At 34.1% G+C, this 62,307-nt stretch overlaps 2 protein-coding genes and 1 long non-coding RNA gene across 3 annotated transcripts; all 3 read right to left on the bottom strand.

The window, feature by feature from the left end:
• Positions 1-13,389: 13,389 nt before the first annotated feature.
• On the bottom strand, positions 13,390-37,143 carry LOC132728037 (translation initiation factor eIF-2B subunit epsilon-like). Its single transcript, XM_060713647.1, has 16 exons — positions 36,985-37,143; positions 34,731-34,855; positions 32,980-33,165; positions 32,387-32,567; positions 31,639-31,794; positions 31,047-31,132; positions 30,365-30,487; positions 29,646-29,746; positions 28,726-28,871; positions 26,623-26,722; positions 24,624-24,818; positions 22,110-22,206; positions 19,928-20,048; positions 17,480-17,560; positions 16,521-16,715; positions 13,390-14,394 (listed from the first exon to the last, which is right to left on the bottom strand). The coding sequence occupies exons 1-16, from the start codon at positions 37,108-37,110 to the stop codon at positions 14,329-14,331; spliced, it is 2,085 nt and encodes a 694-aa protein (XP_060569630.1). The 5' UTR covers positions 37,111-37,143; the 3' UTR covers positions 13,390-14,328.
• LOC132728039 (uncharacterized) lies at positions 14,932-16,040 on the bottom strand. The gene is made up of 3 exons (XR_009625426.1): positions 15,911-16,040; positions 15,473-15,756; positions 14,932-15,322 (listed from the first exon to the last, which is right to left on the bottom strand). It is a non-coding gene; the product is annotated as an uncharacterized LOC132728039 (long non-coding RNA).
• Positions 37,144-42,945: 5,802 nt separating the features above from the next.
• On the bottom strand, positions 42,946-56,800 carry LOC132728038 (mucin-5AC-like). The gene is made up of 3 exons (XM_060713648.1): positions 56,672-56,800; positions 47,166-47,940; positions 42,946-44,239 (listed from the first exon to the last, which is right to left on the bottom strand). Coding segments are annotated over exons 1-3 (1,710 nt in total). The 5' UTR covers positions 56,674-56,800; the 3' UTR covers positions 42,946-43,306.
• Between the last annotated feature and the right edge of the window lie 5,507 nt (positions 56,801-62,307).

Consider the following 62,307-nt stretch of genomic DNA (forward strand, 5'->3'; position numbering starts at 1 on the left):
TGGGATGAATGGGTTGGGTCGAAATAAAGATATTTTTCCCCGAAAATTTATACAATTTTTATGGCCCGAAAGAGAAAAACGGCCCGGGAAAAAACCCAGCCTGCGGAAAACTCTGGACTGGGTTTTTTGGTTAAGCCTTAAGCCTTTTTTTGTGCAAAAAGACCACCCCAAAATTTACAAAAACAAAATTTTCAACGAATTGAAACAAAAATTTTTTGAATGGTGGGGTTTATGAAATGATTTTTCCCCCGAAAATTTAAAATAAAAAAGAAAAAAGCCATGCCGGAAAAATCCCGGACATGTTTCCTTGGGTTAGGGCCCTTAAAACCTTTTTAGTGCAAAGAAAACCCTCTCAAGTTTTTTTTTTTTTTTTTCCCAAAAACAAATTTGGGGAAGGGAAATTAAACAAATTTGGGTTTTTGGGAAAGGGGGTCGTGAAAATGTTTTTTTTCCCCCAAAATTTTCATAGAGAAAAAACAAAAAACCGGTGCAAAAAATGAAAAAACCCTGCGGAAAAACTCCTTGGAAATTGTTCCTTGGGGTTTGGGATTTAAGCCTTTTTTGTGCAAGAAACCCCAAATTAAAATTGTAAAAAAATCAAATTTTTCAACGGAATTGACAAATGGTTTTTGAATGGGGAGGCTTTAAAGAACATGATTTTTTCCCCCCAATTTAAAATTTAAAAAAAACAAAGCCATGGGGGAAAAAACCCCGGGCATGGTTTTCCCTTCCCGGGAAGGGCCTTTTAAACCTTTTTATGTGCAAAAAAGCCCTCTCCCAAATTGTACAAAATTTAATTTGCCGGAAAATAAAGGTTTTTTTAATGGAGGCTCGTGTATGGTGTTTTTTTTTTTTAATTTCATTGGGCAAAGAAGTCCCTCGGGCGGTGCAAAAAAGAAAACCCAAGGCCCCGGGAAATTTTCCTTTGGGCAAAATTTCTTGGATTAGGGTTTAGGGCCCTTTTTCATGTGCAAAGAAAAAACCCCCAAGTTGGGAAAAATTTAGTTTTATTGGGAATTGATCAAATTTGGGGTTTTTTTAACGGAGGCTCGTTTAATTTGGAAAAGTTTTTTCCGAAATTTTTCATAGAGAAAAAAACAAAATTTCCGGTGGGGAAAAATGACAAACAGGGGGAAATCTCCTTTCACATTTTACTTGGGTAAATTTTTAGGGTTTTTAATGTGTGAAAGGGCCCCCTTTAGGTTTTTAAATCGAAATTTCATTTTAATTTTATCAAAAGGGCTTTTTTAAAATTAGGCTCGTTAAAAAAATTTATGTTTTTTTTCCAAATTTATTGAGAAAAAAAAAATTGCCCTCCCAAAAAAGCAAAACCAAACCACGCGGGAAAAACTCCTGGAATTTACTTTTGGGGTTGGGGTTTTAGGCCTTTTATTTTTTCAAAAGACCTCCAAAGTTTTTACAAAAAACGAATTTGCAACGATATTTGGGGAAAGGGGTTTTTTAAACCCGTTTTTTTATGAAAAAAATCTGCGTTTTTTTAAAAAAGAAAATTTTTTAAAATTTTTTTTAAAAAAAGAAAGAATAAACGACTTTTAAAGTAAAAAGGTTTTTCCTTTTAATTTTCCCTTAAAAGTAAATCAATTTTTGCCCCTTTTTTTTTAAAATAGCAGTGCAGAAAAAAATCCCCTAAAAATAAAAAATTTTCTAGGTTTTTTTTTTTTTTAAAGTTTGCGTTCATTTTATAATGGCTACCCGTTAAAAGAAATAAAAAATCAAGATCAATCTCCCAAGGCTTTGGGGGGGTTCCCCCAAAACTGCAATTTATTTCATCCCTTTTGAAGTCAGGAAGAACCACTGTATGAATGATTGGCTCGAAATAATGATATTTTTCTCGAAAATTTATACACTTTATATGCAGAAAGAGCAAATCGCCGGAAAATGACCTAGCCATGCGGAAATCTCCTGGACATGTTCCTTTGGTTAGAGCCTTAAGCCTCTTCATGTGCAAAGAAGACCACCTCAAGATGTACAAAATCAAATTTGCAACAGAATTGATCAAATGTTTTTTGAATGGTGGGCTCATGAACATGATTTTTCCCCCGAAATTTACATAAAAATGACAAAGCCATGCGGAAATATCCTGGACTTGTTCCTTGGGTTAGGGATTTAAGCCTTTTTATGTGCAAAGAAGCCAATCTCAAGTTGTACAAAATCAAATTTGCAACGGAATTGATCAAATGGTTTTTGAATGGTAGGCTCATGAACATGATTTTTTCCCCGAAATTTACATAAAAATGACAAAGCCATGCGGAAATATCCTGGACATGTTCCTTCGGTAAGGGCCTTAAGCCTTTTCATGTGCAAAGAAGACCCTCTCAGGTTGTACAAAATCAAATTTGCAACGGCATAAATCAAATGGTTTTTGAATGGTAGACTCGTGAATATGATGGGGTTTTTTTCCGAAATTTACATAGACAAAGAAGTTATAGTATAACTTGACAGGTGCGGAACTTAATTTCCCGTAAGGTCATTTAGTTCACTGATGAAGCGTAAAAAAATAGATGTCTATTTCGTCATTAGAATATTTGACAAGGGTGATTAACCAATCAGGGCAACATTGTGCATGATCAAAAGGTCTGTCGGCACAGAGGCATACAAGGAGCAATAAAAATCGTTAAGTACAGCAGTGTGACGGGAACATTTGGGTACAAATTTAGGAACAATTAAAATGGAATAATGCACAGTATTAGACATAAGTGAAAGAACCAGCAATTGTGTGAATAAATTATGCAAAATGAGATTTTTGAGCAGCCAATTAAAATGTTTTGCTGCAGTTAATATATAAGGCTACGATTACGAATGTAAGTAAATATAATATATATGTTTCCCACACCTTTTAAATTTGTAAAGTCAGAATCAAACTGCAAAAATTTAATTACATGTACTATTAAGAACATGTTTTAGTAGGATTTTTATAATAATGATAATTATCGCCGTTCATTAATTAAACAGCCAATTTTTCGTTGGTGCGTTTGTTTATTTAATTGCATTATTTGATTGTGAAACTTTGTTTAAATGATAACATGTGTATTTATTAACTCTGTGAAAAATTGTTTAATTACATTAAGATGAGACTTTAATGAACATAGCATTTGTTTGGAGTAACGGGCAATCACTGGCCTGAAGTGGTGCGACGATACGACGTTGATTTTTTTATTTGTTTTTTTTTTTTTTTTTTTTTTTTTTTTTTGGGATATTGTTTACGTATTTTGAACCATAAAAAATCTCCTCTTCACCTCCTGTGAAAATTAAAATTGTCTGGTCAATACTTTATTATATAATATTTCGCTACGATTCAACTAGATTTATCATAAATCTAAAGATGTGGGAAAATGACATCACGGCGGGGGACCTGTTTTTATAAACGGCCAATACACAAACATGGCCGCGCCTACTGATTTGTAGAAATCGGTGATTCAGCGATTTAAATTTCGTTATCATTCGTTTAATATTATTATTTGGCTGCAGAAAATTTGCAGATTTATTATTTATAGTATTCTTTTTCTGATATCAAGTTTTTATTCTAACCTTGTCTTTCCCTTTAAGTCACAGAAAAAGAAATTATTTGTTTCATTCATTGATTTTTCTTCTGCATTCGATAAAGTTTGGCGGGCGGGATTATGGTGTAAATTACGAAATATAGGAGTACAGGGAAAATTATACGCAGATTATATTTTTAACATGTACCAGAACATAAAATCCTGTGTTTCAAAGGATGACCTAGTTTCAATGTTTTCGACAGCACGTGCGGGGCGTAAGGCAAGGCGAAAAATCTTTCCCCCCGATTCTCTTCTCTTTATTTACTTAAACGATCTGGAACAATCTCTCTCAAGGAATAATGATGGTATTGTCTTAGAAATTAAATGATAATGAAATTCAGTTTTTATTAAATTATTTGTACTGCTGTACGCGGACGGACACCGCTGTAATGGAGCGATGATGAGGCTAAATTTTAAAACCTTATTAAACGATTTTTATGAATATTGCAATAATTGAAATTAAACAATAAATATGAACAGACTAAAATTATAATATTTTGGAACTAAATAAACCAGATAGATAAAGTTTTTTTTTTTCAAAGATGAACCTGTAGAAATAGTAAGAAATATAAATACCTAGGAATTTTGTTCTTTTCGTCTGGGAAGTTTTCTTTTTTGCGCTCGAAAAATTTATAGCTAGCCAGGCTAAGGAAGGGCTATGCATCTTCCTATACACTAAGAATATTTAACCCTTGACCTACCAATTGATCTGCAGATTAAAATTATTTGACCAGACAAATAGTGCCCATTCTTAATATAATTGTGAAGGTGTGGGGAATAGAAAACCTTGATCTTTATAGAAAGGGTTCATACAGATTTTGATAGAAAAAAACAAAAAAGTAAAAACGAAGCACCCCGCTTTCCTTCCTATATGGGGACTTGGGGAGAGTTCCACTAGAAATTGTAATCAAGTCACGAATTATTCAAATTTTGGTGAAAAACTCTTAGCAGGGAAAAAACAGAAAAAGATCGCGAGAAAATGCTATGAATATAATATGCTCCACTCAAATTCAAGTTTTAAGTGGATCGATACTGTTAATCAATATTAGATTCCACGGATATACATATATTTGGCTTAACCCAAAAGACTGTAAACTTAAAAATATACATCATTTAGTTAAACATACACTGACAGACCAGTTTATCCAGAAATGGCAACGGTCCAATGCTACAATCAGCTAAATGTTCAAATTATAAGTTGTTAAAAAAGAGAATTAAAACTTTGAAAACTACTTTCAAAATCTTACCCAAAATCTTCGTTTAATGTATTCCATTTAGATCAGGAAATAACAGACTCCCTATTGAAACTGGGTCATGCGGCCAATCCAAAAAAATTCCGTACGATCAAAGGAAATGTCCTTTTTTTTACACAGTGCGATATTGGTGATTTTTTTTTCACTATATCCTCCGCTGTCGACTTTTTTGATAGTGAAGAAAGCGATTTATTAAGCCATACTTCTATAGGCATCCAAACGTGATTTAAGTTCGCTGAGTTATTTTCTCAGATTCAGAAACAATCTTGACACCATTAGCCATAATGGCCGGAAAAGTCATGAAATACTTTAATCTTATTCGATAGTCAAACCTTACTAGCGCCTTTTCAAAAAGTAAAGAGATACTGGTGCCACAGCTTTTTGAAACTTAATTTCAAAATAAAAAAAAGGGAAAGAAAAAATTCCGTCTCGCCTTATTTACAACGTTTACAATTAAAATTACTCAATCGAAAGATTCCGATTCCGCGTTATTTAATATAGATCATTTTAGCCGTGTCGCGACTGGGCCAACGTGGTGGGTTTGCGGCCGACATGGATCCGGACCGGCCTGCGCGTCCGCGCGGTCTGTTCGGGATACATGCTGTTCGCTTACATACCCTATTACAAGTAGAGAAACTGTTTTAGCGAGCAGTGTGGATCCTGATCGGACTGCGCGGGTGCGGGGGCTGGTCTGGGTCCATGCTGGTCGCGGGCCCATTGTGTTGGTTTTTGTCGGTGACGCGGCTCATTTGTTTTTTCAGACTGGGTATGTCACGCGGATATAGGTCACAGACTACACGCGCATTAGTCTGTAAATATAAAAAATAGGAGCGTTGACCTTTACGTAACGCTTCATCGACATAACAAGACAAATTGAGATAATAATAAAAAATCGTTCAATGTACATTAATTTTCGTTTCAATCAACTTTTCTCCGCCTATAAGTTTTTTTTTATTTTATCATTTTTTGGATCAATTTTGTTATATTTTGAATATAATAATTTTCTCACACTTTCTCGTAGCCTGAAGTTATATTACAAAAGAAGAAACTTTAAATCAACTTTTCCTTTTCTTTATGAAAGGATCCTCACTTTTCTAAAATGCGATCTTTGCTAGCCTACTTTGTCCTATTTTTTACCCGAATTCAATTGTTTCATAATTTTTGAAATGTATCATGTTGTCATGCACTTTTTGTGAACTGATGAAAATTAAAGATATTTTGACTTTGACTTTGACTTTGACTTTTATTTATTTATTTATTTATTTATTTTATTTCATTTAATTTTGGATTTTACTGTTATCTTGAATTGCATGCAAACACACAAAGCGCAACAAAGAAGACTTAACATATTTTAGCTAAAAAGAGGGACTAATATAGATAAAAAAACGGAGGGAAATCCATGAAACATACGTTTTTTAACTATTTTAAAACAGAGAAACCTAAACTGAAAAATAATTTTCAATTATATCAGGCATTATTTATATTAATGTCTGTATCGAAAGTTTGCACGCTGATATTTAGGAAAGAACGTTTTCTGTCTTTAGTTTACACTTTAAGATACCCCTATGCGGTGGAAAATCATAGCTTTTTAATAAAATTTACACCATTAGACGCGGAAATCATTTAGGAAAAAAATTATACATAATTCAAGAATATTAAGTGTAAAAATAATATCGTCCGTGTGATTATCACGGCACTACCCCAAACCGTGTGATAATTACGACCCTGCGTAATAATCACACGCGTGGTAATATTACCACGCGTGTGATAATTACGCGACACCGGCCCTACTCTGGCGTGTATTAATCTCTTATTATTTGCCTTGAGTCAAATCTCTGTGCCTTTAAGTCTTATATAGCAGTGAAGAAGATCCTTTTAACTAATACAATCTACTATATTTTTATTTTTTTTATTTTTCAATTACGTAGCTTTCATTTTGTAATGGCTAACTGTACATGAGATCAATTCCTGCAAGATCGAGCTCTCTCAAGCGCATTTTTGTCACACACACCAGAACTGATTTACATTTATATGAAGTTGGAAGACCACTGTATGAACGGTTGGCTCTAAATAATGATTTTTTTTCTCGAAAATTTATACACTTTATATACAGAAAGAGCAAATCGCCGGAAAATGACCTAGCCATGCGGAAATCTCCTGGACATGTTCCTTGGGTTAGGGCTTTAAAACTTAAAACATGTAAAGTAGACCCTCCATAGTTGTACAAAATCAAATTTGCAACGGAATTGATCAAATGGTTTTTGAACGGTAGGCTCGTGAAAATGATGTTTTTTTCCGAAATTTACATAGAGAAAAAACAAATCGCCGGTGCAAAAAATGACCAAGCCATGCGGAAATCTCCTGGACATGTTCTTTGGGTTAGGGCTTTAAAACTTTAAATATGTAAGGAAGACCCTCCATAGTTGTACAAAATCAAATTCGAAACGGAATGGGTCGAATGATTTTTGAACGGTAGGCTCGTGAAAATGAGGTTTTCTTTACGAAATTTATATAGAGAAAAACCAAATCGCGGTGCAAAAAAAATGACCAAGCCACGCGAAATCTCTTGGACATATTACTTGTGTAAGGGGTTTAGGCCTGTTTTTGTACAAAGAAAACCCTCGAAAGTTGTACAAAATCGAATTTTCATTTGAATTGGTCAAATGGTTTTTGAACGGTAGGCTCGTGAAAATGATGATTTTTCCGAAATTTATATAGAGAAAGAACAAATCGCGGTGCAAAAAAATGACCAAGCCACGCGGAAATCTCCTGGACATATTACTTGTGTTAGAGATTTAGGCTTTTTTATGTACAAATAAAACCCTCGATAGACCCTCAATTTTTTTAGGAACCATCTAAATGACCTATCACGTGGGTTGTGTGTGTTTTAATGCATTGCCTTAGTCTATCACCATGGGTCTGAAACTTGAAATATAGCAATTTCAAATATTAAGAAACTCAAATATCTACTTCAATTTAAAAATTTCTCTCTTATCTGTAAATTTGAGCCTGGCCAATTCGAAACTAATTACTGCCTTGTTCATGATGTAATCTTTTTCAGCGAAAATATCATTCCTGATTTCGAAATTCCTTTTTATTTTGTATGTCATGCCAATTTCCCCCTTTTAACAACATTCGAAAATAAATTATTAACATTTTCATCAGCATAAATGTTCAGATCTATTATAGGAATAAAAGATATAATTATTGTTGAAGTGATATTTATCTTCATAAATCTTTGCATTTAAACAGAATAAATTATCACACCATATTCCTACGCTTCAGTAGGAGCAGCAAGTATGTTCTAACTATATAGTGACTGGTGGCTGTATGTTCTAACACTGGTACACTTTGCACGTTGCGTTGTCGATAGCGACAACCCAACCTATATAGATATCGCCTTTTCGTCTTGTCGCTAGTGAAACGCATCAAATGGCGCGTTGTGGCACTGTCGTCCTGTCGCTAGCGAAGCACGCCAAACGGCGCGTTGTCATGCAGCTCGTTGTCGCCCTGTCACTTGGCTTATATATACATATATATATATATATATATATATATATATATATATATATATATATATATATATATATATATATATATATATATATATATACAGTAAAAAACTCTGAAAACCGGACCCTGTCCGGACTTGACCAAAAGTCCGGTTTTCAGAGGATTCCGGTTTTCAGAGGTTTTATACATTTATTGATAATTATGATGTGTTTTAACAATGACTTTGTTTAATCATTTTGTATTTACTTTTCAACCCTTTTATCTAAGTCATATTTTAATTTCTTTTTGCAATAAATGTCTTAAGTAATTTTATTATGCAAATCCATGAATCCAATTCAGAAAATCAGAAATTAAAACAAAACATTGTCTGAAATATATCATAATATCTTTTTCATTAGCTTTGAAATATGTAATTAATGGAATTTAGTATTACTATTTTTGCAAAACAAAGATAACTTCAAGATCAAAATTTAAAGCAAAACTGGAATCATTTAAAAAAAGTTTTCAAACTCTTTTAGACATTTTATATTTTATATTAAAAAAAACATAACACATTAAAAAAAATTTGAAAAATCATATCTATAGGAGGAAAGACACAAGTATGATGAAAGAGCTTAAATTTAATTTACAATAAGAAATTAACATACACTGACAAGTGTTTTCACACCTGCATAGCTAAAAGGAGATGTGACCATTACCTGGTAATTGAACATGTCACCTGTTGAGATAATGTTTAGATCTACATTGAAGTACACAGACAGTTGACACTTTAAATTGCTGTCCGGTTTTCAGAGGATTTTTTATGCATGTTTACCATTAGAAATCATAGAAAATCGTCCGGTTTTCGGAATTCAGAGGTTCCGGTATTCAGAGGATTTTTTTGCAATAAACATATAGGGAGAAAATACGGGACTTTTAAAATGGTCCGGTTTTCAGATGATTCCGGTTTTCAGAGGGTCCGGTTTTCAGAGTTTTTACTGTATATATATATACAAATAGCCAATGCTTCCATTTGAACCGAGCGACAATCTGAGATCGCGACAAAACGCCGCACGACAACGCGCCGTTTGGTGTGCTTCGTTAGCGACATGACGACAAGACAACAGTGCGACAACGCGACGCACGAAAGTGTTCCAAATCAGCAACCATATCTAAATGAGACTTTTAATACAAATTTTAATATAGCTCTGTAGTTCCAATCAGCATACGCTACTCATTTACAAAACGGCATGTGAACTAAAATGATCAAATATGTATAGCGCGTAGCAAGGTCAGGAAATAATGCCCCAACCCCAGACCTCTTAGTCTACAACCCCAAAAAAAGTATTTACATAAATAAACAAGAGCTGTTGGAAGGACAGCACGCTCGACTATTCTAAGTGCTTGATAGTAAAAGAGCCTTGATAATGTTAAATTTTTTAAGATCACAAAAGGGCTAATTTTTTTTTATAAATTCATGTTATAGGCCTTAGAGAAAGTCTAATTATACAGTATTGGCTTGACTATTCAGAAGGTAATGTCACAAGGGTGTTTTATTGAGTATAATAATACTAATTACCTATGAATACATAAATTTGACAGAAAAGGTACAAAGGCTTCTAATTAAGATGTTTTATCAAGTAAATCACTGCTTTATTATTAAGAATGCATAAAATTGTCCCAAAAAAGGCACAAACCCTTCAGTAGTAATTGAGATAACAGCTTACAAGCAAAACTTTACCATGAATTTCTAAGTTGAAAAAGGGGAGAAAAATCAGCCTAAATGCAAGATAGAATTTTGGATCTTTGTCAGTGACCTACAATTATTACCCTAAATGCATATGTGAAGTTTTAAATAAATATCTTTAATAGTTATTGAGATATGTAAAACTTGCATGTAAACATTAACCAAGAGACTAAGTAGAAAAGGGGATATGAATCAGCCTCATGCAAAATAGAGTTATGGAACTTGGTCAGTGACATACAATTATGACCCTCCAATTATGACCCCTAAGTGCATGTGTAAAGTTTCAAGTAAATATCTTTGAAGACCTTTAACCTTTAACCAAAATTTCTAAGTTTCAAAGGGGGCAAATAATTCTGCAAATATTGCAGGCAGAGTTATGCAATTTTGCAACTGATGTACATTGTTACTATAAAAAAGTATTTTAAATTTCAATTGAATATCTCAAGCAATAATTGAGATATTTGACTTTACAAAAAAACTTTAACCAAAATTTTTAAGTTCCAAAGGGGCATAATTCTGTCAATATTGTAGGCAGAGTTATCTAACTTGTCAATCTGATGTACCTTGTTACTATAAATAAGTATTGTAAGTTTCAATTGAATATCTAAAGCAATAATTGAGATATTTGACTTTACAAAAAACTTTAACCAAAATTTCTAAGTTAAAAAGGGGCATAATTCTGTCAATATTGTAAGCAGAGTTATCCAACTTGTCAATCTGATGTACCTTGTTACTATAAATAAGTATTGTAAGTTTCAATTGAATATCTCAAGCAATAATTGAGATATTAGACTTTACAAAAAACTTTAACCAAAATTTCTAAGTTAAAAAGGGGCATAATTCTGTCAATATTGTAAGCAGAGTTATCCAACTTGTCAATCTGATGTACCTTGTTACTATAAATAAGTATTGTAAGTTTCAATTGAATATCTCAAGTAATGATTGAGATATTTGACTTTACAAAAAACTTTAACCAACGCAGACGCCGACGCGGACGCTGACGCCGACGCCGGGGCGACTACAATAGCTCTCATATTCTTCGAATAGTCGAGCTAAAAATTAAAATTATTTTAAACATAACAATAATCATTTACAGATCAATAAAAAAGTCCAGCTTACTGCCTGGCCATCTATAATAAGTTTCAATCATACACATATATATCAAAATATTTTGAGGTCCGGTCTATGAGTGTTTTCTGAGAGAGAACGTTTTGGTGCGCAAATAGTGTTGATCGTAAATAAATGTGCAAACGTGAATTATTTGTCTAGAAGTTATTGGAGCAAATGACTAATAACTAATACATAATCAGTTGACAGATATCAGCATTACATTGATACATAGATAATTTTATCTATAGGCCTTTTTATCTGTTGCTATGAAAAATCAACAAGAAGTAGTAATTTATCACGCATGCGCAATCTAAGTAGGCGCCCAACAGAAATACAGTAGTTCATAAACAATTTTGAGTTAATTTAAGGTAAATAGTAGAAAATTATATGAAATAGCTTTTAACAAAAACATAAGACGCCTTTATAGCCATAAAAAGGCATGGAAAAGATGTTTGTTTCAGAATTCGTTCTTACGATTACAGACCTAGCTCACATTGACATGGTTGTAAAAAAAGTGGAAATATATCTAAAAGCAAATAAAGAGGTCAACTTACATGTTGTTGAAATAGTTCATATAAAACTAAAGAAATTTTAATATATGACATTGAGGTTAATTATCATTCTAAAAGTCAGAACACGTGATAATGCATTTTAAGTTTTCAGTTTACCTGATTTTATCCTTTATCCGATTGGTGGCCAAACAGAAAATGTTTAAGCAGCATATATTTACATAATTTTAGAATTTGTTGACTGAATGACCGATTGGTCCTACCATGGTCATAACCTTTTTCAAGCATCATTAATTCTTATAAACATTTCTCTTAGATACAAGTAAGTACAAACATTTTTTTCATACAATTAGATAGATTTAAGTCGAAACAAAACAAACAAGGGCAAAATTGTCGCAATATTTGCCTGTCACAGAAGCTTTTGGCAGAGATGTGGGCTTTATAGATATGCATATAGGAGATATGCTCTGGGTAATATCTAGATATACAATCATCTCTAGTGTTTTTTTAATCTGACTTTTGACCCATATGTGTGACCTTGACCGCAGGAACCTAATTTTTGCTCTGGACACTCCGCATCACAATAGTGAATATTTATGCCATGTTACATGTATATTGCAATCCCTCTATGTATAAGTTTGGCTCCGGACAAGCATTTTCTACGACCTCTAACTTTGGCCTTGAACTTTGATACAGAGGTCTGGTTCATGCGCGCAGCACGGCTTCTCATAGTGGTGAACATTTGTATGATGTTTCATTAGAATCCCTCCATATGTTTACAAGTTATGCTCTGGACAAAATCTCTATACTTTATCATCTTTAGTGGCCTTGGCAATCATCATAAGTGACTTTGACCTTGCATATATTAATCTAAATACAATAGGTTACACCAGTAGTCATGATAATGACCATTTGTTTCAATCCCTCAATAAATAATAACTAAATAGTCCCAATATACATTTTCATACTTTTATCTGAACTTTGACCCCTATGTGTGACCTTGGCCACAGGAACCTAATTTTTGAGCTGGACACTCCGCCTCACAATAGTGAACATTTGTGCCAAGTTATATTGAAATCCCTCTGTGCATGTAGAAGTTTTTCTCCGGACAAGCATTTTTCAATGACCTGTATATGTGACCTTGTCCTTTGACCTAGAGGCCGGGTTCATGAGCACGACACGGCTTCTCATAGTGGTTAACATTTCTATGAAGTTTCATTAAAATTCTGTCATGGGTGTAGGAGATATGCTCCGGACAAAAATTGGACGCCGCCCGCCCAGCCGCATGCTCCGGACAAAAATTTGACGCCGCCCGCCAGGGGGGAGGGACTATAATACGCCCCGTTTTTCAAACATGCGTATAAAAATTGAACAGTTACAGTAAAAATTCAGTTCATGAATCAGCAGCAGACATCATATGGCTTTGGACATACAAGTACATGATGGAAGTTCATATCGTACTTCGTTTGTTTGTTTCATTTTACGCCTTTTCCCCAACAGTATTTCAGTCATATAGGCGGGTAGTTTCCTAACCATCGTTCCTGAAGAGTTACACCAGTACTAGACTACCTTTCTCCGCGCTAAACTACCAAAGCATCTCCCGGGGATCGAACCCACGCCAGAGAGGTATCGTACTTCGTACTCGACCACTTGGCTTCTAAGATTATATATATGTACATTGTAATGTCTCCTTGTAACAGGTAACACAAAAGCAAAAATAAGTCACAAAGCATTTTTATTTCCAGCATAGTAAATAAACAGCTATAAACAGAATGTAGCAAATCAAATCATGATTAATATAAAAACATTTTAAAGGCTCAAGTTTTTTCCTTACAAAACAAAGATCATTTATAAATATCTAACACAAATTTGTTTTCATGACATTGAATATAATTATGATTATGCTATTTATAAACACATTTATATCCATAATTTTGCTTTTTGCAGCTGTTTTTTTTTAATAAACAAATTAATTCATAGTTATTTATCAATATCCTATCATGTTTAATTTAAATGATTGAACCTTAGCACTTGTTTGCACTATATGAAAATTTTAACATGCTCAAGGCAGAATCTTAAAATTCCACGATACTTCCATGAATTTTTTTTCTCCATTTTTGAAACTCCATGATAGAACTATTTCCATATTTCCAAATGTGTGTGAAACGAATTTGATTTTATCTTAAAATAGGATAAACATTGACCATCCCGTAGCTCACAAGCTGGACTGAACCAAGTAACACTGTCCTTTTATCATAAAAGTCACTACATTAGATGGTGTTCCTTCTAATAGAATTCATAATTCATAACCTGCTGGCTTCACCAAATTCTACCCATGCAATCAGTGCAGCCCAGGAACCAGTCAACCCAATCATTCCATTTAACCACTGTCTGCATGGTTTGCATTACAGTCAGTTCATATTTTGAAATTTCCCCCCAAAAATGATCAACTGTTTAGTCTATTTTTAATGATGGACAATTCCATTTCAGACATAAGGCGTGCTAAAGGGTTAAACAACCCAACAACTCTCATTCATGTCCCTATGACATTTACTGTCCATCCAGAAAGTTAGTTTATTCATTCCATGAAGCTGAAGTAATAGTACTAGAGTTATGATGACGAAAATGGCTGTGTAGATACTAAAAGCGAGCACGAGTCAATCGTCTTCATCATCGGAAGATTCTTCGTCTGCTTCTTCCAACCACTTGATGAGTGGCGCCACCTACAATGGAAACAAAAACGACAGTTCTTTGAAATTGAATGCTTCTTTGCCCATAAAAAAAGAGTATAAAACTGTATTTGGTTGTTGGCAAAATAATTGTTTATATTGTAATGTGGAAAGTGGACATGGATGCACAAAAAAAAAATCCATTGTTTTATCAGTCTTAAGACGGACAGTGTGATTGGCGGAGGTAAATGTCTTGAATGTTGTACAATTTTCCAGCTTAAAGTTGTGGAGCACAACCCCTGAATCACAAATGAAAGGAGCAAGTGGGTCCAAATCTGTGACCTTCAACACTTGACCAGAAAGCGTTTTACGGTATTTCAGTATTTTTCTACATGTTCTCTTTTATTTTTCTTATACTAAATTTCATTTGTTTGAATTGATTTTTATAAAGATTTCAACTCAGATTTTGTCTTACTTCAGAAGGAAATCCACCTTACTTGTTTTACTGGTTTAACTAACCAGTAATTACAAAATTGCCTTTAGCATTATAGACTGATTACTAATCACACAAGAATTGAGCCGCGCATGAAAAAACCAAAACTAGACCTATCACTGAAGGTGATTAATACCCCCACCAGCAACTTTTTGAAAAAAAAGTAGCCTGAAGAAAAATTTCAACACAAACTATCAACTGTGTACAAAAAAATATTTCAATTAATTGTAATCCCAACTGGGGTCTCCAAATAAGCTTGCTTTTCACAAAGTTTGATTACAATATCTCATTCCTAACTCTAGTTATTGTCCGGAAACCATTTTTCTATTTTTAGGAATGGTGACCTTGACCTGAACCCCAGGGGGTACCAATGCAATACCAACCAAAGTCTTCATATAAGCTTGCTATACACCAAGTTTGATAACAATATCTCATTCCTAACTCTAGTTATTGTCCGGAAACCATTTTTCTATTTTTAGTAATGGTGACCTTGACCTTGACCCCAGGGGGTCCAAAAACAATACAAACCCAGGTCTTCATATAAGCTTGCTATACACCAAGTTTGATTACAATATCTCATTCCTAACTCAAGTTATTGTCCGGAAAGCATTTTTCTATTTTTAGTAACAGGACCTTGACCTTGACCCCAGGGGGTCCAAATGCAATACCAACCCAGGTCTTCATATAAGCTTGCTATACACCAAGTTTGATAACAATATCTCATTCCTAACTCCTGTTATTGTCCGGAAACCATTTTTCTATTTTTAGTAACGGTGACCTTGACCTTGACCCCAGGGGGTCCAAATACAATACCAACCCAGGTCTTCATATAAGCTTGCTATACACCAAGTTTGATTACAATATCTCATTCCTAACTCAAGTTATTGTCTGGAAACCATTTTTCTATTTTTAGTAACGGTGACCTTGACCTTGACCTCAGGGGGCCTAAATGCAATACCAACCCAGGTCTTCATATAAGCTTGCTATACGCAAAGTTTGATAACAATATCTCATTCCTAACTCTAGGTATTGTCCGGAAACCATTTTTCTATTTTTAGTATTAACGGTGACCTTGACCTTGACCCCAGGGGGTCCAAATGCAATACCAACCGGAGTTTCCACATAAGGTTGCTATATACCAAGTTTGATTACAATACCTCATTCCAAACTCTAGTTATCGTCCGGAAACCATGATGACGACCGACGGACGGACGGACGGACCGACCAACCGACCGACTGACCGACAAGCTGACTCTTATATACCCCCCCTAAACTTCGTTTGTGGGGGTATAATAATGGGTTTGCAACCAGTATGGATCCAGACCAGCCTGCCCATCCGTGCAGTCTGATCAGGATCCATGCTGTTCGCTTACCAACCCTATAACAAATACAGAAACTAATAGCAAACAGTATGGATCCTGATCAGACTGCGCGGATGCGCAGACTGGTCTGGATCCATGCTGGTCGCAAACCCATTATGTTTGTTTTGTCATGACGCGGCTCAATTCTGCATCAATGGTGAGAGATCAAAAACCATTAGACTCAATCAGTTAGGAAATTTAACCTAATCAAAGAATAGATACAAATTGATTACATATACCAAGCTCTATATTCTGCTAAGCAAACAGACCATTTTGAGAATAATACATATATTGACTAGGTACTAAAAATGAAACAATAATCTCACCTGTTTTCTAATTTCAGAATGCTTATTTTCCATTTCCTCTCCATCTACTGCATCAAGCTCGTCATGGCCACTGCTGCTAGGTGGCGCTTTGTACCATCTAAAAATAGCCTGCTCTGCCAAAATATCAGAATCATACAGGAAGTGTATCAGCTTCATAACTAAAGCCATATGGACCGAATTTGCTGAGCCAAACACCTGAAAAATACAAATAATGCATGGGCATTGGCATATCAATACTCACATTCTAATTAACATATCATATTAATGTTAACCCAACAGCATATTAATACTTACCATCTTGTTGTCATATCATAGCATATATGTAAAATATTAACCCTTAACCGGCTAAGTTTATATTATGGGATTTCACTTTGAAACAGTCCATTAGAGGTCTCTAAAAACAAGTTTGATGGGAGATGTTAAAGCAGCATGCCTGCAGATTCATGCTTATTTGAAGAAAAAAATCTAAAATGTATTTATTAGAAAAATATTGTCAAGTAAACATATAAAGTAAATTACACATTGTAAACAGCACTTACAATCTACAAAAATTACCAAAAATAGTTCAGAATTTGCAAATAGCTCTTACTGTGTTAGTCACACTGTATAAACATGATGATAAATTCTGCAAAATCAGTCATAAATTGCAAGTGACATGTAAATTATCTCTTGAATTGTGAATTTGTTTACTTTTCATAAAATCTTGGTATGTTTTTCTTGAAATATTTTTGCACATCTGGATGCATGTAGCTGTAATGGGTTTTTTTAAAGCTTTTTTTTTTTAATTATCACAAAATATTTCATGATTTATCAATTTTCAGGTGGTTAATAATGAACTACATGGACTTATGACCTACATAATAATATAACTGTGCACCTAACCTTGAACCATGCAATTATATTCCATAATACACTGTAGGTTATGATCAATCTCCTATAAAAGGCATCAAACAACTTACCTCTATTGCTTGTAAACACTGGAGTTGTGATTCCTCATTTTTTATATAATTTTGCAGGACTGATAAATGTTTACTCAAAGTCTGAAATACACAAAAACACACACAATCTTTATCACTTTTATAAAACTGCCGGTTTGTAAAACGGATTTTCATTGGTTAACCATGAGGTCAATAACTTAATATGTCATATACACAGCTCCAGCAAGTTTATGCATCATTTTAAATATAAATCAGCAAAAGCAGTGGACACTTAACAAGATCATGATGAGCAATAATTTGTTATATCTTTCTTCTAGCAGACTGGATAATTTAAGCTTACAACCAAAAGTAATGGGCCATATAACCATGTGGTCAAAAGATATTTGTTACTAAAAATACCACAAACATCATAGCCTCTAAAAATTTTGTACATGTATATCGTCCGGTCATGTGTTTTTACGCTCATCTATTTTGACGCCATTTTTGTTTTTACCTAACAAATGACGAAAACGACCTCTCATGACGTCATAATTTGCTGACTGCACTGCAAACATGTACTTACAACGTATAACTAAAACATGTGGAAAGACAGAGACATTTCATTGAAAATACTTCACCTTTATCAAATTTACTGTATTTTTTCATCTTTTTACTAATGCAAATTCAATCGATGTGTATGCAAGCCATAATTTTGCAAATAAAGCCTTTGAAAAATCTTGACCTGCCCTTTTCTGTTTCTATCCTCCATTTTAAAATGTCTTATGAGTGTCATGTGACCAAAAATTTGCAAAGTGTCCTTAATATTCACTGTAGCATAAGGTGTACAGCTTATATTGTTTGAAAACGTTAATTGGTTTTTAATTGATACTGAATAAAGTTCATAATGGGTTAACTATTGTATATAAAGTTTCAAAAAGAAAGAAAAAAGAACAATTTTTCAAATCAACATATACATATCTTTACAACATATTTCATTTTAGATATATTTTTCAGCCCTGTAAGCCAAATACAGATGCTATTCATCAAGATTAATGGTAAATACATTCAAAGTGAAAGAGACAGGTGCACCTATTAAGACCACTGCTAGGGTGTATGGCATTCCTAAATAATGGAGTTTTATATGAAATAAAACATAATTTTAAGTTTTCACGATGTTGTTTCATTGCAGGTTTGCTCATTAAAAATATTCTTTTGCTGTTCATATTACGTTACAGTGAAATATCCTTTTAAAATAACCACCCAATGAAAAGGCGTCATTTCATATGACTGCAAACAGCAATGGATGCCTCCACGGTCTGTTTAGTTAAGTACAAAACTTAACTGATTTTGAATTTTTAACAAACATAAAACTGGTTTGCAGTGATAAACAACATGCCATAGTAACTTTATATTGTATATTATTTAATGATCAAGTTCAATATAAAAAATTTCACTGGTTAAACAGCTTAAGGGTGTCAAAACTAATGACTCTAGGATATACATTTAAGTTACATTAAATAAATATGTTAAAATATTTTTGCCGTCGGCCTAAAAACCAAGCATTCTACAGTTTAAATAACCTTTTTAACAGTATCGTTGTAAAACTCATTAAATATTGTTCATAAATTAGGATTTTAAATGGAAAACCCCACGGTAACACTAAAGTTCGTATACGAATTTTAACATGCAAATGAGGACTAAAATCAGCTCGTGTATGCACTACGTCACGGTGTTATAGTTGCAATCCGAACACAGCAAATATGAGATTTTCTTGTGCAAACACACTTTTACCGTTTAAGCTTCACAGTGCACTAGGCCTGTGGTTCAGAAAAAATAATCATCTCATAAAAAAGATTTAATTTGTATGAAAATATCCGTTACAATGCGGAAATATACTGTTAAATTAGGACTGCTACTTATAGTCATGTTTGTTGATTTAATATTGATGTACGGATGATCTGAAGGCGGAGTTTCTCATGCAAACAGAAATTGCACTTCCGAATTTGCAACAATGAGGTTGCACATTTGTATGCTCATTAAACCCATTTTGGTTGTCTGGACACCAAAATAAGATCTGGGGTCGATATGAAACCCAATTTATTAATGAAATGTCGCTATTTCTTTTTTATGAAATTTATTTAATGTAACTTTAAGCAACAAGTTGTTTCATACTCTTAGTATTATTTTTTCTCCTATAAATCGCATTTTAAGTGTCTCAAATTACATTTTCTATTTATCACCATCTTTTGATGCTCCTGTTTGTTTGTTTTAAATTTCTTTTGTATTGTATTCATTAACTATAATTCATTAACTAAAGTAAAATGAAAATGATATGGATGGCCACTTATTCCTTTGTTTTGTCAGTCTTGGCAGCACCTTTACCAGGCTTAAAGAATAAAGAAGTAAAAATCTACTGTATTCTCAAGGGAATGGGGGCGGTAGTTGCAATTAACAAATGTATAAATCATATAACGCCAGCCTTACACTAACCTGTGTCAGCACTTTAATAGCGTCTGCTCCAGCCAGACTGGGATTCTCTGAGAATGGTTGCTCTAACATTACTTTAACCACTAAACCAGTCAGTTCCTTAATGGTAATGTTATATGCATGTCTGTAACAAATATGTATTTGAAAAGTTAAAACAAAATCACAGTAAGACGAATATAAATATTTTGTAATGCATTTGTATTTCAAATGGAAATAAAAAATTTCTCTCTTTCTTATTCCTTAAATTTCTGAAATAAAAGTGTCCTGCTTTTAATTTTGTACTGCCCAAGTAAGTTTGAAAATTTTAATATCAATATAATAGTTTGTTTGATTGGGTTTTATGTCACACCAACACAGTAAAGGTCATATGGTGACGTTCCAGCTTTACTGGTGGTGGAAGACCTCAGGTGCCCTTCCCTGCATTATTTCAGGCATTAACGGGCACCTGAGTAGAACCACCGACGTTCCGTAACCTAACTGTATAGCTTCCCGACATGAAAGAATCCAAAGTCCCTCTCAGGATTCGAAACCACAACGGTGAGGGGCAATCAAAATAATAGAAGTGAAAAGAAAATAGTATAGAATTCGGTCAGACTTTACAAATATGCAGGCTGGCATTTGTAGCATAGGCAGATCATTATCACATACTAGTACTTTTGTTGGGTGTCAAGCCAACACTATCAAGTTAAGCAATTATGGTTCCACAGCTTAGCCACGAGGGCCATGGATTATAATCTCTACCATTGTTAATGGTGTTCCTTTTTCATTTAAATAAATCTTCAACATTTCTAAACATGCCATAGCCTAGGAACCTAATAATATAACTAGAAATGTGTCATCATGCCACAGATGCCCCCGCATGTAGCCAAAATTTCAGATGGTGCATTAATTATTTTTTTCATTAAGTTCAAAGCCCTTAAAACTTTTCAATGTTTCAACACAAACCATTTTCATACAATGTTCAAGGCACTGAAATTATTTAGTCTAAACCTTTTAAAAATAACATATTGCATATTTGTAGCCAAAATAATGGCTAAAAGTAAGAGTGCTGAAACTGAAAGTTCAAAATTTTTCCAACATTCAGGAAAGATAAGTTTGTCTTAAATCATTGAACTACAACCAAATTCAAACTAAAACTGCTTCAATTCCTAAGATGTATCTATCTTTTTTTCAAAGTGAAAGGGACATAACTCTGCCAAAAAATCATCAAACCATGACCAAATTCCAACTTGACCTGCCCATTCCTTTAACATATCCATATGTCAAATTTAAGTTGAATATGTAACACTGTTGGGTAGATAATGAACAGAAACAAAATTTGTACTTGACCTGCGCATTCCTTTGACGCAACCATATGTCAAGTTTGAGTTGAATGTGTTGTACCTTTGGGGAGTAAATGAACGGAAACTGAAAATTTCATTATTTTCAAAGTAAAAGGGGCATAACTATGCCAAAAATCATCAAACCACGACCAAATTCGAACTTGACCTGTATTTTCTCATGACATATCCATATGTCAAGTTTGAGTTGAATGTGTTGTACCGTTGGGGAGATAATGAACAGAAACTGAAAATTTCATATTATTTTCAAAGTAAAAGGGGCATAACTCTGCCAAAAATCATCAAACCATGACCAAATTCAAACTTGACCTGTATTTTCTCATGACATATCCATATGTCAAGTTTGAGTTGAATGTGTTGTACCGTTGGGGAGATAATGAACGGAAACTGAAAATTTCATATTATTTTCAAAGTAAAAGGGGCATTACTCTGCCAAAAATCATCAAACCATGACCAAATTCGAACTTGACCTGTATTTTCTCATGACATATCCATATGTCAAGTTTGAGTTGAATGTGTTGTACCGTTGGGGAGATAATGAAAGGAAACTGAAATTTTATATTATTTTCAAAGTAAAAGGGGCATAACTCTGCCAAAAATCATCGAACCATGACCAAATTCGAACTTGACCTGTATTTTCTCATGACATATCCATATGCCAAATTTGACTTAAATGTGTGCAACCGTTCTTAAGATAATGAACGGAAACTGATGATGACGGAATGACAGAAGGACGGAATGACGAAACAGGGTAACACTATATGCCCCGGCCATTACATGGCGGGGGCATAAAAATCATGGAAGTGTGACTCTAAAATTTTTCATAGCTATTTTTTTAAACTTACTTCAAAGAGTTAATTTCCAAAATGAGATTTTCTGAACTGATATTTTCATCTTTTGACCTTTGTATAGTATCCAACATTTCTGTGTAATACACTGGTACTGAAATAAACAAACTACAAACATTTCAAAAGTTCTTGTACAAAGATATACTTCAAAACTTAATTACGCATGGACATAAAATGGTGCCAACCACTAAGTCAAGGAATTAACATACTTGTCAAATGTTTTGTTTTTCAATCAAGGTGGGTGTGTAATGGTATGTCCTCTATGTAAAGAAATTAGGCAATCCTTCAACAGGGTCAAAATTTGGCACAATTATCCCTTTTCAAACAGTATGATTTTTCTCCTTCTTTAGGAAAAATTTCTTTCTTTAAAGACAGAAAAAATATGTATAACAAGAGCTGTCGGTAGGACAGCACGCTCTACTATTCTAAGTGCTTGATAGTTAAAGAGCCTTGATAATGTTAAATTTTTTAAGTTCACAAAAGGGCTAATTTTTTTTAATAAATTCATGTTGTAGGCCTTAGAGAGAGTCTAATTATACAGTATTGGCTGACTATTCTAAGAGTAATGTGACAAGGCTGTTTTATTGAGTATAATAATACTAATTACCTATGAATACATATATTTGACAGCAAAAGGTACAAAGGCTTGTTATTAAGAATTTTTATCAAGTAAATCACTGCTTTATTATTATGAATCCATAAATTGTCCCAAAAAAGGCACAAACCCTTCAGTAGTTATGGAGATAACAGCTTACAAGAAAAACTTTACCATGAATTTCTAAGTTGAAAAAGGGGAGAAAAATCAGCCTAAATGCAAGATAGAATTATGGATCTTTGTCAGTGACCTATAATTATGACCCTAAATGCATATGTGAAGTTTTAAATAAATATCTTTAATAGTTATTGAGATATGTAAAACTTGCATGTAAACATTAACCAAGAGACTAAGTAGAATAGGGAATATGAATCAGCCTTAATGCAAGATAGAGTTATGGAACTTGGTCAGTGACATACAATTATGATCCTCCAATTATGACCCTAAATGCATGTGTAAAGTTTCAAGTAAATATCTTTGAAGACCTTTAACCAAAATTTCTAATTTTCAAAGGGGCAAATAATTCTGCAAATATTCCACACAGAGTTATGCAATTTTGAAAACTGATGTACATTGTTACTATAAAAAAGTATTTTAAATTTCAATTGAATATCTAAAGCAATAATTGAGATATTTGACTTTACATAAAAACTTTAAACAAAATTTCTATGTTCCAAAGGGGCATAATTCTGTCAATATTGTAGGCAGAGTTATCCAACTTGTCAATCTGATGTACCTTGTTACTATAAATAAGTATTGTAAGTTTCAATTGAATATCTAAAGCAATAATTGAGATATTTGACTTTACAAAAAACTTTAACCAAATTTCTAAGTTAAAAAGGGGCATAATTCTGTTAATATTGTAGGCAGAGTTATCCAAGTTGTCAATCTGATGTACCTTGTTACTATAAATAAGTATTGTAAGTTTCAATTGAATATCTCAAGTAATAATTGAGATATTTGATTTTACAAAAAACTTTAACCAACACAGACGCCGACGCGGACGCTGACGCCGACGCCGGGGAGACTACAATAGCTCTCATATTCTTCAAATAGTCGAGCTAAAAATGGCCTCTGTAAATGGAAGTTTTGGGGTAATTTACTCCTTGATTTTGGCTTGTGACTTCCAAAATGTAATGCTTTCCCTTCTTTACCCACATGTATATAATGTGACTTCCAATGTCAGACATTTTCCAAATTTTGAAAGTCAATGGAAGCCCTATATAAGTGTGTTCAAACAGAAATTTGATTACTTTCTGTAGTTATTGATATTTAAAGAACAATTTTATAATGTCTTTAATTATAATTATTACAAATGAAGGTAATTATTTAGAAATAAAGGTAATTATAAACATTGCTTGTATTTCCATTACCTATGAATATAGTAACTGAAAAGCAATTTTATTCACCGAAAGGCTCTTGCACAATACCCCGAATGCTGAAAAATTTCACTGCAGTTATGATAATTAGGAAGAATTTTATGAATATACAGCATCTATGATAGTACCCATATCACAAATATATTAACTAAGTACAATGAAAAATCCTAATGCATAAAAATTCCCATACTATGAGGCATTCAAATTCCCAAAAGCTTTCTAACAAATGTAAACAACAACATAAAACCTTTTTATCAAAGTCTACCAAAGATTCCCATACATAGTTGTCAAATGCAATATTTTTATCACTATAATCCCCCTTCTTGTGACAGGCCTATAAGTCTTGTATATGGACCCTATGACATAAATTCATAACTTGCCCAATATCAAAAATTGCTATTTTTCCATCTAACGAGTCTGAAGATCAAAAAGTAGCCCCATCAGACACATTCCCAAAGGATGAAAAATACCACAGTCAAAAGGACAAAAAAGGCAATCTAGGGATGTTACTGGAGTCTTACAAAACACATTACGTACCATCTGGTGATAAACTGCCTGGTTCAGAACCGCTCTCGCTACTCTTATCACTGTCATCATCATCATCCGAGCTCTCCGACTCTACTACCAGTCCCCAGATCTGTTTAGTTACTTCTTCTGTATCACTCAAGTCGGCATCGGTATCTTTATATGTAAATGCCTTCGACTTGTTTCCATAAATAGCCTCAGTATCAGCTGAAATTCGAAAATAAATAAAATTTCTGTGTTTAGTTGGTTTTTATCTAAAGATAAACTAAAGAAACTAGAACTGCCACTATCATGGCGTGAATACCCCCGCATACCACTTTGTCAGAATCAACAGTGGCCATTTAGAGCTCAAGGACAACCTCCCTGCCAAATCTGAGGTTACTAAGCCAGTGCATTGCTAAGTTATGTATTCTACATGCTTCAAATGTGAAAATGTCAAAATAAATACATTGCGGACAGGACATTCTTTAGCAATTGAGAAGAAAAGCTTTTTTTTATCAAGGTCCCTGTGACCTTGACCTTTGACCCAGTGACTTCAAAATCAATAGGGGTCACCTTATAGTCATGATCAACATCCATACCAAATATGAAAGGAATCTTAAGTTAATGGGTGGACAAACTTTTTGAAGTCAAAGTCCCTATGACCTTGACCTTTGATCCAGTGACCTCAAAATCAAAAGGGGTCATCTACTAATCATGATCAACATCCATGTCAAATATGAAGACTGTGGGTCAAAGGAATCTAAAGTTATTGGGCAGACAAAGTTTTTGAAGTCAAAGTCCCTGTGACCTTGACCTTTGACCTGGTGACCTCAAAATCAATAGGGGTCATCTACTTATCATGACTAACCTCCATGCCATATATGACTACTGTAGGTCAAAGGAATCTTAAGTTATTGGGCGGGCAAGCTTTTTGAAGTCAAGGCCCCTGTGACCTTGACCTTTGACCTGGTGACCTCAAAATCAATAGGGGTCATCTACTAATCATGACTAACCTCCATGCCAAATATGAAGACTAAGGGTCAAAGGAATCTTAAGTTATTGGGCGGACAAGCTTTTTGAAGTCAAGGCCCCTGTGACCTTGACCTTTGACCTAGTGACCTCAAAATCAATAGGGGTCATCTACTTATCATGACTAAACTCCATGCCAAATATGAAGACTAAGGGTCAAAGGAATCTTAAGTTATTGGGCGGACAAGCTTTTTGAAGTCAAGGCCCCTGTGACCTTGACCTTTGACCTAGTGACCTCAAAATCAATAGGGGTCATCTACTAATCATGACTAACCTCCATGCCAAATATGAAGACTAAGGGTCAAAGGAATCTTAAGTTATTGGGCGGACAAGCTTTTTGAAGTCAAGGCCCCTGTGACCTTGACCTTTGACCTAGTGACCTCAAAATCAATAGGGGTCATCTACTAATCATGACTAACCTCCATGCCAAATATGAAGACTAAGGGTCAAAGGAATCTTAAGTTATTGGGCGGACAAGAAAAAACCGACGGCCGGACGGACGGACGGCCGGACGGACGGACAGCCGGACGGACGGACAAGCTGATTCCAGTATACCCCCCTTACAACTTTGTTGTGCGGGGGTATAAAAATAGATAACCAGAAGTATACAGATGCAGACTGGCCTGAGTCTTTACTAATGACAAAGATAATTAATTATCAAATCAAGCTCTGTCAAGGTTTGAAAATTATTATTTTTTTTTTGGATGGGTTTTATGTCGCATCAACACAGTATAGGTCAAACGGCGACTTTCAAGCTTTAATGGTGGACGAAAAACTTAGGTGCCACTTTAAGCATTATTCAGGCACAAACAAGCTTCCGAGTAAAACCAAAGATGATCTGTAAGCTAGCTGGATAGCTTTCTCATATGGAAAAATTTTAAGAGTCTGGAGCGGCTCAAACCTACAACAGTGAAAGGCAAGTGGTTTGAAGTCAACAACCATAACCTCTCGACCACTGAAGTCTGAAAGATTTAATGTTGTAAATAAATGATGACATTACCACCATCTGTAGCATCCAGTTCGTCACCAAAGTCATCATCCTCTAGTTTAGATACAGCAATTGTGCCTGTCTTCAACTCAACACCTGGTCCAACAGTTACCTTCAAATATGTATGTTTACATATTGATACTATTAAAATATTGATGTTTACAGATTGATTATATAAAAATGTTGACGTTAACAGACTGATTATATTACATTATTGATGGTTTGGAAGGAATTGGTACCTAACTAAACTTGGGAGATCAGAAAATCTATATTTCACATACCAGTGAATTAAAAAGTTATGTAACAACTGGGAGGTTAGAAAATCTTTGTCACATACCAAGTCAAGTCAATTGATTTATTCAAACAAGAGGGCCATGATGGCCCTGAGGTCGCTCACCTGTATATAGCCCCCCCCCCCCACCCCCGGGCCAATTTTACCCAAGGGCTTTTATTTGTTTATTTGAACAGACTTTGTAGACACCCATAAGAAGATGTTTCATGCTAAAAATCTAAGTTCTAGCTCATTGGGTTTTTAAAAGAAGATTTTTTAAAGTTTTTACTATACACATATAGTTAAAAACAATGACACCCCTGGGGCAGGGCCAGTTTTGACCACCGGGCTTTTATTTGAACAAACTTTGTAGATATTTACTTAAAGATGTTTCATGCTTAATATCTAAACTCTAGTTATTTGGGTTTTTTTCAAAGAAGATTTTTAAGTTTTTGCTATACACATATAAGGAAAATTAATGACCCCCCCGGGCAGGGCCAGTTTTGACCCCAGGGCTTTTATTTGAACATACTTGGAAGACACTCATTAGAAGATGTTTCATGCTAAATATCTTAGCTCTAGCTCTTTGGGTTCTTTAAAAGAAGATTTTTTAAGTTTTTACTATATGCATATAGGGCAAATCTATGACCCCCTGGGGCGGGGTCAATTTTGACCCCCAGGGCTTTTATTTGAACAAACTTGGTAGACATTCACTAGAAGACGTTTCATGCCAAATATCTAAGCTCTAGCTCTTACGGTTCTTTTAAAGAAGATTTTTTAAGTTTTTACTATATGCATATAGGGAAAATCAATGACCCCATGGGGCGGGGCCAATTTTGACCACAGGGCTTTTATTTGAACAAACTTGGTAGACATTCACTAGAAGATGTTTCATGCCAAATATCTTAGCTCTAGCTCTTACGGTTCTTTAAAAGAAGATTTTTTAAGTTTTTTCAATATGCAGTTAGGGAAAATCAATGACCCCCCAGGGTGGGGCCAATTTTGACCCCAGGGCTTTTATTTGAACAAACTTGGTAGACACTCACTAGAAGATGTTTCATGCCAAATATCTTAGCTCTAGCTCTTAGGGTTGTTTAAAAGAAGATATTTAAAGATTTTTCTTTCGGTTGCCATGGCAACCAGAGTTCTGCATGGAATTAAATTCTTTGAACAATTTTTAAAGGTGACCACCAAAGGAACATTCCTGTGAAGTTTGGATGAAATTGGCTCAGTGGTTTATGAGGAGATGTCATTTAAAGCAAAAGTTTACGGATGGACGGACGTCCGGCCGAAATGGAATAAGGGGCCATTTCTTTTGTTATTTTCTATTGTTTAATAGAGGGCCAATGGCCCCTTACTCTATTGTTACGGAATGAACTCTATTGTTCTCTTTTGTTCTGTTTACAGTTAGATGGCCCCCTATCCCTTTTCGGTAGTGCGGACGGACGGACGACGGAGGGACGCTGGACGAAAAGCGATCACAAAAGCTCACCCTGTCACTTTGTCACAGGTGAGCTAAAAATAAATGCCACCATCCCAAAATACATATCGTACAAAATGTAATGTTTAACGTTTTAAGGTTGTGTTGTAAGTCATACAAAATTCTTATTTCAAGTAATTATCAACTGTGCTATAGAGATCATGAGGTGCTGAAGATAAGCATCAATTTCCTTAATAACAAAAATCATCATTTGTTGAAAGTAATTCATAAAAGTTATCTAATTCAGTTATGGAATTATACTTATTTAGTAAACAGGTATTTCTAATTTCTAAATATTTGCTACAATGAAAAAATGCATGATATTCACAGTCATTGTGAAAAGTTAAATGATTTTGAGACATACCTTGGAACTGAGAACACAGCCAGGACAGAGACTAACTTTTTCATAGACAGTTACATTATCACAGATTAAAGATGTTTCAATAGTACAGTTGTCTTCTATTGTAACGTTATCCCATAAGTAGGATCCTTTAATAGTCACATTTTTACCTGAAATTTGATTAACAATACATTAATTTTACAATCACACTGGTTAACATACACCATTTATAAACTAATTTAAGTTTAAAGACCTAGTTTGCCTCAGAAATGATATGAGCCACATCACAACAAAACCAACATAATACGTTTGCGACCAGCATGGATCCAGAAAAGCCTGCGCATCCATGCAGTCTGATCAAGATCCATGCTGTTCGCTTACCAACCCTATTACAAGTAGCAAAACTGATAGCGAACAGCATGGATCCTGATCAGACTGCGAAGATGGGCAGGCTGGTCTGTAAGGAACATGGCGAGGCTCATATCATTTTTATTTCAGTAACGTTATCGCAGATTAAAGATGTTTCAATAGTACAGTGTGTACTTTTCCTTGAATTAAATTCACTATACACTTACAATCATAATGGCATACATACAGCATTTGTAAACTAATTAAAGCTTTAGGTGGAATACCTTTATTTAACAATTAATTTTTTTAAAACTACATTTTACATGTAAAAGTCGATTTTTTACAAATTGGGATATTCAGAAAGAATGTTTGGATGGTTCCAATGGCAAGATGGAGCCTTTTCACAAACCTCTGTTTTTATACCACTGTTAAAAAATACCAGAAAAGGGTAACTTTCATTAATTTAAAATGGATTTGTCCTCCAAACGTGAAATCATACATGTATGTTTGAAGAGCATTGCTGATAAAATCAAAATAACCTCATCTACCTTTAATACAAACATATTTTTATAGAGACCGAGAGTAAATTGTTTTACCTATTGTACAATTTCTGCCAATGACAGAATGTGTGATGACTGTATTGCTTCCAACTGATGAACCATTCCCTAATAATACATTCTCCAATATCTTACATTCTCTGAAAATTCATTATTTCAATATAATTGAGCCGCATCATGACAAAGCCAACTTAGTGCCTTTGCGACCAGCATGGATCCAGTCCATGCTGTTCCCTATCAACAATGTATCAGTATCTCTACTTGTAATAGGGTTTGTAAGTGAACAGCATGGATCCTGATCAGACTGCGAGGATGTGCAGGCTGGTCTGGATCTATGCTGGTCGCAAACGCATTACGTTGGTTTTGTCATTGCGCGGCTCATATGTTATAAAAACATTTAGCTGGCTATAAGGGTCAGTATAACTGGTTGTACGCTTCTATATAAACTTGTATTTCAATCTGAAAACTAATAATTAGGTACTTGGGCATCAAATATAATATCTGTGTATATCTTGTGTCCATCATACTGTTTGTTTGCTTGGTTTTAATGCCAATTTTATTTATTTTTAGCCATGTCTCTGCGGTACATACCTTGACTACAAATCTTGAACTAAGGGGAAGCTGGGTGGTGTTGTGCCTCAAGGCTAAGTAAGATGCATTGTATATTTATATAAACTGATAACTTCTTTTATATTCAACTTTTGTCAAAACTATAATCACCTATAATCTATTCATACATGTATTGTAGAAACAGTTACCTTGCCAGTGTAACATTTTTACTCATATAAACATTATGTCTGCCGTATGAAATACTATCTTTATTATGTCGGTAACAACTGTCCGGTACAAACGGGAACGTCCATCTGTTTAATATGTCCTGACTGAAAATATATCAATCAATTCAAAAATGATAAACACATATAACATATGCCAGTAAAATATGTGAATTTTCAAATAAATATTAATCAAATGCAAGACATATGAATCGATATTTACATCTCTTGAAGTAAACACATATATTAAAGATAACACATCAGTAATATATATTCAGTAATATACTGTAAGATTTTTTCTCAACCATTTTTTTTAAAGGTTCACTTTTGGAAATATTAATGTATTTACTTCAATAAAAGATAGAATATAATGTTTTTTCTATGGCCCAAATTTGTGCTGAGTAAAATCAGTGGTCTTTCTCAATAAAATTGCTGATTTGGAATATAAAAAAAGATGATTTAGTTGACATTTTTGGAAAACTTCATGATTTTAAAGGAAATTTCAAAGGGAAAAAGCCTTTTATAAACAAGGAAAGAGCCTTTTATAGACCACTGTTATATAAGGTGAAAAATCACTGAAGGATAATATTGAGGAAATCTTTAATGAATAAGAATCACCTTGCATATAACTGCTACATTAATAAACAAGTGCTACATAACAACATACCTCACAGCATCATACATTTGTAGGTTGGAAATTCTGGCAGCATAGGCATCTTTGACTACATGCATTTGTATTGTGTTACCCATAATCTATAAAACATGTGTCTTGTAAATGATGTGTCACGTAAAATAGCCCTTACTGTGCTGAATTTGTAACATTAACTTGTCTAGCTGCAGGTATGAAATGATTATTAACCTGACAAAAGTCTTACTCTGTCTTAATAACCAACGGTATAATAATGTCCAAATGCTTTCTTTTGTCTTAAAAATAATTCGTAATTTTTTTGAAGCTGCTATGTAAAAGCACAGGAGCTTTATATTGGATTTTTTTTAATCAGACTTTAGAACGATTATTGATAAAATTTCAAGCTCCTGTGGTAAAAGATAATATATGCATAATGATAAGCATTACATATGTGCAGTATTATAACATACACATAATGGCAACTGAAAGAAGTCGACTCAAAATAACTAACAGCTCTTGTCACAGTCAAACTTAAAGATTGAAATTTAAACTAACACAACTGTCAAAATATACAACTATCTACATGACAAAATATGAGGACCTAAAAATAAAAACAAACATTATGCTGTACCTCTTCATTAATGAGAATACCCCGAACAAAGTTGTCTCTCGTCTCGTAATCAAAGTTATCCGTGAAGAGTTGTGGAACTTGCGGGGAACATATACTGATGTTGGCATCGAGCAGGTCATACCGTATCTGAACGTCCTTGTGTGATGTCATCACTTCCTAATTGTGTGTAAATTTATGTTAAAATATGTTTACACAAAATGTGTATCGGTTTGTCAAAATGTAACACATTAACACAAAATGTGAACTGGTATGTCAGAACAGGTATGTCAAAATAAAATCACTGATTTGACACTGTAGGGTGGGGAACGGCAGGTGATGAAAAGGGTGAAAAAGTTTATTTAAAGAAAGTCTTAAATACCCCTCTCAAAACAATTCTCTTTAATTTTTAGATGACATCCAGGGCCGGCAAAATTTGATTTTGACTTACTTGTCCGTTTTTATCTAAGAATTTTACAACAACTTACAACAACCTGGGCAATACGGACAATTAATTTTCACTTTGCCGCCCTTGATGATATCATTCTAATAACATACAATATATATATGACTTATATCAATACTCCATTAAATGGTCCTTATATAATAATACCTATATTTTTCTTCACTGAAAAACATTCATGCTACAAGTAAGAACATGTTCCTTTAACCCTCAACCCACCATCAGTAAAAAAAATTTAAGTGACTTTTCCTGTTTTAAACCAATAAATCAAGCATGTTTACATAGCAATTATTATTCTATTTTACTTACCACAGGGAATTGAAATCTACTGTCCCCAGTTTCTCCTACTTTCTGATAATGTATGACATTTTGAGTTTGATTATCTATAGCCAGTACGATATCGTCTTGAGCACATCGCGTCCTATGTCCCGGGGGTACCTGCTGGAACACCATCGTCATGATCGCAGATTTATCCTTCTCACGTCTCTGTCTGTATCATATATACAAATTAAAACATATAATATTGAATTATGACATTTATCTGTTCTCGAGTTATCTAATCTTTACATCGGTGACATTCAAGTAAAAAAATAAAGATAATCTTATGTCAAACTTTCTGTGAAGATTTACTATCTTAATTAATTATGCATTTCTATTTTTAGCTCTGGTGGCCATTTTGTGCAATAAAGCAGAATGCACCGTTAATATGCCATAGTTAACTAGGTTTGGGTCTGAAAACTTCTGTGAAGATTTGTAGAAATCCTGCCAGCAGTTTGATCTGTAAAACGCAACACAAGCTTAATGGGAGCAGACAGACAGACAGACTTGAAGACATAATTTGTGTAAGCTATTGAGGTATAATAACGATTAAACTAAAATATTTTCAGAAAGAAAGAACTTACTTGTGAGCTTCCATTATACCCTGTAGTTTAATATTAGAAACAACATCTCCGTAGATTAAAACAAAATCACTTCGAATAAGGCTCTTTGCATCGATATCCCGTAACGCATCGCCCATCGACATACAACCTTCAGATACTATTGGTACAACATTGCATGGTGAACTCTTCTCTATCCAACGAGAATTCCTATAAATGATTCAATATAATTCTAACTGACTCTCTAACTTAACTCATTTTGACATGAATTCCATTAAATAATTATATCACTTTGTCAATTAATTCACGAAAAACTCCTAATGACAATTTATGCATATAACTGCTTCTAATAACTTGAACAAAAAATAAATAGGACTCTTCACTCTGTAGCAAGAATCCCTTACAAAACTTCTTGTGACATTTAAGATTCTAATGCATTATGTTTCTATTAATAAAAATCAATTGGCAATTTTTAAACAATAAAGTCAGTATAATTGATGCTATCTTAACTTTACTTCAAATAAACAGACACACACTGAGTTATCATGAGTATGATAACCTATTTGCATGTCAGATTCTCACATTTTTTGTCATATTTTGGCTGGCAGTCCACCAAACCGTCTTTCCTGGACAACTTACCAATTATTTACAATTTCTGTGCAAGTGACCGACTACTAATCCCAAATGATATGAGAAACAAGAGCAATCAGTGATCACATGTGTCGCCTCATGATGGCCAATTTCATGTTGGGACAAGTTTTGTGACAGACGGACAGACAGACGGACAGTGTACAACTAGACTTGGTACTGATCATTCCTGTAAAGTTTGGATAAAATTGCACCAGTAGTTTATGAGGAGTAGTCCGGACAAGCTTTTGTGTATCTGGCAACACACAGAAAAAAACACCTTTTTATCAAAGGGCCATAACTCTACCAAAAATCATTCAACCGGAAAACCCGTGCAATATGCGCAAGGACTTGAGCTACAGATCAATCCTGTAAAGTTTCATTGAAATTGCATTAGTGGTATAAGAGAAGTAGTCCGGACAAACTTTAAAAATAAAAATTATTAAAGGGCCGTAACTCTTACAAAAATCATTGAACCGGAAAATGCTGACAATATGCACAACTAGACTTGGTACTGATCATTCCTGTAAAGTTTGGATGAAATTGCACCAGTATTTTATGAGGAGTAGTCCGGACAAGCTTTTGTGTATCTGGCACCACACAGAAAAAAACACCTTTTTATCAAAGGGCCATTACTCGGCCAAAAATCATTCAACCGGAAAACCCGTGCAATATGCGCAAGGACTTGAGCTACAGATCAATCCTGTAAAGTTTCATTGAAATTGCATTAGTGGTATAAGAGAAGTAGTCCGGACAAACTTTAAAAATAAAAATTATTAAAGGGCCATAACTCTTACAAATATCATTGAACCGGAAAATGCTGACAATATGCACAACTAGACTTGGTACTGATAATTCCTGTAAAATTTGGATGAAATTGCACCAGTAGTTTATGAGGAGTAGTCCGGACAAGTTTTGTGACGGACGGACAGACAGACGACGGAGAAGTGATCCCTATATGTCAACAACTACTCCCTAATGGCGACACAAAAATGATCATTAGACTCAATGTCAAAGATTGTCACAGAAATTTTTTTGCCACAACTGATGATCAAGGTTACAAAGTCGACACTCTCTATTGACCTAAGCAGGCAAAGATATCATAAAAAACCTCCTTTATTAAAACAGGATTAGTTTACATGAATTACCTAAGGTGGTCTTTAACTTGACTGGCATGGTGACAACAGAGAACAAAAATCTCTTGAACTCCTCCAGAACACAGAAATTCTAAAGTATAGTCTAGAAGTGCAGTGTTAGCCACTGGAAATAATGCCTGAAATTATATCAATATACAGTTAACAATGTAAATAATAATAACAACACATTTTACTAGTTTAGACTTTCATACGCCTTTTCAGAATAAAAAATCATCATCAATAATGCAACTTTCATACAGACATTAACATTACTTTTATCTTACACAAATATAAAAAAATTCTATAGGTTTATAAATGTTTAGAATTCAATAAAGTTTTCAAAGTTCTGATCAGCATAGAAACTTGAACACTGTTGAATGCTCAACAAAAGCTTTCATCCACAGACACTTGGAGTATGGACCCCGCCCTTCTCCGCCCCTGAATATTAAAAACTAAAAGTATTGTTTATTACAAGAATTAGTTTTAAATTTGTGCTTATATTAGTATGAGACGGTTAAGTGTCTAACACATGAACAAGTTTGAATAGAATTTCATAACGTTTTAAAAAAGTCAATTCTTTACCAACGCTTAAATTTCCTGAAGATCCAAGCTTCGAAATGCAAACACAACTGACCTACATATGTTTCAGGTATTTATGTTATCGCATGCCATTTATTTCTGGTGTAAATCAGTCTATGCATATATTCCTTTAATAAATAAATACATGTTATTATCAGATCGCACCTTTCTTCCAAGCTTTACACATTTAATTACATTTTCCTAACCGTGCCACATGCTTCTTTACGAATTCATGACGACTGGAATGTTTCCCGTAAATTACAGCGGGAAAATCGCTGGGAAAAAGAAATGCAATCGCAACTACTCGGCCCTTTCCGTCAGTCTTCTTGATTTGGTTTCTGTACTGTTAGGGGAAGTAACCGCTGCGGGGTTTTGGTTCTCGGCATGAAAATGAAAGCGCAAAACAGTGCCGAGACTCATTCCAGTTGTCTCACATCAAAGGAAAGCGTACGTTGTTATCTTTATGAAATTATGATATTCTAGGGACTTTTTTAAACGTGGTTAAAATAGCGGAAAACAAGTTTTATGTTCAAGACATGTGACCAGGTCGTAATAAAATGCAAAAATATTTTGACGTACCGTTTGCACGATAAAAATAGGCATGGTGTATACAAGTGCGGATCAAGAAGGGGAGCCATGCACATAACCCCAAGTGTCTGTGCTTTCATCAAGGAAATCAAACTCGTTGTTGAATCAAATATGTTGACTTGGTATCATAATTGCACTGGCAAAGAATAAACATATTTTATCTTATGAGTAGGCTACAGATTACATTATATGGTTACCTGTGACTTAAAGATTTCCAAAATATTGCATCATATTCCTTACCCCACCCACAATCGCTAACATATGGAGGTTTATAGCGAGCTCGACGAGCTGGCCCGAAGGGCCTGCTCGCAAAGCGAGCTTTACGGTAACGCGAGTACCTGCTAAGTGATGGTTTTGAAAACTTTCGTCCAAAGTACCGAATTGGACACATCGCAACCTTTCGAATTTAAAGATAACGATAAAAACTGAGGAATTCTGACTGAAAACGGATGTCTAGACTGGTCACCCGCGCACGTCTATGGGAACCATAGTTGGACAGGGAACCAGAATAACGGAAGCTGTGTATAAAAAAATAATAATTGAAGGCGCCATTTTGTTTGAAAAATATGATAAATAAGAACAATTTTTTGTCGAATTTTGTTGTGAAAACTATCTAGAATGAAAGAAAATGGTCTAATTAAGAAAATGAATCCGAACACCAATATCTTTTATTCAGTCGTTAACGCTGTACAGACGTTTAAAGTATTGTTTACTTGACGTCACAATGTAGCGCCAAACAGCACGTGCAAAACAAACAAATCAAGTACGCTATTTTAATGTCGCAAACGTTTTAAGTTTTACATTTATTTCACTTTAGATAATCTTTATTTCGCTTGAAAAATTATAGAGTGAAACAAAATAAACAAAGTTTTATCAACGTTTTCAAAACTCGTTATTCATTTCACGACAGGGGCGGAGCCATATTTAACACAGTACGTGTGACGTCACACGCACTCGTTACTGCATTTGAAATAAAATTGAGCGATTATTTCATACTATTTCACGTAAAAAGTGCATCGAGCTCGCTTTGAGGCTTTGCCTTTTTCATATTAAAACATTCGATTTATACATCAAATAAGAAAATGAAACTCATAAGTACCCTTGGTTTATCATGGGAAATTGGTGAAAAGTTAGTGTTGAAGCTGTCAGCAAAGACAACTGCCTGTACAATATCTTCTTGCTTTAAATCTGCATTACTCGCTCCCGATTTTCCTTTCGGCGCCATGTTGAATTTCTTTAGTAAATCCCGTTCTAATGCGTTACTATCTCCCGTTATTTCGGTACGGCGTACTAGGCGTTGCATCATCATGCATGCATAAAATATCTATTGCTGGTATAACAACAATTGCATATAGCATTATTCATTATAAGTATTAAAATTGTGTCAATCTTGTAATTGTACTTGTAATAATAATAATAATAATATTAGGCAAAGCCTATGAACGGGGAAGTCGGTAAAAAATCCTTTCATTTTTCCGTTTTAAAGGTGTCATTCGGTATAATATGTACCCACTTCCGTTTTCACTCGGAACACTCGACGATTATTAATAATCCGAAAAGTTGAGATATGTTACGTTATCGGAATACGCCGCCTTTTATCATTGAGTTACATTGTAAATGGCGGCGACTATCTACAACTGACACTGAGAATTTCATTGATAGGTATAGAATTCTATATATCTTTTAATTGTTTTTTATTTGAATTTTCTTTTAAATATACACGTGTAGTCTATAGCCGGGCAAGCCAAAGCCCGGGCCCTTCCCCGTAATAATAATAATAATAATAATAATGATAATAATAATAATAATAATAATAATGATAATGATGATAATGATAATAATAATAATAATGATTATAACAACAACAACAACAGCAACAACAACAACAGTAATTTAATAAATAATGATAATAATCATAATAACAATCTAGCTATCTATCTCTGAGTACTGCCAACCCCATTCGCAGGAATAGTGTGCGTCGGGTGTGTTAGTGAAAGGTGTGAGAGAAAGTAAAAACCTGAAAATAAACATGATCAGGACAGTGAGAGACATTGAAAACTTCAAGTCATTGTTAAAATGTTTTTATTAGTAAGGGTGAAAGAAAGATTTAAAAGTAAAAACACAACAAGTCAACTAATACTGTATCTTAACCACTGCCTGTTTGTATTGATCTAGATCAGGCAGGGTGGCAATGTTCCTTGGGAGCTGGTTCCAAAGTGTGATACAGTGGGGGAAAAACGAGAACTTATGGTAGTCTGATGTAACCTGTATTTACCTAAGAGAGAGGTTTCTTTCTGCATGGCTGAAACTGATGACACGGGGGAGTATGTCTTCCCCAGCGTATCGCTCGTCTTTGGAGCATCTCTATTTTATGGATGTTTGACAGTGTAGGGGCTCCAAACAGAAACTGTAGATGAATATTCTCGCTGGGATTTTACTAGGGATTTATAAGCTAGTTGGTTCACCTTTTTCATTTATGTATTGATATTTCGTTTTATGAATCCTAGGGTTTTACTTGCATTTGATGTAATTCTTGATATGTGTGTGTTGTAGTTTAAGTCTGCGGACAAGTCAAGGTCAAGGTATTTTGAGCTAGAAACTGATGTTAAAGCTTAGCCATGGAGGAAGTACTTTTTGTTGATGATTTTTGTTTTGTTTTTTGTTTTAAGTGACGTGAAGGGTTTGGCATATTGATGGGTTGAATTCCATGTCCAACCCCTTTTCCAGATTTGCATCTTTTTGAGATCCTCCTGTAGGGATTGTGAGTCTGAGGACGAGTTTATAGTAATGTAAACCACATTGTCATCTGCAAAGAGTCGAATTTGAGACTTGGAGACAGAAGATGGAAGTTCATTTATATAGATAAAAAGAGTGAGTGGGCCGAGGACAGAGTCTTGGGGGACGCCAGAATTTGCAGGGACTTCTGTAGTGTTTATCATCCAGTACAACAGTTTGACTCCGACCTATCAGGAAGGAACGTGTCCAATTGAGAATTTGTGTGGAGACACCGCTTTCTTGAACGGCAAGGAGTAGTTTACGGGGGTTTACTTTATTAAAGGCTTTGCTAAAGTCAAGGAGAATAAGATCTGTTTGCTTGCCTGCTGAGATGTTGTTGACAAGGGTGTCCGTGATTTCAATAAGCTGTGTTTCACATGAACGTTTCTCCCTACAGCCATGCTGAAGGTCGAAGAGAATGTTGTGATTACTGAAGTGTGAAGAGAGATGTGAAACGACAATGTGTTCAAGCGTTTTGCAAAGGATTCAAGTTAATGAAACCGGTCAGTAATTGGCTGGATCTGTGCTGTCACCTTTTTTGTAAATAGGGCAAACATAGGCTTTGGTCCAGTCAGAGGGAATAATTGTACCAGAGGATAAAGATTTTTGGAATAGAATTTTGATGCTTTGAGCACAACTGGCCGAACAAGGTCTTGGCCTGCAGCTTGGTCTATCTTTAGGTTGGCAAGAAGTTTTAGCACCATGCTATTGCTGACAGATATATCATCCATTTGAGGGTATTAACGATATTTTTGGGGGTCAGGGTAATAGAGATTTTGCAGGCAAGTTTGTTTTAGAGACAGTGGAGACACTGATTCGAACTGCGTGTTCAATATATTGGCCTTGTTGAAGTTGTTTGATTTAAGATAGCCTGTTGTTTGGTCTTTGAGAGTTGTTACATTTTGGAAATCTTGTTTAAATTTTTTTAAGTGAGTGTCTGTGGGATCATAGTCATCAAGGTTTAGTATGTGTTCTAAGTGTTGGTCGTAAGATGTTTTAATTTAAGTTTTGATGAGTGCTGTCAAACAACAACAACAACAACAATAATAATAATAATAATAACAATAACAACAACAACGATAATAATAATAATAATAATAATAATAATAATAATAATAATAATGACAATGATGATGATGGTGATGGACAGGTGATGATGATGATGATGATTATGATGATGATAAATGCGAATATCTTTGTAGGCATTTTCATTCAGCAATCCAGAGTTAGCATATTAATTTCCATGCTTGTGAAGTTATATTTCACTTTCAAGCTACATGCCAAATGGTGAGTAAAGAATTTTCAGAAAATCAAAGTACATTGAATATGAAGAGTGGCGCTTTCAATTAGTCTTTCACGTACAAATACCACAAGAGTGAATTTTCAATTTTTATAACCAAAATTCTACCTCATTTAGTTTTATTTTACGAGCGTTAAAAATGAAATTGTAAATTGTAAGAAACTCCAATAGCTAAAATATATTGATTATCTTGCAAAGGACCTTAAAGACTCGAAGTTGAAACACTTTTAAGGCAAAGTAACTAAACAACTAGGACGGTGACCCCATTTCTCCATAAATTTATGGACCTAAATTTATACCAATTATCATTTTCCTTAATCATGCAAAGTTTAAAAAAAAAATATTTGAACGAGTTTAAATTTTCTTTCTTTGCCTAAGTTAAAAATTGCGCGTGGCGCTTTAACTAATAATTTCTGAATGAACTTGTCCAGCTTCCATTTCCAGAACTGTTATAAATTTTGGAATATCAAGAAGTTATTCAAGTCAAAGTATTGAACAACGTGTCATACTGTACAAATGGTGGGTGTTTTTTTGTGTTTGCCTTTGGATCACGGCTCTAAGCCACTATTATATCACCAGAGCACAGTTTAGCCACAGCATCGTTTCTGGGCTGGCTGTCAAGCAGTTCTAGATGCCTTTACTTTCGCAAGGAACTGATAACTTCTGTACATGCCAGAGCAGAGGTACAGTGCGAATAACCGTAGAAAGGATTTCATGATCAATCACAACGAAATTGACCTGCACAGTCCTGGAATCAAACCCGGGCAGTTCGATCCACATTTTAATTGCACCAATTAATGTGCAACCTGGTCTGTCTTTATACTGGTTGCAATGGCTAATCACTTTAAGGTGTTAAAAGTTGTAAGTCATTGAAATATGTACACATTTTGCGTTCATCATATTTTAATTACAGTTCGCCAAAGTTTGTCTGCCAATGAAATCGCTCTATTTTGTTTAAATTTTGCCGAAATATTTTCCATACAGTGCTGTAACTCAACTGTATGTATTAAATATATTTAATGAGCCGATTTAATGGACTCCGCCTATTTACATAGTGCACTCGATTTGAATAGACAGGGCTAACTGTAAGTCGGTTATATGTTATATACAGAGTTTTAAGAAAATAATTTTCTCGCTCCACTTCGTTCGCTCGAAAATTAATTTCTTAAAACTCCGTATATAACCTATACTTAAGATGCATGTTGACTGAAATAGCAACGGTCTCTAGGTTTATAAAGTAAACATACTGCGTGACGGACTTAATAACAAACTTAATATTGTTTTACTGAAGTATGCATCCATATCAAAATAACACATGCAAGGTCATGGCGGTCAAATTAATACAAAAAACGAGCAGCATTTTGACAAATTTATTACAAAAATGTCATAAATGTACAACAACACATAAAAACAACAAATAAACTAAAGTTTACAAATATAGCGCAGGTTGGCAAATAACTACGACATTTCGAACACTGTTAAAAGCTCAAAATGCCTTTTGATTAATTATATGCGCATGTATTAAACTTCTTTTTTTACACAATGCTTGTCAACTGCCTCTAAACTGAAATGAAAAAGCCCCCAAAAAACAATATGTTCGTGACAAGCGCTTGCATACACTTTAAACAGTATGTAAACAAATTCATTCAGATATATATTACTCCATATGACTGTTTGTAACAAGACGAAAATCATTTTCTTTTGAATTCAATTTGAAAAAAAATGAAAATAGCACAAAAACACAAATATTATTTACTGACCAATTTCTTTGTCTTTGTATCTTACTTAAGTAATATACTTAAGCTGTAAGATACGAAAGGAAACGACATATATGGTGTTACGTCAACAAACAACAACAGTTTGTGATAAGCAAGCACAATATGTTATGCATTTATTATGAAAATCAGTTAAAAAGATGCCCACATATAACTGATTTTTTTATTGTTTCAGTATTCTTCTCAAGCTTGAACAATATAAAGAAAAAAATAAAAAAAAATAAAACTTTAAACTTTTTAAAGGCACATTAAGCCTCATTACTGTTTCCTCTCTGTAAGAATTGCAAACATGTGTTTTATAACAACGTAATAATTAATTCGTTATGCTAATCAGCTGCAAAAAATAGCTATGAATGTGAAATACTTTGTAATAAAGGCAGCAAAATGTAAATAAAGTACATGTACATGTAGAAATTTTCACTTCCCACAAAACTGTTTATCCCCCTTAACGGGTCCCCAATCTCCCAAAAAATGCAAAAAAATTGATGAAGGTTTTAGTAAAATGGTCAAAAAGAAAACGTTTAAAAAACTGTAATAAAACCCAAAAAGAACAAAAAAAAAAAATTTGAGAGAAAAAAATTTGAAATTTTTCAAAGTTTTTAATAATGGGCCTGTAAGATAACTTGAATGAATATAAAGTTTATAAACTACATAGATATTAAATCTAAATATGTTTCTCGTAAACAATATTCGAACATTTTGAGGAGAAAGAATGTATAACTAAAAACAAAAATGCTATTTTCTCTGTTTGTATCTAAAAATAGAAAGTACATGTGACGCGACGAAGATATTGTGTAGATGATACTTTATGATTTAGTATAAGTAAAAAGTCTTATTTTTGTGACTTTTATATCATTCAAAGATGATTTACTAACGCTAGCAAACGAGCATTCGGGCGTACAGAGTGCATTAATGACACCGTCCCAAACAAGACTACATTCGTGATTTTACCCATCTTGTTGTATATTAAGTCATTAACCTAAAACATGCTAAAAAATTCTTCTGTGGCTTGCCCACTTCCAAATTTTTGGGGAAATTTTTATATAAATTTTTAGGGGTATCAAAAAAGTAAATTAAAATCATTTAAACCCGGCCAAAAATCACGAATATGTAGGGTGGGATGGATCTTCCAAAAGGATTGCAAAAGGGCTTTAATTTTAAATTTGGTAAAAGGGTTCAAAAAATGAAAATTTTTTAAAAAAAAAAAATGAATCAACTGAAACGTTTTCATAAAAACTTTCAATGAATAACATTGGGTGCATATTGCATCAATACGGATAATAGATTTAAGGTTTCCTTGAATTGTTTTCCATTGCATTTCTCTTTCGACAAATTGCTTCAATTTAGTTTTGATAAAAAAAACTACCTCTATGGTAAGGATAAGACCAATAATATCACATTCAGTTATTGAACTTTTCTGGATCTCTTGTTATGGAACTTTGGTTCACAAACCCCTCTGATTTACCAAAGCATGTTGCTACAATGCAAGTCGCCATTTTGGAACGCGTCGAAATATTGAGGTAGAGTGTCTTTAAGTCTATCTTTTAACCTTCTTATTATTGTGCCTACATTTATATAAGATCCAATTGTTGAAGCTGTCTCATTGATAAACCCCCTTGTGTCCGAAGTCCCATGCCACCCTGTCCAGCCATGCCCATACCCATTCCCCCTTCCCCACTCATACCTAAACCTTCTCCGCCCAATGCCATCTGTGACATACCCATGCCGCCACCACCCATGCCCATGCCACCTTCTCCGCCCAATGCCATTTGTGACATACTCATTCCTCCTTCTCCACCTAATGCCATCTGCGACATCCCCATGCCTCCCCCACCCATACCAAAACCTTCTCCACCCATGGCTAGCTGTGACATTCCTCCCATTCCTCCCTGGCCGGCCATGCCCATCTGATCCATGTAGCCAAACTGACCTCCCATACCCCCTCCTGGTGTTGGAGGTGGAACTGTCGCAGTACAACGATCATTCCAATGGACTATTTCAGAATTGAAACTACAATAACTTCCATGACAACGTCCATAGTCTCTTAAGTTTTCAATATCTGCACCTGGACGATACCACTGCCCATTATGGAAACATCCCATTCCTGAGTTACCTGTTCCACTGGTACCAGTACCGCCACCCGAGTTTGATCCTGCATTTCCGGCCATCATTGCAGCGATACGCGCCATATCACTCATTCCAGCCATGTTGCCTACTCCACTCATTCCGGACATACCTGCCATATTCATAAAACTAGCCATTCCGCCCGTTTGTGCTGGATTGGTAATCATTGGTTGAGTAACGGGGGCTGTTGGCACGGTTGGTTGTGTTGGAGGAGGTGTAGTCTGTGTTGTTGTACATTTATGATCGTCCCAATGTACCACAGTTCCTTCGTGATTGCAATACGTGCCATAACACCAATTTCCGGTTTGTCCTTTCTCAATTTCAGAAAGAGGCTCATAGAATTTACCTTTGAAATGACAACCACGCGGTCTGCCGCTTTTCTGCAAAAGAAGATAAACATGTAAAATTACTTTGCTGCGTAAGTTAAACATTTATATTGGTATTTGGTTGTAAAAAAAGAGACTGACATTCTCATCAGTTGGAGATTACATAAGATGCATTCACTAAAAATTACAGGTTTGGTTCGATTGAATTAGTTTACTCGTGGTACTGGTAAAATTAAGTGCCACAACGCACACAACTTTTGGGTTAAACCCAAAGCAATCGCAACATTTTGGTCTTTTCCGTCATACTTCGGTAAAGTTCTTACCGACTATCAGCAAGACTTTCCGAATTTAGTAGTATATTTAATTAACCTGAACGCTGACCAAACCCATAAATAGCGCGGAAATGAACACATGTGTCCCTATTCTTGACTTGAAAATGATTGGTATATTTCTAGTGCAATCTTGATGCACTTGAACTTCAAAATCCGGATAAATAAGCCAGTCACATACATGCAACTTTTATTCTATAAAATGCCATGTGATAGATTTAACTACATGTATATGCCTTGTAATTGTCACTTGTTTTGTAATAAACAAATTAATGAGAATAATATATCCACATAATAACTTCATATTTACTAATTATGTAAGAAAGTATTCATTATTTTTGTTAATGGCTTTTATGTTTATAATTGCAAAGATAATAAATGCTGGGTTGTCATAACAAACGACGAAAAGAGTAAAAAAGAATGAGATAATATTTTATATATGTGGCAACGTGAAGAAATTAAATTGTCTAAAGCGACATCATTTCGTCTTCCTATTAAATATTTGTAATTCAAATTACAAAAACTTACTAATTTTATGAAGAATCATGTCATACAATTAAAGCAAATTTCCAACATTCAGAAATGTGTATTTTTGACTAGAATATATATTCCGATAATTAAAACATAGTTTCAGGAATACCGCCGATTTTGGTGGGTATTACTTCTATTTTAAATGAAGTTTTACTGATAATGGTCAATGGTGCTCTATTCTGCTTAGTTGGGGTTTACTCGTATAGGTGCTATTTTATATAATAATTTAATCATTAAAGCATCGATCAGCAAAGTCTCAATGATACTAAGTAAATTTTGAATGGACACAAGTTTGACATATATATTTTAAACCAATGCTTTTATGTTTAGATGATGTTTATAACTCATCTTAAAGGAACTCCACTGGTCTAGACCTTCATCAAATGTAAATGGTGCAATAATCTCGAAAGGTGTTTCCAGTCCCGTCATGTCAAAAAAATAAAATTAAATAAACAAAAAAACACCAAAAAACAAGGGGGTCGTGATGGCCCGAATCGCTAACCAGAAACAACTGCTTTACAGTAAAAGATAAAGGACTACCTGAAAATGCTACAGACAAAGTTTTGTGAGCATCCATCAATTAGTTCTGCAGGGGCAGATATTTAAAGGTTTTTATCTATTTTTAGCATTAGTGGCCCCTTAAAGGGGCCAATCAAATTAATATGAGCAAACTTGATAAAAGACTGCCTAAGATTGCTACAGACAAAGTTTGGTGACCATCCATCAATTATTTTAGTAGAAGATGATGCTCAAAGGTTTTTCTACTTTTAGCTTTAGCAGCCCCTAAAAGGGGCCAATGAAATTATTATGAGCAAACTTGATAAAACACTACCTAAGAATGCTACAGACAAAATTTGGTGATCATACATCCATCAATTATTTCAGTAGGAGACGATGTTCAAAGGTTTTTCTAATTTTTGCTTCAGCGGCCCGTAAAAGGGGCCAATCAAATTAATACGAGCAAACTTGATAAAAGGCTACCTACAAGTGTTACATTTGATATTATATACGGATGTTGTTATTCTATTATCCAACTTTACAGAGAAAAAGCAAAAATATGGTGACAAACTGCCCGAAAATAAAACTCACAACAATACGCCAAATATTCGTATTAATATGGTCACGCGACAGGAAGCTGAACTCAAATTTTTGTCATGGAGGTATAGTCATGTAAATTTATACTTGACATAAATACACTGAGTAGCTGTCATTCAAAGAGACTACCGAACTCATCATAACAGTTTAACGTCCAAAAGAAATATTCAGTTGTATAAAAAGTATAAAAATTATCTAAATAAAACAAGAGGTATGAAAGGTCATTTCAATCAAGGTAAAATTTATTGTATCATAGTTTGGAGACCTTTCTGTTGAAAATGTGTCAGGTTTAAATCGTATACATATACATGCACAGTGCGTTAACTGTAGTGCGGGTATTAGTTACCCGCACTCCAGAGCATGCCCATTGATTGGCTCATTTTTGCTGGGGTTTACATATTGTGACGGCAGAGAAAGGGAAAGCGACAGAAATATCATATTCATATGTTCGTTCATTGGTTCATTTTTGCTGGGGTTTCATATTGTGACAACAGGGAACGTGTTTTTATGTTTGACTATGATACAAAAGAGAAAGAACACCAAAACACTCGGTAATCTGATTAATACTCGGGGGCTACGCCCCCTCGTACAAATCAGATAACCTCGTGTTTCGGTGCTCTTTCTTTTATTAAAATTTTGAATAAGCATTATAAGGGAATATGTACAGCTATGTTGTTAAACAAATGAGGTCAGAATACTACCAATAGGACCAAAAAAGGAATGTTGTCAGAATTAACAAAATATAGGTCAGATACTCTACGATAGAAAGAAGGAAGCCAATAACTTTCTCAAGCCTGCCATTTAGGCAATTTTTTTAAGCAGTCGCATCTTCTCGGCTCTTTCCGTCAAACTTCGAACAACAGACGAGGTGTTCTTAAGAGTTTACATTCGGAACACTTATCCAATATTTGTGCTTCCATGTGACTTGAATAAAAAAAAGTCTGACGGAATATGGGCCCCGAAAATGCTAACGTATATACAAGTTGCTGTTCAAAGCAATTGAATGTATCAGCTGAATAGTTTACCTTTTCAATAGGTTGTTGTGTTTCTGGGTACAGTTTCGATTGTAACCTCAGTATTTCACCAAGCGTCATTTGTGTTAATGGCTTGTCTGTTTTCAAGACCACAGGAGCCTTGGTTGTTGTTGTTGGTCTTAGTGTTGTCGTAGTGGTAGTGGTTGTCGGTCTTGGTGTTGTTGTTGTTGTTGTAGTAGAAGTTGTAGAAGTAGTTGTTGTTGTGCTTGACTTTGTTGTTGGAACTTCTTTGATCTGTACTTTTGGAATCCTCGCTGGTGGAGCCGTAGTAACGAATTTTTGCGTACCTACAGGGCTACCAGATGATACTGTATCAGGTACCTTTGGTTTTGGATCCGCAGAACCCGTACTTCCAGAAAACATGCTAGATATAACATCTGTAGCGCCTTTGGCCTGTTGAGCTAATCCTCCAACAGCAAGTCTGAGGAGATCTTGTAATGAAATGGATGATTCTGTCGGCACGGTGTTTATGACGGGTTTAGTCACTTTTATAGGTGTAGCCGTTTCGTATGTTGGTGGTTCGGGTGCCGGGGTTTCAGCAGGTACAAGTGACTCGATAGCCGGCACGTTTACGGGAGCCACAAAAGGATTGTTTTCCGGCATTTGTGTCGCCGTTTGAAACATGTTACCCACGTTTGGTTGGTTCCACCATGAGGCCCCGAAAAATGGATCTATTCCTCCGCCACCCCATGTATTGGCGGGCTGTGAAGTGGTGAAAGCTCCACACAGAGCTACATACTGTATGAAAACGAGACACCACCGGATCCTGTAAATAAATAAGTAAGTCAAAACTTTTATTTCAAAAATGTGCAAAAATCTGATAAAACATATATATCCTCTACTACAAAGAAACTTACGTTTGAAGACTTTTGAGGGATCAACGAAATTATTGAACATAGACATATATAGACACTTTCAATATTTGATGTATAGTGGACGAAAACTTTGTAGGTAATATCTAAATATTTAGGAAAATAATTGCATTGGTTGTGGCTCATATTCTTTGTTGCGAGAGAGTTCAAGGTCATGGTAACCTTTATCTCTGACATATTTGTGTCCCCAAAACAAGAATATCATTAATAAATTCGTGTATTCTACGAGATTTGACCATGGCAGTACTTAATTTATTGAACGGAAACAAAGTGTAACAAGGAAGAATTATAAAAAGTTAAAAAAAAACTACTTTGTATCGCGGTTTAACAGAAAATGTATGCTGTTAATGCCGTTACTTCCTGCAATAAAATTACAACGTGTCCTCGAGAAAAATCGTGAAAAAACGGGAATTCAAAATGTCAGGAAAAAATACATCCTAGAAATCGACAATAAAAGAAATATATGTACGCAGTGTCCACAGGAACATATATATGTCTTAATTGGGCCTCATGCGTTTCAGATTCCCTACAAATCTATTAGATCAGATCAGATCAACAAATGAGCCGCGCCACGACAAAACCAACATAATGGGTTTGCGACCAGCATGGATCCATGCTGTTCGCTTACCAACTCTATTACAAGTAGAGAAACTGATAGCGAACAGCATGGATCCTGATCAGACTGCGCGGATGCGCAGGCTGGTCTGGATCCATGCTGGTTGCAAACTCACTATGTTGGTTTTGTCATGAAACGGCTCAAATGTATTTTCACGTCATCAGTATCTGATATAAACGATTAAAAAATGGCTTGGTCTACAAGAGCTAGGCACATTCTCCATAAGTACTTCAAAAACTGATAAAGATAACAATAGAAAATATCGTACAGAAATTCCTATAAAATATTGCATGAACAGTTCAATTAAGTGATTTAGTATACATGTAGATATTTATGTGATAATTCTAACATTTTGTTCTACAACATTTTATTATTACATGCTATTTAACTTTATGTAATATCGGATCATGTATGTCTTATTTATCAACAACGTATACATATGAGCCGCGTCATGACAAAACCAACATAATGGGTCTACGACCAGCATGGATCCAGACCAGCCTGCGCATCCGCGCAGTCTGATCAGGATCCATGCTGTTCGCTTACAAACCCTATAACAAGTAGAGAAACTGATAGCAAACGGCATGGATCCTGATCAGCCTGCGCAGATGCGCAGGCTGGTCTGGATCCATGCTGGTCGCAAACGCATTACGTTGGTTTTGTCGTGACGCGGCTCATATATTATTCTTTTGTGGTTTGTTGTTTGATACGTGATTCTATCAACGTAATTATTTATTGTATTACAGATCTTCAATGGAAGACCAATTCACCTTAATTCTTTTCCAAAATAACTTTACAAAATGTACTTCAATCACGTAGCTTCCCAGGAAAAAATATGAGGCTAATCACAAATAATATATTAATTATCTTGTGGTAATAAAAGAGTAATAAATGAACAGTATTAAGTTTCATTTGATTTAGAGGCACATTATTCCTCAGAAACGACTGCAAAAATAAAGGGTAAGCATGAGTTTAAATAAGCACATTTAAATAATGAATTTAGAGCATGTTAGAGGCTTGTTACCTGAAGTAATTAACGCTAAAGGAAAAAAAAATTTGTTATAAAAATACCAAAATGTAAACAAATTAGTAATTTTTGACTTCCGTACTGCCAAAAAGCAATAGGCGAAAAAGATGGGTCAGTTAACAGGCAAGTGAGTAACATTCTGGAAACTATATAAGTACGCCGAATTGAAAAGCTTTGAGAAATAAAAATGAAAGTATTTCTGGGGCATAATGAGTCTTTAAAGTTTTGATTCTTTATATACTAACAGATATAGACACACAGAAAATGTCATTTTTATACTTTTTAAAAACCTTTCATAAGAAATGTCAATCATTTAGTGGCCATTTATCCATTGACTGTGCAGGAAGCATTTAACAATGGGGTCACTAATGTGTAATGGTAGATATAATAATTAGTGACCAACAATAAATTGATAATATCCATGTCACGATTCGCCATTAATTGTCATTTTGACATATGTGTTAATAAAAATAACACGAATATTGTTTTATACAGGCATGTTCGATAGGATTTTTAACTTCTGTGCCCATATGCGACCGGTTTCTGTATGGAAGATCATTACTGTCATAAATGGAAATTGGGTTATATATTGGAAACATCGTTTTATATGGCGGACACGGGGGTCATGGTCGTCTGCTTGAAAAGTATCGGTACAAAAGTTTAGAAAGCCAGAACAGGCTTATATCTATGATAAATAGATAATAATATTTCCAGAAATGTATGTTAATATCACAGTGTATACTAGTTTAAAGTTTGACACTGATACTTTACTTTCAATTCAATATATAATAAAAGCCGCCATATTGATTGACATTGGCACTCTTATATCAGTCCATTAAAATAAGTTAGCATTGACACTTTTGTATCGGTCTAATAACATGTACCACCTAGGACTTAGAATGGCACTATTATATATCAGCCTAATATAAAGTACTAGCGTAGACATAGAATAACATTGGCGCTTTTATATATCAGCCCAATATTAAGTACTAGTTAGCGTAGACAAAGAATAACATTGGCGCTTTTATATATCAGCCCAATATTAAGTACTAGCGTAGGCATAGAATAAAATTGGCGCTTTTATATATCAGCCCAATATTAAGTACGAGCTTAGACATAGAATAACATTGGCGCTCTTATATATCAGCCCAATATTAAGTACTAGTTAGCGTAGGCATAGAATAACATTGGCGCTCTTATATAAAGTACTAGCGTAGGCATAGAATAACATTGGCGCTCTTATATATCAGCCCAATATTAAGTACTAGCGTAGGCATAGAATAAAATTGGCGCTTTTATATATCAGCCCAATATTAAGTACGAGCTTAGACATAGAATAACATTGGCGCTCTTATATATCAGCCCAATATTAAGTACTAGCGTAGACATAGAATAAAATTGGCGCTCTTATATATCAGCCCAATATTAAGTACGAGCTTAGACATAGAATAAAATTGGAGCTCTTATATATCAGCCCAATATAAAGTACGAGCTTAGACATAGAATAACATTGGAGCACTTATATATCAGCCCAATATAAAGTACGAGCTTGGACATAGAATAACATTGGAGCTCTTATATATCAGCCCAATATTTAGAACGAGCTTGGACATAGGCTGACATTGGCTCCCAATATAAAGTATTAACTTGGGCATAGAAATACATTTATCAGTCCAAGTACTACCTGGGAAATAGAATGACATTGGCACTATAAAGTTTAATCTAATATAAAGTAATAGCATGGAATATAAAGTACTAGTTTTGACAGAGATATAATCTCATTTGTCACATTGTAAGTCTGAAAACATTAACACGTGCTCAAAAACATTACATTTTCTAGCTCCTTCAAAATGACAATAAAAACGTATAATTTCGTGAGTAGAGTATATTTAATGCATTAAGTATGTCAACAAATAATGCATTTATTTACCTAATATCTTCAAAGTGTCACATTTGATAATTTTTACTCATTTATTTAATGTACAATGTGCAAAATAAATACCAGCCACAGGAAATGATATTTTTATGATCTATTGTCAGTTATATTGCGCAAACAATGGTTGTTTCGCCAGCTCATATATTTTCGCTGAAGCAGTTATTACAGATTACACTTTTCACACGTCCGCCGTCATTATGTCTTGCGGCAATTTTCGAAAAAATATGTATATACATTTTATATAACCGTCTACTTGTCAAATGAACACGTCTAAAATAAAATATATGATTTGTTCTGTTCTGTTCTTCTTCTAGCATGTAAAGTGCGCATTTGAAGTCAAATTGCTCATAGAGAGTTTATTTTTTGAATTTCTTTATTTGCCTATAAATTTTTTGTCAGCTGAAACTACAATCCACGTAAAGTACCAAAATGAGGTCAAAATATGCAAAAATAGCCCTTACTGCGTTAGTCACGCAGTAGAAATATGGTGCTGAATACTGCAAAATCAGTCTTTAATCGCACATAACATTTAAATTATTACTCGAATCTTTTTACGTTTCGTGAAATCTTTGTACATTTTTCTCAAGTTTGATTTTCTTGAAGTGCATTTATTTCGGCTCATCTGGAGACATGCAACTTTAACCTTGGTCTATAACCGTTTAACTTTTAAGTTGAACGACCGCTATTTCTACAAATTTGTCTGTCGATCTTTGTAAATCAGGAATGTATATAATTATGTGTAATATGTACAGCCCTTGCTGGTGTTATGTAATTCTTAAATTCGATGGAATATCTCTGCAACAAGTTAGCCACATAAATCGTGAATACGATCGGTTAATCATATACATTTGCACTTTGACATTAATATCGAGAAAGTGATCCATTTACATGTAATAGTAAGAGCATTGAAACACGAGGCTTTCTGATTTGTACAAGGGGGCGTAGCCCCCGAGTATTAATCAGATTGCCGAGTGTTTTGATGTTCTTTCTCTTTTGTAGTCAAACATATAGACACGTTCCCTGTTGTCCAGCAAAAAAGGGCCAATCAATGAGCATGCTCTGGAATACCTGCACTTCAGTTAATGCAACGGAAATTACCCTAAACTATGATACAAATATATAATAAAGGCTTCTTGTTCATATTCGATTTCTTGACTATAACGTAGTGTAAGGGGAATGAACCCCTGACTATAACATAGTGTAAGGGGAATGAACTCCTGACTATAACGTAGTGTAAGGGGGATGAACTCCTGACTATAACGTAGTATAAGGGGAATGAACCCCTGACTATAACATAGTATAAGGATAATGAACCCCTGACTATAACATAGTGTAAGGGGAATGAACTCCTGACTATAACGTTGTGTAAGGGGAATGAACCCCTGACTATAACGTAGTGTAAGGGGAATGAACCCCTGACTATAACGTAGTGTAAGGGGAATGAACCCCTGACTATAACATAGTGTAAGGGGAATGAACTCCTGACTATAACGTAGTGTAAGTGGAATAACCTCCTGGCCCCGTGTTCACAAAGAAAAGATCAGGATCAGGATCAGATGATCCTGATTTTATTTTCATTGTTTTATACAAGTAAAATTGATGGTATTATACTAGAAGTAACTAGTACATATTCGGAATATAAATAATTGCTTACTTGCAAAGAAACCAACCTATTTGGGGGAAAAATCAACAAATAACAAAACAAATACAAAAATAATCGGATCAAAATAAGGATCAATTTCAGGATCAAGATCAAAATTTGGATCAACTGTAAAATGCCCATATCTTGTAAAAATAAAAATAAATTCATTCTAAAATTTCATAAGCATGCCATCTTAAGTCCAGTTTTATGAAGTTAATACTGAATATTTAATCAATGAGGATAAATAATGGAGAATACTTGAGTTTTTAAATTTGATCCTAATCTTGATCCTGATCCTTAAATCTTTGTGAACACGGGGCCTGACCATAACGTAGATTAAGGGGAATTCACCCCTGGCTATAACGCAGTGTAAGGGGAATGAACTTCTCTGACTATAACGTAGTGTACGTAAGTTCGGGGGAATCAGCTCCGGTCTAAACAACATTAAATGATTACCGGTCAATGCTTTGTTTATAGGGTATCATCTTTACTGTACAGTATCTAAAATTACCATGCAGAAAGATGAAACGAAAAGGATATTTCATAATTCATTCACTTGACCAGCTAACGAAAAAGTTCAAAGGTCTATATCATTTTTATACAGTAGTTTACAGTTGTTTTGTATCACATTGTGGTTATTTTGGGAGTATCGTGCTTTTTCGTTGTCGCTTTTTGAAAACACGTTTTTATTTTCCTTTCACTCACATTTACTTTGTACTCAAAAGTCATTTATTTTAACGCGAATGAGTTTTCAGTTAAAATCTTCACTCATGTTATAAGTTTACTTAATGCAGCATTAAATGAAAGAAAAAATGGTTTTGAAAAAAAATGGTTATAAAGTTTTGAAAGTCAGAACTAAGAAGTTTTGAACATGCAATTTTTTATTTTGACCTTGACATTTCAACGTACACAGTACACGAGTCAAGACACAAAATTAATGAACTTGTTTAAGACATGAAGAAATCAAACAACGGAATTGGCATAATTTAAAAGGCAGTTATGTATTAAAAAAACGACTTACGGATAGGGGCAATTTCATATAATGTAGGTCTGAGAGAATTAATATTTTAACTTTTTTTAAAGCAAGCGTGCGTGACAAACTGAAATGTGTACCTTTGTTATCTAGAGAATAAAAAAGATATATTTTATATATATAAAAAAAAGACGCGACGGCTGAGATGTCGAGGTGAAATAACTGTTAACTGTCATTTCATTTTAAATTCCTCACCTACAAAAACTTGACAGTTTAATATCTTAATTTAGAAACTAAATATTATGTTTGTTCACGAGTTTTAAAACAGTTACGTCTGAATATGAAACATATGCAGTCAATATGTACTACAAATAAACACAGGGATAAGACGCTGTGATTACCGCTACACCCCCCCCCCCCCTCCCTCCAATCTCTGTTACAACCCCCCAAAAATATTCCCATATATTAGTAATCATAACTACAATAATATGACACTATTACACAAATTTCAATATATCTTTATAGTTTAACTATTACTACATGTATAGTGGGAAGGGGGTAGCGGTAGGGGATAATATCCGATCACAGCGTCTTATGCCTGTGCAAAGAAACATGACCAAAGCGTACTTTTTCAACTCTTTAATCAAAATAAAATTCAACCATTTTCTTCCAAATACAGTAAAACATGTCCCCGAGGACCAGTCAGTCGAAAGAGGAATGGAATTTGGTTATTTACTTGTAGTTTGTACCGTATTTAGGTAAAATACTGTTGACACTTTTACCACATTTGCGAAATTTATTCAAGTATGATCTTGTTTACATATTTAGATGTACATGTATTAAGATTATCATACAAAGAATGTTTCTGTACAGAAAAAGCAAATGTGATAAAATGTGACGCGTTTCTGTTTAAGATTGGCAGATATAGGTCTATTTGACATATAATAATTATCATTACGAAGGTAATAAAATTCTTCTGATCAAATGAAAGGGGGGGGGGGGAAATGCGCGCTTTGCTGTAAAAATGTGCATATTATTTATTATTTATTTATTTATTTACATGTATTTGGAATTCAAGGTTGGTCTTTAGATGAATATATATTTATAATATTTATTACATATTGACATTAATTTCTTTTTTATGTCAAATTGCTAGTTTTTTATTGGGTTACGTAGGCGGACCTTTTTTGTTGTTTGTCTGTGCTCATTATGGTTGTCTGAACACAGAAAATATGGAAAAATAGTGCAACACTTTAACGAGTTTTCAACCAGGGGGAGTAATTAGAATAGCATTTTTGAACTACACTTCATATATATTTATGCAACTATATATGTTTATAAAAACCAGATATATTTATGATTTATTGAGGAGACATTTCTGATTTTTTTTGTCTTCCCTAAGATAAAAAGTATTGCATTGATACGCCAGTCAAAATTATTATTATAAAAGTGTACTGTTCGGCATGAGTTACGGTTCTTAATCCGGTCATCATTCCCAGGAAAATTTTGACCAACGCACTACAAGTAATTAAAAGAGCTTTGATAAACTTATTCGATAAACTTGTGATATCTTTTAATATACTATTTATATTTTCTGCACACTCAAAAATCCTCATCTCATAAGTTTACTGAAGTTTTTATCTGTTTAAATGTTTAGATTGTTGTTAAAAAATGAGTATTAGAGAATGAATATTCATTATGAATTCTGATATGGATATTAGGTATCAAATACATGCACACCCGAAATAAGTATTTAACGTATAACATATATTTTCTTTTCTGTCAGAGTCGGAATATATGTTTATATAAGTTAAAAGTAATATTTTATGCGTTTCAGCTATGTTATATAAGTTTCAAAATTTATATTTAGAAACCAATATATGTCGTTTTTTTCACTATACGTAAACCAAGCAGAGATATTCAGACGTACAAGCGCCATTTTCATTAACATAATAAAAAAGTAATCCTTCAAAAAAAAAAAAATAGATAAATAAAAAAAAATATAAAAATAAATAAATAATGATGAAAAATATAAATATAAGAAATCTAGAACACTATACGATAAACGATTTGAATTTTTTATCGGTTAATGATAAACCATAAAGTTGATGATTTTTTTTCAAGTCAAAAGTATTTTCTATTAATAAGCCATGTTTGTAGACAATACCCATTCTGAATACTATTCCATAAACCATTTAATTTACATATAAGTACATGTACAGACAAAGTAACAATATCACATTGTTTTCGGAATCTGATAAAAATCGTAAAGAATAAAAAAGACAACAACACTTGTTCTACATGTACCTATAAAATTAAATTAAAAACAAAAACAAAAACAAAACATCAACACTTTTTTCCATTTCTGAAAAAAAGGAAGAAAAATAATCCAAAGTGAAATAAATAAAAAAAATCTCAGAAATATACGTACATCGTCGTTACAGTAAGTCCTCCGGTTATTTTGGGCCGAATGCTAGTTAATGACGAGGCAAGGGCAATAAAAGTTACCGATTTACTCGCCTACTGACATAAACTTAACGCTACGGAACGCTATAACTACCGTGTGATTTCACTTTTGAAAGTAACGTTTTCTTGTTACAATTTCTCTTCCCTACCCCATTGCTACCCCACCACCCCATAAACGCCATCCCCTTTCAATAAATTTAGATGTTATAAAAACGATTTTGAGCTGCGCGAGATATTTATCACGTAATTGAACGTTTGACGTTACCTATCGACATTTGCGTAATAATCAATTTTTACGAAAAATGTGACGCTATATTTAGACGTTACGGCCAAATGCAACACAACTTTATTGAATAAAAAGCGATGGATAAGGAAAGTGATTGATTTTCTTGAATGGGTCTGGTTGTCGTCTGGTCATTTCTGTCTCACATGTACATGTATGTCGTATGTTTTTCATAAATATTAATAAGTGCATGCTTCATTTTCAGTAATATTATTTCATAACGTACGAATTGAAATCCGAGAGTTGAAGCACAAAGCGCTGTGTGAACTAACAAATATTGTGGGAAAAAAAACTGTAACACTTTTTAAAATGCACCGTACAACTATTTAAGTGATAAGGTCGAAAATTGACTTGGGTATTGCAATTTAACACTTGCTTCTTAAAAATTATAAAATTGGTCTTGGTGCATAAGACACATTCTTATTTGTAAGGGACCCCAGTGGCTGAAGGGGCCTCAGTAGCTAAAGAAACCTCATTGGCTGAAGGGGCCTCAGTGGCTGAAGGGACCTCGGTGGCTAAAGAGACCTCAGTGGCTGAAGAGGCTTTAGTGGCTTAAGAGACCTCAGTGGCTAAGAGACCTCAGTGGCTGAAGCGGCCTCAGTGGCTAAAGAGACCTCAGAAGGAACATCGGTGGCTGAAGGGACCTCAATGGCTGAAGGTGCATCAGTGGCTGATTTTTGTTTCCACTCACTGCAGTACTAATACCGTAAGGAACTTTGGAAAGTTTTCATGTTAGGAAGCTATATACCGCTAAATCACAGTTTAGTCCCGTCATTAAGAACCGTGTCACTTTAGTCTGCTCTTTACGGAACTGTCTATTATAAATTTTAGGGATATCAAGATGAAGATCTGGTAGAGCATTGTCATACTGCACGAAGGCGCATGCTAATCTGGATCTAAACCCAGCAGAGTGTTGAACACTGTTTGCAGATCGTTGTTTTGTTTAGATTTCGTAAATACAAAATATTAGTCATTAGAAATTAATTCGACACGAAAGTGAAATACTACATAAAGAATATAGGCTAACTGGCATGTTGTCTTTCCAATTGTCAGTTTATATGGTAAATCTATTTTAAATTGTTATAGATACTTGTATATATAAGTGTTTAGCTTAGCCTTGTAGACTAAACAGTAAGTGCATGTATAGTATTATGATGTGTTTTACTTAAATCTTATGTAAACTGGCTTGTTTACTTATATTATGCTCTAGTTTCGTATGTTAAATGTATGCATGTTTCATCGGATATGTCTTTTTAGATAAATGATATGAAGTAATAAAAACCCACAAAACCATAATACAATGAGCATGTATGTCATGATTGGCAAGATTTGTTTATATATTCCGGAAAGGGAATGTCCCCAATAGAAACTGATGATATATTATTAAGGAAACTAACAAGTCTAAAAAAACAACTGATATACTAGTATTTACAGAGAACTGAATTTTTGTTGAGGATACTTAAATAGTGTTAAGGAAACTGATATATTGTTAAGAATCTGATATATTGTTAAGGGAATGATATGTTGTTAAGGAAATGATATATTGTTAAGAAAAAGATATATTATTAAGGGAATGCTATTTTATTTAGGAAACTGATATATTGTTAAGGGAATTGATATATTGTTAAGGGAATGATATATTGTTAAGAAAATGATATAGTATTAAGGGAATGATATATTGTTAAGGAAACTGATAACTAAGGGAATTGATATGTTGTTAAGAAAATGATATATTGTTTAAGGGAATGATACATTGTTAAGGAACTGATAAATTGTTAAGGGAATTGATATATTGTTAAGGGAATGATATATTGTTAAGAAAATGATATATTATTAAGGGAATGATATGTTGTTAAGGAAACTGATATCTAAGGGAATTGATATGTTGTTAAGAAAATGATATATTGTTTAAGAAACTGATATATTGTTAAGAAAACTGATATTTAAGGGAATTGATATATTGTTAAGGAAATGATATATTGTTGAGAAAATGATATATTGTTGAGAAAATGATATATTGTTAAGAAAATGATATATTGTGAAGGGAATGATATATTGTTAAGGAATCTGATATTTAAGGGAATTGATATATTGTTAAAGGGACTGATTTATTGTTAAGGGAACTGATATATTGTTGAGGGAACTGTTATATTGAAAGTAAAAAATTGTTGAGGTATATATTAAAACATTTTACTCACTTTCTAATAATTGTTGTTTTTTTTTTAATCTAGATGTTTCTTCCAGACTAAGTATGAAAAATAGAAAAAGCAAATGGGGAAATTTGAATAAATGCCCCACCCCTTAACATATCTGGCCAATACACTATTTCTCTCAAAGACAAAGAAAGACAACTGTTTTTAGTATGTCATTTCGATATTTATGGAAGAGTAGTGGATATTGTATTGTGATTTATCAATGCATGTATGTTATAATGTTGGCATATTGATTATGTTTCTTTTTTTGCATTTCAAATTAAAAATGCACGATGAATAAGGCCAGACATGACAATGCTCTAATTGGAGAAAGCTGGAACGGAGTGTCAACTTTAAAGACTGTTAAGTACTGAGGAAAATACACATCTTGTTCTTAAAATAACATTTGTATTTTATGAATATATATTTTTGATTTTCAACTTAAAACAATCTTTCTAGTCTCTCTGGAGCAAAATGAAGAAGTGTAGCAATAAAGGGTGTGACCTATAATTTAGATAGGTAAGTAATTTGATGTTCAGCATGTGACCGTGCGTTGAAGTTTCTATTTCATATCTTTTTAAGTCATCTACTCAACACTATTTGGATACTTGGAATCTTAGACTCAACTACAGTTGATCCCTATTGCAAATGTTACCGACTCAGAAATTGTTATCCACCTTGCTTTGAACCGATTGCAGCATTTCCGCCCGTTCCGTTATTCTTCCGTTATGTTCTAAAATAGTGTGGATAATCGGCGAGGTAGTCAGACATTACATAACAATCGCATCTTCTTGGCCCTTTCTGTCAAACTTCGGATAAGAACATCAAACACAATAGTAAGGAAACGGTATTTCGGTCAAATCTGATTTAAATCAGCTCTAAATTAATGCTCCGTTTTTAGATCTGACGTGACCAATTTCGAAATCATTTCTAGTGACCTTTCACACAGCCAATCATCGGCGAGCTTTCATAATTTTGGAAACGATGATGTTTCTAAATTTAATCATGGAAAACCATTACTGAGTAGACATCTGGCGTTGTCCATTTAGCCGACATGTAAACTGGCAAAACAATCTTGGCCATTACAAGTTGACTCTTTTATTTCAAGTTAATTTTTTAAAAGTTACTTTATAACAAAAATCAATAATTTGTTTAACTTCCACGGATAACGGTATTTTGACTTGTTCTAATGCCTATGTAATTTCCGATTTGCTTGCATGGCTAAAATAGCTTTCTCGGGAAATCCGAATTATAAAGAAGGCAAAACATATACAGTCGTCATCAGATCTACATAAAAGAAATAAGTATATCTGGACTTTAGTTGTTTAACCTACCTAAGAATCTAAACATGTAAACAAACAGTAATTTAATGCTGGGACATGTTGACTAAGTTTATTTCAATATATCGGGTAAAAGTCCACGTAAATTAAGTAAATTTATAGATATTAAAGTAAACAGATCATTATTTATTGGATACTTATTATAATGATTGTAAATTTATTCAAATTTTAATTATTTATATGATTACTCTTTTCTGTATTATTCTAACCAAATATGTGCATATTTTATATTGCAAGTACATTATGTGTGGAAAGGAATTTACATAAGTCACATTTGACTTGTTTTCCAATCCACGAAATATATCAGTGTGTTTATATATGCTTACTGTACATATATATGTTGTAAAAATAGAAATAAAATATTGTTTAAACTAATGATTGTAAAAACTGACAGTACAAAATGTCTACCTTTTCGGATTTGTTTATAATTGTACATCAGTGGGCAATATTAAATTATTAATGATTGTTAGACATATTTTCGATCATAATTATACCAATTTAGACTTTAGTTTCCTTAGGATGTCAAAATTATATACATTAGTTATACATTATCAAAGATTACACTTTGTTATTGTTGACATCTAAACAACACGGGTTAAAAGTACTTTTAATCCGAATAAAGTCTAAAGTCCGAGCTTAAAATGAATAATAGGTGAGATGTTTCGATTTATTAAATGGCATTACGAATAGGAACCACATAATGTTATTGCACCCTAAATTTTATCTTTTTAACTTACATTAAACATAATTGCACCACTTAATCATGTAATTCTTTCATCAAAGTATGAGTTCATACACTTAGTGCATCTTTATAATGACCTATTTAAGAAATGACAAGTTTTCATATTAAAGTTCAGTATCATTAGTTAACGAGGACATTCTGGTGATTATCACAACGCACGTTCAACTTCATCATTTGTCTTTGTACGTTAAAATGACAGCGTCACATAAACAAATACGCCGTTAAAAGCTATTGTATCATAATTTGGGGACCTTTCTGTTGAAAAAGTGTCGGAGTTAAATCGTATACATATACATGCACAGTGCGGTAACTGGAGTGCAGGTATCAGTTACCCGCACTCCAGATCATGTCCGTTGATTGGCTCATTTTTGCTGGGGTTTACATATTGTGACGGCAGAGAAAAGGAAAGCGGCAGAAATATCATATTCAGATGCTCGATCATTGGTTACTTTTTCCCGGGGTTTAAAATTGTGACAACAGGGAACGTGTTTTTATGTTTGACTATAATACAAAAGAGAAAGAACACCAAAACACTCGGCAATCTGATTTATACTCGGGGGCTACGCCCCCTCGTACAAATCAGATAGCCTCGTGTTTTGGTGCTCTTTCTATTACATAGAACTCACCCTATTTAGGACGACCTCGTAAATAAATGTGGATTGTGGTAATTAGCGGTACTTTGTGGTAATTTGTCGTATTTTTGTTAATTCTGGTATAGCAAATTGAAGCGTTCGCTCCTTTAATTCAGTAAGAATCTTCTCTCTATGTCTCTATGTCTATTGCAAGTTATTCTTAGTATTAGAAAGTTAAAAAGCTTGACAAGAAATATCTTTAATAGGTTGTAGTGAACCCAGTTAATATTCTATTATTTTTGAGTCGGTGAAATTCACGAGATGAAATAAAATAAAACATCTTACACAAAAAACAGAAAGATTTTCTTTTTATTCTATGATTAAATACAAGTTTTAGGGGTACCCAGGGTTTAAAGGTATTGATACAATCAAGTACAGAATTGATGTGTTGATCTCCAACTCATCTGATAGC

This window comes from Ruditapes philippinarum, unplaced genomic scaffold (assembly GCF_026571515.1).
Source record: "Ruditapes philippinarum isolate M1 unplaced genomic scaffold, ASM2657151v2 ctg8109_1_1_1_1, whole genome shotgun sequence".
Lineage (NCBI taxonomy): Eukaryota > Metazoa > Mollusca > Bivalvia > Venerida > Veneridae > Ruditapes > Ruditapes philippinarum.

What these genes read in the sequence shown, in the direction of transcription:
- LOC132728037 (XM_060713647.1), bottom strand. Translation starts at nt 37,110, where the DNA reads ATGGCGCCGAAAGGAAAATCGGGAGCGAGTAATGCAGATTTAAAGCAA. An exon ending in GTAGATTTCAATTCCCTGTG is followed by an intron (nt 31,795 to 32,386) that starts GTAAGTAAAATA and finishes ACACACAATTAG; the next exon opens with GAAGTGATGACATCACACAA. An exon ending in TTGGAAATTAACTCTTTGAA is followed by an intron (nt 20,049 to 22,109) that starts GTAAGTTTAAAA and finishes TATTTGTTACAG; the next exon opens with ACATGCATATAACATTACCA.
- LOC132728038 (XM_060713648.1), bottom strand. An exon ending in CACAACAACCTATTGAAAAG is followed by an intron (nt 44,240 to 47,165) that starts GTAAACTATTCA and finishes CTTCTTTTGCAG; the next exon opens with AAAAGCGGCAGACCGCGTGG.